Genomic DNA, 62,915 nt, shown 5'->3' on the forward strand with positions numbered 1-62,915 from the left:
TCGCTTATTTGGCTCATACCTTGTACCTTTCATTAGTTTTATGGAAGATACGAGTGAATATCAACACAATCTAATTTTTATTTATATAATTGTTTTCTCTAAATATTACTAGTAATAATACTAATTAATAATAATAAATATTACTAATAATACTAGTAATACAAGTAACTAATGTTGTTTATGCACAGAAGTATAAAAATTAAATGAAAACAATTACTCAACATATGATGCAGCAATTAAATAATTCTTATTTTTCTATGATGTTCGTTCCTTTATTAGATAATTTATGCAGGCATTGAAACTTGTTGTTGAACGTTTGTTACTTTCCCATCAACTGCATATGGGGAGATGATTACTTAATACCCAAAACGTATAAATATGTAAGTTTTAACGGAATATGTGATTACGCAGCTAATTTCTTCAGTTATATCAAAATAATATTAAGAAGAAACACACAAAAAAAAATATTTTTTATAAATTCTAATTTTCTTATTTCCTGCATTTAGGTTTCAAGATTTGATCTTTTCTGCTGTATATGTGTTCCAGATTAATATTACATGTAAACCGTAAAAAATAGGGGGGGGGGAGGAATTCATAAATTTTATTTATTTTTATAAAAATATATTTCGGTATGGCATCTTTTTGACAAAACATTGCCAAGGCTTAAACCAACCAGAGCACGTCGGTATCCTTTGCCATAGACTTAGTCTGTACAATTTGCGAACTCGCGTTTTTATTTCCCTCGCTGTGAAGATGTGAAATTTGACTGCAGAATCGATTGACTATAAAAAGGTTAAGATTAATTTTACTTATTTACCGGTATTTATTGTTAACATGTGAATGAAATACAGATCTAAGGAAATCCGTACCATTTATAATTCATTAAATTAATTAACGCTAAAATTCATTATGCTGATACCATAAAGCTGCTGCTTTCATCAAACGTGTTTCATCTGCTTGCAACAGCTTTACTTTTCCTGCCTCCGTTTGATAGATCGACTTATGGCAGCTCTTAAGCATTGTTAAACCAGCTCTATTTTTAAACAAATGAAATCATCGTAAAAAAAGCATGCATTAAAATAAAACAGAAATTGTTTAAAAATGGTGGTAGAATGGTTCAAAGTTAACATTTATATTTAAGTCTCTAATTTTTTAAAAAAAGAAGTTAATAACTATTTAGAGGAATATTGAGCAAAAATGAATTTGATATTATTGAAATGGTAAAATTTTGAATTTTAATATGGTTTAAAAATGAAATTATTTTCTCTAAAGTTATTGCGGAAAAAAGGTGAAATTTTGGTTCATTTGTAACTAACTAAATATTTAATTTTGTGACATTTTAAAGTTTACAGTTTTTTTTTTTTTTTTTTGTCTTAAATAATAAGTGTGCAAAATGTGATTAAATTTCGTCCAGTTATTTAGGAGAAGTAGAGCATACACTGAGTAGCCAAATTATTATGACCACCTGACAGTTTTAAGCAAAATGAGCTATTGCGTTACAGTGTTGCCGCTTGAGGGTGAGATAGCTACAAAAAGGGAATGCAAGCCAAGTGAACCTCCCATGGCACTGTGTTACGCGCGAAGATCTGAGCAAAAAATGTGACTTAACTGAGTTTGAAAGCGGATGATTGTAGGTGCTCGAAGCGTCGGAACCAGTGTCAGTAAAACGGCTGTTGTTGTGAAGTGTTCGAGAGCAACAGTTATTAAAGTGTACAGAGAGTGGGCTACCAAGCAGAAAATCGGGTCTCAACGTCAGGCTTGTGGTCGTCACGGGCTACTGAATGCTCGAACTGAAAGGAGACTTGCCAGAGTTGTTCACTCCAACAGAAGAGCAACAGTACGTCAAATAGCGGAGAATCTTAATGAAGGAGCAACTGCGAACGTCTCTGAACGAACTGTGCGTCGCACATTACACCGTATAGGCTATGGGAGCCGACGACCTGTTCGAAAGCCTCTGCTGTCAGCCTTGAACGAGAGCAGATGTCTTCAGTTTGCAAAGGCGCATAAAGATTTGACAGTTAATGACTGGAAAAGGGTCATGTGGTTTGATGAATCGCGTTTTCAATTACACCATGCAGATGGCATGGTTCGGATATGGTGAAAACAGCGCGAAAGCATGGCCACCAATTGCATTGCCACAATACTTCAAGCTAGTGGAGGCGATATTATGGTTTGGGGGATGTTTTCTTGGCATTGCATGGGTCCTTTGATTACTGTGGAACAACGCTTGAATGCTCAAGGGTATTTAAGTGTTCTCGCAGATCAAATACATCCTGTTATGGTTTACTCTGCCGGGGATGTATACTTTCAGCAAGACAGTGCTCTTTATCATACAGCTGGTACTGTCGTCAGATGGTTCGAAGAACATGACGCTGACTTAACCAGCCTTCGTTGGCTCGCACAATCGCCAGATATCAATCCATTTGCGAATTTGTGGGATCAGATCGAACGGGGCATCAGACAGCTGGATCCCGTGCCATCCAAACTGAAGGAACTGGAAAGTGCAGTTCATCGGATATGGGGTCAAATTCCCCTTACCACCATCTCACAGAATCTATATCAAGAAGAATGCGAGCAGTATTACCGGCTAAAGGTGGTCCAACACTGTATTGAGAGGGTGGTCATAATAATTTGGTCACTCAGTGTATATACGTATGCCTCAATGAGTTATTTCTATTAACATAGAATGTTACCGGTGATTGCAGATTATTTTTCTGAAGCACAGCTAAGTTATTTAAAATGTTCTTTTCTTAGGAAAAAGCTTGTTACATTAGCTACAACAAGTTAAATTACACAGCTAAAATTACTTTTCTTATATTACAGTAAATTATATTAAGTATAAAAAATATTAAACCACCATTTCATTAAAATATCAATTTCTTTGACAAAAATGAAAATAAATATAGAATATAAATGTCACGCTAATTTCATTATGTAGACAAAAATTTTAATTTCTTTTCAGAAATTTCACCGTTTTAAAATTTGTTGCATTTTCTTATTTATTTCATTTTCTTTTTATCTTCATGTAGAGAATCAAGGTTGACGCCATCGGAAGAACCTAGGAAACCAAGAATTTAAAAATCGACAGGAAATTTTCATGCAAAAATAAAAGATCGTAGTCACAGCTTCCGTAAACGAAACAATACCATTCGCAATTATATGATGCAAAAATTCACCCCTTTTCTGCTCTACTTTTTTTTTTCTGTATAGTTAAGTCCAGTTTTGATTTGCGAGACAGTTGTCCTTTCACCATGAAATTCCCGATTTGCAGCTAATAAGCAAGCTTGAGACTTCTGCAACTGCGTGAGAGAATAGAATACATTTCTATGGCTGGAACATTCAATCTGCGGAAGCAGTGCGGTAGTATTTAGTCTACCATACTTGAGTTTACTAAATAGTTTGCTTATAATTTGTGAAACTGTCAACTTATTCAAAGTAGATTAGAGAATATTTTTTTTAACAAAGTGCTGCTCGAAATCCGTATTTAATACAAATTGGATGGATAAAAAAAATCCATCCCGATTTTTTTTAATGGGTTCGAGTAGTTCCACAAAATCTATTTGCTGCATACTGCTCGCTTGGTAAGATAATAAGCCTAAGTAATATGGGAAAACAGACACTTACTAGGCATACCAAAAGAAGAAAACATGCAAGACTGCGTGCCTGTCCAAAAGAGTCATCACTGTTGTTCAACTTGGTATCTAAAAGGAAGACAGGAAAAGATAACATGTCATGTCCGAAAACATCAAATTTAACGTCCGAAAATAAACCGATAAAGAACCCTTTAGTTTAAGAACAGCCATTTAAAGTAGAATTTTATGGGCATTAAAACTTATTGTGTCCCATTCATTTTTTAATGCATTCTGTGATATGACGGAAATATTTTCGCGAATGTTCAATGAAAGTGAAGCAGCTAAAAAAAATGTATGTTAGGTTTTACAAAAATGCCCTGCCTTATTTGTTAAGGATTAGATCCCCAAATACATGAACTGGCAAAAATGGATAAATAAACAAGGTAGTCTTGCTTTGGAATGTTTTTTTTTTCTCAAGTAATCATTAAATGATGGCAAAAATGTTTTGTGTTTTATTTCACCTGAATCCTTAATTTTGTGTGACTTATAGTTAAAGAGCTTGAGAGATAGCACATTCTTCCTCCCCTTAATATAATTTTTTTCTTGCTAAATTCTAGATAATAAATAAAGATAAATTTTTTTTTAATGTAAATATATGTATGTATGTTCTTTTAATAAGATTTTTTTTTAATAATGTTAAATAGTTGCTGCCATTTCTTGCTTTTTCCACTCCTTAAAATCGTATCGTATTATAACTAGCACATGCTATATGCGCATTTCCACATATCTTGAAGGGATCCCCCCCCCCCAGTTTTGAGTGGCAACCCTGTAGAAAAATAAACACCTGTACAAAATACAAGCACATTTAAGGCCCTTATATAAGTACCATAAAAATTAATAGTTTTTTAGTACTTTTAATGATGCTACAACTCTGTTATAATATCAAACATAAAATTAAGGATTTCAAACATTTTTTAATATGGGCGTGCAAATTCATAGAGATTAAGAAAACATCTTTCTTTAGCTTACTATCACAGACTTTTAAAGATACTAATCAAGTTTAATTTTAAAAAATATAATAGGTAAATAAGACTACTAAGAAAAGTAAGAAAATGAGCACTTTTTCCAAAAACAATGATTGCATAAAGAACTAGATTTCCACCATCTACCGACAAGGAAGCTGAATAAATAAATAGACTGAAGTGCAAAAGGTTTTCCGTAAGAAGTGAAAACATGTCAGATGAAGAACTTTTAATGCTTTTGGTAATGGATTACTGGTGAAATTTATCTGCATATATTATATAAAGTGTATCCTTTACATTTTGCGCCTGTCACTTAACATTCTGTACTACAGTATGATATCAATAATATTGTTACAAACTTGTAATTTGCTTCCCATCACGGCTAGTATCACCGTAAGAAAGACCGCTGTAAGATCTGAGCTGAGCGGCTGCCACGTCAATGACCTGAGAGCTTGGCGACTTGGCGGTGAATTTGGCGACTAAATGGATAATACCAGAAAGTTCGAGAAATTTCATGATCCATCCAGTAATAACAGAGATACACCCAGGTACGCCCTGATTGGTCTGCAGTTTCTAGCCCCGCCTCCCGGAACTATAAAAGACGGGCACTCTGAAGCTGGAGAAGTCGTGTGTATCGGAAGAAGTCTTGTGTGCGAGTGGTCGGAGTCGCCGACGAGTAAACAGATTTGAGAGGATTAGACAGCAAGAAAGCTGCTGAACTAATGAACTATTAGAGATTAAATGCGCTGAGTAATTACGATTTATTGGCGGTATTTGTTGTAGAAGAAAATTTTTGTAACAGTATAGTTTATATTTTGACTTAATTTTCTCATCAGAGGGTGGGTTGGAGTTATTTTTCTGTGTCATATTATCAATTTTCCTTTTAATTTCATAAAAGAAGGGGGGGGGGGGGGAGATGAATATAGGAAAATATTTGTCAGGTTTCCTCTTTTCTTCTAGAAAGATATTAAAAGTAAGTTTATATTTATAATATCAGATACAGTTGGAGATAATCAACAGCAAAGCAAAGTTAGGAGTGTGTTACCAATTTATTTTATTAACATTTTATTCAAAATCCCACTATCATGTCTTACCAAAACATGTTTCTATAACCGATTGATAAAAGTAATACTACTTTGGCAAAATGTAATAATGGATAAGGAAGAAAATATAATTTCTTTTTACTACATTTATAGGGATTGTGATTTTTCAATTCAATTGTGATTTTTAAGATTTGCATATTCTAATATTTTAATGTAATAAAAAAAGACATCTTGCAGAGAGAAAATGCTATAAATTTTGATAGTCTGTATATTAATTATCTAAAACGTGTTATAAATTTTTTAAAGGATAATATTACAGATGCTAAAAAAAGAGGAGAAACAAAAATTTAATTTACTATAGAACCAAAAAAGTATTGTTGTAGGAATTTGTGCAAATTTTCTTTTGGTTATCTTAAAAATAGATTCTTATAAAAATTTATAGTAAGTAGACAAATGGTTAATTAACATTATATTTGAATGGAGTCTATTCTTGAATCTATCATACACTGTGTAGTAAGATGCAGAAAAGCAATTCATTTATTAAAAAAATAGGCAACTTAAAATTTTTAATAGTAGAGAATTTGGCAACAAAGATAAAGTCAGACATTTATTTTTCACTCAAAATAATTAAAATAAACATACATCATTAAAATATACTTTAATTACATATCACATCCAAACTGAAATAACATATTTCACTCAGCAAAAAATGCTAAATCAAAACCAGTTTGAAAATTGACATTTTATTACATAAAATAAAAAATAATATTACATTTTTTAAAGCTTTCTTTATTGAATAAAAAAGATCAACACAATCACTGGGGCTTGCATACAATTATAACAGCTGATGGAACCAAGCCTATAAAAGAAAATGAAGAATGAGAGAAAAAAAATGATGTGGTACTTAATAAGTACTCAAAAATTCAACAAGCAAAATATGAAAATTTCATAACAGATTTGTATTCTAAGATCCAAGCAACAGTAAAAAAAGAATCTTAAATGGCAAATAAATTTCCTTTCAAGATGACCAGGATTTTCAGTTACAACTTTAAGTAAAACAAATATTGGGAAAATGGCTTTAACAATCAGTAAATTATATTAATGTCCATAAATTAAGGGACAACACCATCTTATGAAACAAAATAATTTTAAGGAATTATGATTTAAGATATAAACATAAAATATATGTAACTTTAAAATAAAAAGCAATGAATAAATTAGAAATATAATGCACAAAAAGAAAGTAGTGTAAAGCAAACAAAAACGTTTGTAGAAAAAACTTGAACATTTTTTTTTTTTTTTCCAACCCAACACTTTTTTTCATAAACAAGTATTTAATATTACATGGTGATGCAATATTAAATATAGAAAACGGGTATAAACCATTTTTATTATCATATAATTCTTGTAATAACTGTGGTTAAGATAAGCATATACAGAAATACAATACGAAAAGCAAGCAATTTTATAAACAAATGCAAAGACTTGACATCATAATCTCAACATTGATACACAAAACACTAGCAATGAGCTTTTCCTAACATGCTTGAATAAACAATATACCACTACAGAAAGAGAAATTATTCTTTCTTATAATTAAAAAAGGATAGATTTTTTACTTCATAGGACTCCTAGCTAATGATTGAAAAAAAAAATCATAACCTTTTCTTATATTATTAGTAAATTTTTTAAAAAATATTTTCAGAAATTTTATTTCTGCCTTAAATAATAAAAGAGGAAAAAAGTACCTAATTTGCTAAGAGGCGTATTCATATCATCTTCTGTAAACACCTTTCTAGGAAAATTCGTCATTAAGGAAAATGGTGTAGAGCCATCAGTACGATTCATTTGGACAAATAATCGCACAGCAGCTAATTCTTCATTTGCACCAAATGTTTGAGTCAAACATTCTCCATTCATGAGTCTAACCTATTAATACAACAAAAACAGAAAATAAAGTTAGAAGCATTTAACCACTTAACAGTTCCATTTTTATGCCATATTGTGACCAAATATAAGCATATTTTTTATAATCATTTTTGTATTCATATTGATTATATGAATTCAAATTAACAGTTAAAACTATTATAAGTGTTGCATTAATTAATTTATAAAAAATTTTAATTACAGCAAAAAAAAAAAAGGCAGTTTAGTTTGCTTTTTTCTGAAGAAGAAACTGAAAAGAAAATTTTACAGGAGATAATGTCAAAAGCATATATTTTTTTAAAACATACAATTTTAAATGATTTTAAAATTCAGCTTTGGTATTATATATTTTGAAACACGGAGATAAACAGAGTCCAATATTACAATCCAGACAAAAATATCTGATCTCTTTACTGACTCGTTTCTACCATTCATTTCTGAGTAACACATAAAGCACTGCTTCATTGGTCCTAGTTTCATTTCGTTGGGAGAAATCACTTCTAAAAAGTATCTTTCAGTCAACCTAAAGAGATTTGACAAAATTTTTGGTTGTCCTTTCTTCTCATTTACAGTTCTATGCCTCTCAATCAATGATTAATGAGATCGTCTAAAATCTAAATGGGTGTATTTTCTTCCCTTGTTTCTTATACAAAACATAAGCATTTCACAGTAATATGTCAAAAAGGTGAAAGAATATTTTTTTTCTCCCTTTTTTACAATGGGATAATTGGCGAGATCCACTCTATCAATACGTTCCGTAGTATGATTGTACTCCATTATCAGTTTTGGTTTCTTTTTGATCTCAACATTGTAAGATGGCACTCCAATCATTTCAGGACTATGTACAGTAGATAAAAGAGTTACAACTTTTTTTATCCATTCACTTGATGATGCATAATTTTCTCTTTGGAAAGCATAGATTTCGTCTGTTTTGAATTTTTTTGGACTGCAATTCCTTTGGAACGTCTTTTCTGTTTGTTAAGTTTGGGTGCTTCATACCTATCTGTTTGATTGTTGAGAAAGAATCTAGAGATGTGTCGTAATTATCAGACAATATACTTGATTCAATAGAAGCTGCATAAGAGTCATTACCACTTGAGATGGTTTGCACAGCATTGGCAATTGCTCTTGTAAAGTGCGTCTTTTTCAGTGTATATAATGAGTTGATGTATATAACCAACTTCAATTCACATGACGTAAAATATTTTATGCTGAATCAGGATCTCTTCAAAGATTTGTGTTGCTAACAGTATGATTGCCCCATTCACTATCACTCATTCTTCTTTTATTTTAGTACAATATTATATTGAAAAGAAATATTTGCAATGTGCATTAGCCAATACACTGAGTAAGTGCTAACAAAATTGATACGCTCAATTTTCCTGCCTAAAGAAAAGGCAATAAAACAGGTACTTGAACTGGTTTACAATCTAATCTCTCCTGGACTACTAGAGACATCTATTAGAAGTAATGTAAATTTAAAAAAACGAAAAAGCCAGGTAAATCAGTGGATTGGTGTAGAAAAATGCACTGCTCAAGCAGTGTTTGGGCAAATCGGGAAAGTCCCCTCTCACATCATCCAAATGTTGTTTGGGCAAAAGTTTTAAGTGGTCAAAACATATTAACAAACTTGGACATAAAAATTATGAAAATTATCATGAGTATTAAAAATTACGAGAATGAAAATGAAAGTAACAATATCTGCCATGTTAACAAATACAATGTATTTAGAAAAAGCATATAATTTTATTGGGATTTAATAACGTGTCTGAACCCTCAAATACTTCTCATCAGATGAAATATTTCTGCAAAAGAGGCAGACAAGTTACACAAATCAAAAACGATCCAAGCAAAAATAAGAATTACAAATGCATGATTCCTCAGACTGATTAAAATGTGAAGTTAAATTTTCTTATTTTAGCATGATATTGATCATTCAATCATGGTAATTAGGATAAAGAGTATCATTCTTAAACCAATGCAATTTTCAAATTATTATATTAAAAATTAATTAAAATTTCAATTTTTATTAGCATAAATATAAAATATTAATCTTCCATATTCACCCAACTATAATTTTGTAGAACAAAGCAAACATTTTATTTTAAATAAGCATATTAAATCCACAAAAATTAAAATTAAGAAAACAAAACAGAAGCTAATATTGTAAAAGCAAAATTATTGCCTAAGTAAATTGGCAAAGCAAGCAGTGTTATAGAAAATGAAATGCTCTTAAATAATCACTTGAAAAATTACTTTTTAAGCAATCTATAAACTTATACAAGGATATATTTTGATTGCCAAAAGTAGATGACTTTTGTCAATTTTTTTTTAGAATGAAAACATTCTCATAATTGCTTCTGTTACATCTACTATGTTTAATAATTTAATATAAAAATCAATCTCCATTCTTGATTAAATATGCTACTTGTAGCTCAATCTAAACTTCATTTATATTTAAGATTTCAATTATATATTACAACTCCATCAGAAGAGAAATTTTTTAGTTCACCAGAGTGGTAATAGTTTTAAAAGGTTGCACAGATCCAAAAAGAATATTGGATGCTGTTATCAGTGAAATCCCTTTTTATTTCTTCAAATCTCTTTGTGAAAATTATAGTACCCTTTATCAGTGTCTGTCTAAGATTCCCACAAATAATTGATCACTTTCATCTAACAATTGTAGTCTATCAACTCTATTTATCATATCTTGGTGAATGCATCATCAGGAAATTTAGAGACGTATATTAATCAAATACAATAACTGATTAGGTATCTATTGAATAAAATAATACCTGAATCCTGGCTTGATCATAGTTTTCTACAGGAGTAGTTACTATTTCTTTTGTCGGCACAGTTGGTGATGTTGCTTGTGGATTCGGAGCAGGCATGTTAAATTTTTCTCTCCTAGCTTGCTTGTCTCTTTCTATTTGTTCTAACACACGTTGCCTAAAATATTTCAAAGAAGGATTTTGATTAACATAAATAAATATAAAGAAACACAAATTATAAGCAATTGGAATTCCTGAAATATCCTAAAATTAATTAATGATGTATACAGTTTCTTTTTTTAGTTAAAAGCCACTAAACAGATAAAACATTCAATTAGAAGAATAAAATGTGCAAAAGTGTGCTTTATTTATTTTTTTTTCAATTGAATTGCTCTATAAACACATAGCAAATTTTTTTTCACATATGCATATATTATGATTTAAATTTTAGAAATTTATCCAATTTCCATAAGCTTCAAAAAATAAATCAGTCAGAAAATCAAACCAGATTCAAAAATACAAAAAGCTAAGGTTTTTTTCAGTCAACTGAAATTTTATTCTACAAAAGTAATTTATTTACAAAAGTCATTACCAAAAACAAAAATTTAAAAGTTGATTTAATAGTATAGATCTACTGTTAATAGTTATTAGGGCTATAAGGATAACAGATGTGTGCATGTACACATACAAAAATAAACTTTGAATTTCTGATAATTGATATTCATTTCATCATATTTCAAGTAATTATTATTTTCTATTTTTAAGGAAAGTATCCTACCAGAACAAATAACAAAAGAAATATATATATATATTATAATTAGAAATAATTGCATAACATTTTTTAAAAATATGAAAAGCAGAATTTTTTTTAAAATTGCTACATTATAATTCAACATACCTGTACATTTCAAAATCATATATTACACAAAATACTAATTAATACAATTAAAAGACTGAATAAATATCTTCTGAAACTTATTTACCCTTTCCACGATATGTTATAGAAACAACAACAGTAGAAATAATAAATTTACTAGGAGTGATTCTTTTTAACTTCCAAGATTATGTTGGAGGAATTTGCCTTCATTGAAATTTTAATCTTATGTGTAGTCTTACAACCTGTGGAAATTTAGCATAAAATCTGTAGCAGTTGGTAAATATGCATATGCTTTTTCTTAATATTAAGCATTCAGATGGAAAAAATTATATTTCTCATTACTGAAGACATGTTCTAAGAAAAATTTATTTTTTAATACACCATGTGTCACTAATAATAATTTATAAGTCTGAAATCAAAATATATATAAAAAAAATTCTCAAATAATTAAAACTCTGAAAATGAATCAATTTTTAAAAAACAAACTATGATATGGATAGATACAGTTGACAGTATGTAGCAAAATCTGGCCATGAGTAAAATGAATAAGAAATTTTCCTTATTTTTAAAGGTAAACTGCTTGAAAAAATTCAATTTATCAGAAAAAATACAGTAAAATAGATACTTGCCTAGCTTGTTTGGCCTCTAGCTTTTCACGCTTTTTTGCCTCAGCCAATTGCTTCATTTCTTCTTCTTGCATTCTATAATAAATACGTTTTTCTTTAAGTTAATAATGGTTATTAATTTTCCCTTTGCAAAATTTACATTTCTATGTTTTCGTCATTCACCAGCCAATTAAGTAAAATAACAGTACAATTATTTAAATCAATTTTGGGGACTTGATAGTTAAACATAAAACCAGACATTAATTTACTGGAACTTTGTCAAATTGAACATATATGTTATTAATAAGTATAATTCATTTACTTTTGTCTCACTTGTGTGATTTCTTGTCCTGTTTTTCTACGGCTTATTTCTCTTTCAAGGGCTTCTTTTTTTTCTTGCTCTTGTCTTTCTAATCTTCGTTGCTTGATTATAGTTTCCAGTCTAATAGGGGGGGAAAAACTGATAAATAAAAAGCAAAAACAGACACAAATTTTTGAAGACTCAATATGAATTATATACTGTTAGCAGAATCATGTAGAACAAGTAGATTCGAACATTATACAATTTTAAAAATAAGGTAAATTAAGCATGATGATATCTTACTATGATCACATCCAATATGAATTTTTTCTCTATAACGAAAATATCTTTTCCCAAGTATAAATAACAGATTAATCTCCCTTCTCTGTTAAAATTATATTAAAAAATTAATACACTAAAGTAAGAAACATTCCAAAAATTTAATATGATATTCAGAGAATAAATTACTGACAGTTTTAAAGCATCTAGGATAGATTTCCAATTCTTCTCATACTACTTTTTATACCAAAATTTCTAAGAAAAAAACTTGCTGAACTAAAAAGTTAATTACGCTATAAAATATAAGTAATAACCATAGCCTTTTAAAATAAAATTTGAAAAGAGCACCAGAAAATAAATAATTTAAATGGAAAAAAATTTGGTATATTTATTATTTTTTTAAAAAGAGTAATTTAAAATTTTACACAAAAAAGTTAGTTATAGCTTAGAATATGATACACAAAGCAATTATGTTATTATTACTGACAACTTCTGATTTTGACATGCATTCAATAGAATAGATTTACAAGCTTTACAGATGTTTTGAAAAAATTTTCAACAAAGAATATTTACTAGTAATAAAGGAAAGCATTGTGCTTGTAAGTACTTTGCAGTACCCTTTCTGTACGAGAACTACAATATTTGGAGAATAAAAATGTGAACTTGGGAAAGTTTTTTCCTCACATAAAATGTTGATTACAGTTTTAATTAATTATACATTGCAAAAATAAAAATAATATTGTGCAAAAATGATATTTAAACCACTTTAAAATTAAAAAAAAAATCATCTATTTTTATTATTTTAATTTCTTTGTCAAGCAATTAGTATTTGAGTTTTGACAATTTTTCAATAATACTTTTTTTTTTTTTTGAAAACTTTTTTCAATATTTTTTTATCATTATAAGGAAGTTGAAGCTTTTTACATTTTGTCAGTGAAATTTAATAATGTGATTTTCTGTTCATTAATTGCACAGTTTTCAAGCATGAAATGAAATTTCAGTGGGCACACACCAGCCTTAGATTGTGACAGCAGGGCTCTGAACATATTTAGATATTTGAACATATGCAAAATGGAAATAGATTTTAAATCTAATCGTTGGTACTTAATAGCCCTGTATTTTCCAAAATAAGTCTATTTAACATTTAAATATGCTTTTTTTTAAATTATGAAATTACTTATTTCTTGAAAACTAAAACAGAAAAAAATTCAATCCATGGTATGCATTTGAATACGAAGAAAAACTTTTTTCTTTTTCAGAATAATTTGCATATATAATACTGAATTTCCTACATAGGTAAAGATATTATAGAATTGGAAAATCTAGGCAACACTCAAGAAGCAAAATAATATGATAGTAAAAGCAACCCCCCCCCCTCTCATAATTTAAAGGCATTTCTAAAATTAATACATAAAAACTCTTTCAAGAGGGAAGAGCAATGTTGACCTCCATTCAAATTATAAAAAATTTCTTTTTAACTAGTAAATCATTTTCCTGAATATATATACTTTTTAATTTACAAGGAACTTTTAGTCTCACATTCATGAAATATAAATAAGCCCTTTTTAAAAAAATTGAACCATGTATTAAAAGTAATATGAAAATTTGGTATTTTACTTGCTTATAACTTTTTTCCAAATGCACATACTTTTTTATTTGTTCTTTCTTCTCTTCTTCTGTAAGAGGCTTAATTTCTTCCGAAGATTCTGAAAAACTCTGATGACCAGTTTTAACAGCATGAAACTCGACTTCCGAGTCTGTACGGAATTTTTTATTACACCTAAAAAGGAATATATAGGATATATTTAAATAATTATTATAAAGGAGATCTAATGGTTGAAAGAATGATTAACAGAAACAATAAGTAATAAAAGCTATAATGATTAATAAGAACATTACGAAATTAGAATACATTTTAAGATAAGAACGAATCTAACAAATTGCAATCTAGGTTAGAAGATTAAATTACAAATTGCAATCTAGATTAGAAGATTAAATTACAAATGAATTTGCTATAGAAACTGGTAAAAAATCCAGCTATTTTAAATTATGTAGAAGAAGAAAAAAGCTATATTAAAGTGAAATATTGTAACAATAATCAATATTATAAATTATCATTATAATTAAAAATGCAAAGGGGAAAACTTTAACAGATCAAAGTACGTGATTTCAGTATATGCATATGCTTTCAATGTTTTAAAGTACTAAAGTATTTATGTACAATAACATCATTATATCAGATCTTTATACTCATATCAGTCACAAGACATACAAAATGAAGCTGAATTAAAATTATAGAACACAGAATGAATATTTCTGAGAAAGTAAGTTTATTATAGTAGAACAAGAAAATGCTGTAACTCTCAATATTATTATTTTAAATATCAGACAAAAAAAAAAAAAAGACCTCCATTTTTTGCAATTACTACTGTGCCTATTAAATACAAAATCTAATGTAATTCAAATTTTTTTTGATAAAATTATTTTACATCATACTGAAGAATAACATTGTATATGTAGCAGTCAAATCGACATTTCTTTCCTCATTGGCTACAGTGCACCCCTTCTAGTTCTTAAATGCCAATCAGATTATCCATTTTTACTTTATTTCTCATAATTTTAGACCAAAATTAGAGGAGCTTACAGTAAATTTTGTTAAGCATTTGGCCAATTACAGATAAAGGCAATGTAGATATTACAAATCATATTTTCAACGTTTAGTCAAAGAAATGAAATCCAAGAAAAGTGTATTCAATAAAATATAAAAATGCAGGAGCACTATCTCTACAAATATCAGCATTTTTCTAAATATAAGATATCAGAAAAATTCAGAGTTAAGGCCAAAAGAGGAGGGAGTATAGAAAATAGTGACAAATCTGTCTACTGTTTACTTTCATTCCAAATACATTCAACAGTAAAATACACATCCACAATTTTAATATGAAGATATGTTACAAAAAATATGGCAATTAAACTAAAAATAATGAATCTAGCAGAAACATCTTCCACATATAATTCAAAGCAACTATAACAAATAAAACAAAAGATAATTTTTTATCATAGACACTTACTCATCACATTTCAAAGATTTAGCTTGAGTTAAAAGTTCTTCGTCTACTTCTGTCACAGCTTCACTTTCACCTTCATTTGCTGTAACTTCCTGATTTGCTGATTCTGTGACTTCCATTTGAATAGGTAAATCTAATATATTGAACAGATCATTCAGTGTTAAGAAAAACCAAACAAAAATAAAAACAATAGACTGTTCAAATATTAGAAAAAATGAATTTATAAATATCTGTTGAATATTTAAAGTTTAAATTAACTATACAGCAAAATACAAATTAAAAAAAAAATGTCCTTGATTCATTTCAATTATCAAAGGAACATAATAGGAAGCATTTGCAATTAAATTGCCATTTTTGCAACATTAATAAAAGAAAGAAAATTAGATTTTGGGTAAAATTCTGCCCACAGATGAGACTTGGAATCACCATTCTTCACCTGAAACAAAGCACGGCACCGCTGAATACAAATATTCCACATTATTTAACGTACAGTAGAAAACATCGTTTCCTTAAAAAATCATAAGCAAACTTGTACGTTATCTTTCATTTTATTTTCAATAATAAAATATAATATTCAATTCAATAAATTCTATTCGAAAAAAATGCAGTATTCAAAATATATAAACATTTATATGTATTCTAGTTCTTAAATCAAAAGCTTTCCAATAAAAAAAAAACTTCTCAAAAAGAATAATAAACTTCCACTAGAATACAATTAATTCTAAAACGAACATTCAGTTAATTCAGCATCAGAATAACTTTTATAACATATGTTCATGGCTATCAGAAATTTAACTATTCCAGATCATTATTAAATATCATTTTTTTTCTAAAAGGTAAATGTAAAATATAACACACTTCCTTGAATCAAAGTGTTGAATTGATCCATCTACAGGGGAAGGTACTGATTATACCGTTATTCAACAGAGAAGGTTTGATGCATAGAGTTCATGCTGAAGGGTGCTACTAGTACATCTTATAGTGAAACCTTAAATCAACATTCAATATCACTTAATATTCAGTGGCCATGTAAACTGCTCAGAGACACTGTAATTTGGCATGACAGTGCGAGACCTAGAGCGACAAAACAAGCATATGAACTTCCGAAAAAGTTTAAGAGGAAATTATGGGATTACCTTCTTATGGCTCAGAAATTTCATCTTGTGAAGATTCATATTAAGACAATAACATTGATCTTTCTGTAGATGACAATTTAGGATAAGCATTGGTAAAAATCGTGCTCTACAAACTTAATTCAAAATTTTAAATATGACTTTTTCAATAACATATAAGCATATTTTTAAGTAAATAATGATTTTAAATAAATTTAATAATTATATGAACAATCAATATAATAAATCATAAAACACTATATCTAAAGAGAAAATTGAATGTTACATCTCTTTTTACAGATGAGCATTTATAAAAAAAATCTTTGTAATTAACAATTTTAGCATTTTTATTGAAGAATATGAATCAAAATAATGAATAATATCACTCTAGAAATTATACAGCAATTTAGACTTCTTAAAATAGAGTAAATATAAAAGAAATTTGATGAAAATTAAACAAATAACTACTCTATCTGAAATTATAATTCATATATTTAATTTTTTTTTATACACAAGATACTTTAAACAGTATTAAAAGCAATGGATTAAAATCCAAGAAACATTTACATTTACAAAAAAAAAAAAAACCCTTATTACTTATTTTTTAATGCATAGGTATTAATAACAATAAACTGTAAAAAATTAAAAACTATATATATTATGTCTATATTATTAATTAATTGTCTTTATTATACCTGAAGTAATATTATACAAAATTTTAATAAAATGTTGTCATCCATTTTTGAGAAATCATGCTTTGCACTTTAAATTTTAGATAGATAAAAAAATTACTCATCAAAAGAAACATTTAAAGTTTTGATTTTTACTTTAAGGAAATAATATTTAATCCTGCATACTTAAAAATCAACAATTTTATAACAATTTCTTTATTCTCTATCATCTTTATAAAAAAATTTCTGCCTTTCCTGGAAGCTGGCTCTATTATCTGGACAATTTTGAGAGTGGGAAATAAATGTATGTTAGCAATAGCAATGCCCTATTTGTTTAAAACTACCATACCATTTTAACATGTGGTGGCTTGGAATAGTATCTAATTCATCAAATACTCTTTTTATGCCAAAGAAACCCTCATTAAATAATACCATAGCTCTAGAAGTCCCTAAACATAAATTCTGCCCATTAAACAAATATATGTTTGGATAATGTTACAGGGGTGTTTGTGGGACCCCAAAAAATCCCCTGAAACTTTTACGGACTTACTACCGACATTTTGGAGTTTCGAGATGGGGGGGGGGGGAGAAATGAAAAATTCAAATTATGAAGTATTGAATGACCTAATTATAAAAGTTCAATGAATTACTTTTTTTGCAAAATTAATAACCATAAATTTTCAAACATATAAACTACTACATTTTATGTAAATATTTTAAATTACCTGAATTAATTCTTTAAAAAAATTATCTAATTTCTGCTGCTTTTTTTTATTTTCTGATGTTTGTGGGCTTGTCTTTCTTTTGTGGTGAACTTCATAATTGCAGGAAGGTTGACTTTTATTTTCCTCATTTACAGTTGAAGAAATTTCCTCGAGAACTGCACATGCAGAGGTAGAAGCAGTTTGCTTTTCTGCTAATGTAGAAGGTTTTTCAGAGACTTTTATAGATGACTCATCTGAAATACATGTTTTTAAGTCCTCTTGATATGTTTTCCAACTTCTGTTCATATTCAGTAAGAGATCTTTGTGAATTGGATCAGTCATTGGATTTTTTGAGCCATATTTTTCACATGAGGTTTCTTTAGAAGCCATTAAATCATATTTAATAGTCTGCACTGCATCTAGGGAATCAATCTTAAGAGAGGTTCTATAGTCAGTGACAAGTGTATCCATTAAGTTGAATGCACTTTCCACTAATGGGCCATGGAAGCAGCTAAGGCAGGCTTTGACCAATTTAGCCAATGTAGGATACTTATAATCATTTGTGAAATCATCTTTTAAATTAAAAACTTTAGACCAATATTTATCAATTGTACACTTGACTTGATTTCCACTTTCATCAGATGTGTAGAGCATTTCTTTGGTGATATCAATATCACTCTGGTATAACCTTATTTCAGCTTCTACTTTTGACTTTTCATTATCACTAAAAATATGGGACATAAAAGATGACAATTTTTCAAAAGCTAATATTGTACTGGTTCTACCTCTTAGCTCTGGATCTAATGCTGTAAAACTAATTAGATATGAATTTTTAAGGGGTAATTTCTGTTTCATATGCTGTGCTGTATTAGTATAAGCTTTCATCAGAGAAATTTGGAATTCTTTTGCTATTGGATGATTTTTTGATAATTTCTTCAGGAGAGTGGAAGCTTCTGCATCAGTAAATATTACTTTGCTAGGTAGATGGAATTCTGGATTTGTGACATCAACCTTTAATAAATCATTATAAGATGTGCACTCTATATTTTCTGGCTTCATTAAAAAACAGAAAATTTTTTCCATCAATTTATAAATACTGGAATGTATTAAAGGAAGCATTGGTTTTTTTTGTTTCAAATAATTTAATATATGTGTTGAACTCTGGTAATACTGCTGAATATAATGCCATATGCAATAAAGTTTTGTTTTGCATAACAAATAACCCATTTAGTATTCTTTTTTTCCAAGCTAAAGCATATTTTGTGAGTTGTTGGGAATGCAAGCAAGAATACACCCCTTCAACAATTTTTTTTCTGAGCTGCAGAAATATTTCTTTTATTGTATACAGTTTCAACATAAGAAAAATAATCCCCTTTATTAGTTTTATCCAAGTAGTGAAAATAAAATGCAATAAGAGCATCCCACAGATCTTTGATTCTTTCTAAAACACATAAAATGTACACCCACCTATGGTCTGGTCTCTTAAAGGGCTTAAGCTTTTTAATGGCAAGGGATTCACAGATTTTGAAAAAATTTTCTCTTTTACTGCAGCTTTTCATATCAAAATAGATGTCATCAAACAAATCTTCTAAGTATTTATCAAAACATGAAGCAAATTTTTTTGCACAGTTATTAGCTGTGTGACATGTGTCACCATCAATATCTAATAAGTGGGGTGCTTTGTTTGATCGTAGTCTGGTTTCAACACCCTTTTTTTTTTCTTCACATGGTGTTACATGAGTCCATTAATACACTAATTAAGTTTGCCCATGGAATATTATTATCTTCAATAGTATTAACAACTGCTTTAAAAAACAGCTTCTGAATTGCAAGATTCCATCTTTAGAGATGCAAAATGATGAACTACAACTTCATTTTGATTGTCTCCTTTAAAGTTTTAATGATATTTTCCTTAATAGTTTTTGCGAGCCCATATTTCATCTTATAACATGCAGTAGTCCTGGACATTTCCAACGAATTTAGTGCCTTGCGGCTCAACTGTTTGCAGAGTTCAATTAAATTGGGAGCTACATTGAAAAAAAGAGAATTCTCGGCGATAAACGAAGTTATTAATACCTCTTGGCGTGCTTTTCTTGTCACTATATCCAATGGCCGAGCATCAGTCTTCAGTTAGTCATCAGTATTTTTTGAATTAGCATAATTACTTAAAGTCATTGAATGTCTAATGCACTTTGAATATTTTATGTGCGTCACAGTTTTAGAATGATTTGTGAAAGCCTTGAATCCTTCCCTACCATACTTCAGCAGTGAGTTACAAAAAACACAATATGCTTGTCCAGCAACATTTATTTCCTTGCACCATGGGCCGATGGTATCCCCATTACCATCTCTCCTTTCAATCCAATTCCACCTAAATGCATTCCGGTAACCTTCTTCTAATTGTATAATATCACTATTTATATCGAGAAATTTCATAGTGAAATTCTCTTGCGTACATAAATAAAAAAATATTTCAATAAACGAAACGAAAAATTTACACGTGCATCAATAAATGAAACGAAAATTTTACACAGCGGAGAAAAAAAAGTTGCGAAGCGATCAATGACAAATAGCTAATACGGCGAAAAATCCCCCTTCTCTACTTATTGGCGCCACGCCAGGAGAGATAAGACCTTTGAACCCAGAGTCACGTGATCGCACATCTGGTCGAACGAAGTCTCTCCTTTCTTTTTTTCTGCCGCGCCTACTTGCCGAAAAGAATCCAGAAGAGAATGTCCGAGAACCGGGGGAATGAGTCATAACTCGCAATAAGGAAAGAACAAAAAAGAAGTTTTTTTCCAATTTTCAAGCATTATCACTGCCTTTGGAGAAAGAAAGGAAAATTTTTCACCACACACACTGACCTTGCGTTTTCTGCTTTCAAAGCAAACAAAATTACCCAGATCAAAATAAATAATTCATTATTATTCCTACTTAATTTTGAACGACGATCCCCGGAATTTCCGGGTATCGAAGTTCAAAATCCCCGGAATTCCGGGGTTTAACCGGAGCACAAACACCCCTGCCTTCTTCTAATTGTATAATATCACTATTTATATCGAGAAATTTCATAGCGAAATTCTCTTGCGTACATAATTTATTTATTTATAAAATATTTTTTTATAAAATATTTCAATAAACGAAACGAAAAATTTACACGTGCATCAATAAATGAAACGAAAATTTTACACAGCGGAGAAAAAAAAGTTGCGAAGTGATCAATGACAAATAGCTAATACGGCGAAAAATCCCCCTTCTCTACTTATTGGCGCCACGCCAGGAGAGATAAGACCTTTGAACTCAGAGTCACGTGATCACACATCTGGTCGAACGAAGTCTCTCTCTTTTTTTTCTGCCGCGCCTACTTGCCGAAAAGAATACAGAAGAGAATGTCCGAGAACCGGGGGAATGAGTCATAACTCGCAATAAGGAAAGGACAAAAAAGAAGTTTCCCCCCCTTTTTCACGCATTATCACTGCCTTTGGAGAAAGAAAGGAAAAGTTTTCACCACACACACTGACCTTGCGTTTTCTGCTTTCAAAGCAAACAAAATTACCCAGATCAAAATAAATAATTCATTATTATTCCTACTTCCTTTTGAACGACGATCCCCGGAATTTCCGGGTATCGAAGTTCAAAATCCCCGGAATTCCGGGGTTTCCCCGGAGCACAAACACCCCTGAATGTTAAGAATATTGAAACTCGTAATATTTTGAGAATATTTGTGCTTTCTTATGAAGACATTTTTATAAAAGTTTCTTCATCACACAGTGTTGTATGTGTTGGCTTAACAATGTTTATAATATTTTTTTTGAAAGGCCAGTAGAAAAATTCTTAAAATGTTCATTCTTAGAAAGTGCTTGTTGGTATTTTCACCAAATGCCCTTTACTTTTGGGCACTCTACATACAGTGCTGGAATTTGTGATGGGAATATACATAAGCAAATGCAGCAGTTATTGCATTTTGAATCAATAGCAAATTGCCCACATTTTTTTGTACTGCTATGCCATAAAAGTTCTGCAACTTATTTATGATATTACAAATAAGCTTTCCCTTACTATCAAGAGCTTTATTTTTAAGGTTTGCAAATGAGTCCTCACTTATTTTTGAATATGCCAAAGGCATTCACATTTTTCTACAGAGCCTGTGCATAAATGTCTTTAAACTCATTGTAAACCTTAGAATCTCAGTCAGCAAAATATTCAGAATTAAAAAAAAAAAGTCCATAGGAACATACAAATATTCTGTAAACACTATACTATTAGAAGAGCTTTTGTGATTTGAAAATTGGAACTTTTTAAAAATTTTATTTACTTATTTAATTAATTATTTTTTCAAAAAATGATAACAAGGTTTTGGTATCACATTTTTTTTTATAAAATTGTGATAACACTTCAGAATCATTTATTTTGTTGCTAATAGGACACTATTCAATGAACATCCCCTTGTTACTAAATGTTATCAACTAATACACTACATTCAATGACAGTTTAAAGATCATAAGATTTTCACATTTCAACAGCAGCACTTTTAATTGATTTTTATAGTCACAGAAGAAAGTCAATTCCTGATCTCTGAAATAAACTTTTGAAAGAAATGATGGCAAGTGAGTGAATGTAGCAAAAGCTTCTTTCCAACAATGGAATTTTTACCAGTCACTCTGAGAGTGTATACAAATCTGGTATTTATTTCATTGCACCTTTTTTTGCTTCTTGGGAGAAGCAAAACCCTTTGACAAAGACAGTGTTTGCAGCACAAACAGAAGTTTGAATGTGAATCAAAAATCGAGTCTTCCACCACATATATTCTATTTTTATTGAATTTTGGGCAAAACAAAATAACCAAAACATTTATAAGAATTTGTGTACCAATAATACAAAATTCAATCAATTATTATTTAGCAATAATGCATTAATTAAAACATTTTTTAAAGGTCTGCATTCTTTTTATTTTTTCATGAACATTCCAAGTACAAAAATTGCCAGTTCATTAGACGTTGAAAAACGATTTCCATAAAATGTATAATTCTTTAATTTGCCAAAGCTATTCCATACATCGAACTTTAATAGAGCATTCAGAATCAAAAACTTTCAAAAAATTAAATATTTAACAAAAATAGCAGAATAAAGAAAGCAGCAAACACATCCAAAGAAAACATAAACAGAGATCTAAGCAAATTGCTTGCTTAATTTTCTCTAATAAAAATAATACAAAACTACATCAAATTGTTGTTATTTCCTAGTAGCAAATATTATAAATTAATTTTCAGCTCCATTTACATTTATAATAATTAAAACAGTCACAAAATTCCAACTTTCAGTCTTTTAGAGCTTATGTGTTTGTTCTTTGTCTTTCTTGTTTTATATAAACCTGAGCATCTCCCTCATAATAAATACAGAAGTAAAACAAATACATGTTTCAGAAATAAAAATAAAATAACAAAATTTTTTAATTTTGACCAAAAACTACTAAGGTACCCATGCAAATATCTTAATTTATGAATCTATTAAAATATAATACAACATTAAAATTATCAAAATATACATTTAAGTGATGAAGCCACTCATAGTTTTTCCTGCTATCAACATAAAGGGCCCTTGACTACAATTTTCTAAAAAAATGAAGATTTAGAAAAAAATGCCTCATTTCTTTAAATGTGGGTGGGGGGGGGGAGAGAGAGAAATAAAACATGGGAATTTTATGAATAAAAAAAATGACAAATTAAAATATGAAAAAATTTCTGCTAAAATTCAGATATAGGGGAAAAAAATATCACAAGTATTAAAAAGTTATTTAGAACAAAACTTAAAATGAAGAAGAAAAAAAGGTTAAAATGTAGTTTAGAGTGCCCCTTGCTGCACCAAGGATGCCAAGTCGCCAATAAAGATGGTGGATAAAATAAACAAATACTTTTGCAAGGCAGTTACGGTTACCACTTTCAGCATTAAAATTATGATCTTTACTGATAAGTATTGTTTTATCAGAGATTATTTATTATTTTATTCATTTTTTAACCTTTGGGATCAATTTTGCTGTTTATCTTAACAAATTTGAAATAAAGAAGTCTTTCAAACTGGCCGCAGTGGTCGGGTTGTGTAGAGAGTAAAATTTAGAGCATGTGATGCCTTCGGCATCAGAAGATCATACTGGGCAGAATTTTGTAACTTAAAAAAAAAAAAAAAATCATTTTATGGCTTTGCTAACAGCAGGAGCAGGATCCTAGTAGCTTCATTAGCTCATTGAACATAAGAACTGTGCGGATAACAGGAACAGTACATAATCAAAAGAAAAGAAAGAACGGAGGAAGAAACAAAACATTCTCCATACAAATTTTCAATCAAGCATCCTTTTCCTAACTTCACCAACTCGTAAAATATATATATTCCACTCACCCTTTATCCATTCTACAGATTCAAAATATTTCCTGCCATCCCATTCAACATACATCCATTCTTGTACAATTAGCGACAAAGAATTATCAAGAAAACCGTGAGATCAGAAAAAGAATTATGATAAGTTCAAAGAATTCCATTGCAGACGATTTCTTAAATTAATAATTCAGACTTTTTCAGCAATGCATATTTACAGTAAAGTATTGCAAAAGATTAATTTGACATTTTTTATTAAATTTTAATTTGACATATTAAATAGTAGTTTACGTACAACTCAACCACTGTAAAAAGTAGTAAACAAAACAGCATTAGGATTGCAATAAGATCGTGTCATTGGGTTACCATATTGGCGACAAACTCGGGAGCATACTAAACTATACTTCAACAACAACAGCAAAAAAAAAAAAAAACTGTACTTTTTTCTCCATCCGAAAATGAAAATGTTTCTTGTGGAACGGGTTCATTTGAATCCGAATGTGCCAGGAGCCTAAAAAAAATTTTTAAATATAAAAGAAAAGAAAATATTCAATTAAAAAATGTTCACATCATATTAAATAAGTACATTTTATTTGAACCCTTTTAAAATCAAGAAATAATATTTTAAGAGTGCAGAATGGAACAACATGCAAGATATTATGCATTTAAATAAATAAGAGCAAAAAAAAAAAAAAAAAAAAAAAATCATATTTGAGCCATTTTCTATGCAGAGGTAAAATGTAATATTAAAATTATCAATTAGAATACTTAATAATTTTTGAAAGGGAATGCCAGGCTATTATTTGAGATCACATGAAAGTGATAAGAAAGAGAACATCATAATTCTCAAATTCTTATATATTTTTGCTATTATTTAAAAGAATTTCTTTATATATTCTTTGTGAAAAATTTCTTTTAAAAAAGAAAGGTGACTAATAAAAAAAAATCACTTTCAAATGTAATATATATATATAGAATTGTTTTCTTTAATTCCCTCTCACTTTTTTTACATTTTGTATATCAATCCTCAATAAAAAAAAATTATTAAATAAATACAAATTTCACAAAGTTACTAGGAGAAAAAATTCTTTCTTTCATCCTATTTTCTATGTACAAATACAGGAAGTTTTGAAATAAATCAGAATTTTAAACTATGAATTATACTGATAAATGTCAAATGATACAAAAAAGAAATTCAAAGCTATTTGCTTTTGCTTCAAGAGTTCAATGTTAACACCATTAACTATACCAAGACAATAGCTCAAACTTATCCATACAGTGATCAACATGATTGGAATAATTGATACAATTGCTTTAAATCTGGCTATAAAAATGGAGATAATTCATTTACAATCTCTTTATAAACTTTAAAAGGAAAAAAAAATGTATTCTTCACAATTGCAAAATAGAATAGCTGTATTAATCAAAAGAATTCTTAGAGCTACATGTAAAAGACTGATTCACATGCTTAATATTATCTATAGATATTCTTCATTGACTGTATTTTTCTGTTTATTCAAATATTCAATGCTTTTAAACAGAAGAAATTATCAACAGTTGTTATTCTTACTACGGTAAACATAGTTGACCTTAATACAAAATGTATAATGAGCTAATCATAGATTTGCACTTTGTAAACTTTGAAGTAAAGAAAACTTTCTATTCAGGGTTGCCATCATTGCTATTAGGCATTTTACACAGAAGCAATTCATAAGCATGCACTAACTTCTCTGATCTTTCTATCTAATGATATATTAATCTAAGAGGAATACTGACATTTAATACTCATTTTGAAATTTCTAATATTAACTACAAATAAAATAAGTATCACAAACAGAATAGCCAACCACAAAGATTGGATAAAGATAAAATAAGCTGCATAATAAAAGCTAGTTTTTTTTTAAAAAAATCTTATTTACATTAATTTAATAATGCCCTATACTAAAACAAACAAACAAAAAAAAAAATGCTTTACCATTCCATGGCTGGTTCAACTCCTTTGTTACCAGTGACTTCTAATGCTCTTTCGCTAGAAATAAAGATAATTTATTAATGGCATAAAATTCAAAATTGCATCTATATTCGTCTTAGATGGAAAGGCCTTTAAACCACAAACTCATTTCTGTATTCTAAAATATATTAAAATAAATTTAAGATTCTAATGGCTATTATCTATGCATATAATAAAGATGAATGGGTGTTTGTGTGTCTGTCTGTGTGTTAATACTCGACAGGCGAGACTATTTGAACCTAGAACTAATAGATTTTATACATATACTTTGGCTGGTGAGAAAGTCACTTCAGAGTAATTTTTCTGAAATTTTAATTAAAAATTAAGCATTATTTTAATGTTTTTACATGGTAACTTCTAAAATTTTACAGTACAAAATTTTTTTACATAATTTTAAAATCCAATAAACTAATTTTTCAACAGTACTAAATTTTGCTATATAATATTTTAAATATTTCACTAATTTTTCAAAAAATATTTTAACATTTTTTTTTAATTTTAAAGATAATATAAAAGCCCTGAGCAATTATTAAACATATTGTGAATATAAAAACATAAGAATTCTGACAAAACACCAAATTTATTGACAGAAGTCAATATTAAAGTTGGAAATATTTTTTTAATTTTGCTTTAAAATCCAAGTTACTATAGAGATTAATTTTAAAAATATGAAAAATACAAAATAGTGAAATTAAATTTCTGTTCTTAACAAATCATTATTGTCAGAAAATCAAGTGATATATTTACTTAATTATGAGAAGAATCTGTAAAAGATTTAAATTTCGATTTAAAATGCTATTAACATAGAGAAAAATGTCAAAGTTTACACTGTTTTTAGTTAGAAATTAGGTTAGCTATAAGGTTTAAAATAGCACAGGGTACTATCCAATTTTTATAAATTTTAAGGGAGCTGAAAAATATGTATAATTAAATGAACAAAATGGTGTAAACTGAAATGAAACTTAAAAACATTTTTCTACATCAATACAAAAAATTAAAAAGCCATTAAGATCAAGTTACATAAGAGATTTAATTAAAAATTTTTAGCATCTATAACTCCTGGCAGATCACTGATGGCTTCTTCTAATGAGATACAGTAGCTGCCGTCTTGGATATAATGATTAACCCATTGTACAGATGAAAATAGTGTAAAACTATCCAATTTTTATGAATTTTAAGGGAGCTGAAAAATATGCATAATAAAGTGAACAAAATGGTGTGAAATGAAATGAAACTTAAAAACATTTAGCTGTATTTGCTCCTGTATTTAAATATAAACAAAATCCATAAAAATTTGATTGATCAACAATTTGTTTTCAGTGATCAATTTTGATGGCCATAACAGAAAGTCTGTGATCAACAATAAGATCAAAAATCAAAAAAATTCTTTATATTGTTACTTCAATTGAGCCAACCTTCGCCCTCTACCTATTGCAATGTTCTACCTCCTTGCATTCAGCGAGATAATGGTTGTGACCAAACATCATGTTTGGGTATGAAAGAAAAAAACCAATCTTCTGAAAGAGTATGTTCGATTTCCCAGGCTAAATCAACAGGAGGCTGCAGGTACATTGAAAATTTCTCAATGTTTTCTTAATTAATTACTGAAATGTAGAAATAATATTGAATCTGCTATCTGAAAGAATGACAATTTGATGTGTAAGCAAAAACAATGAGGGAAGGATAAAAATGTGAAACATACATTGAAGAAATGATTTCTGAAAGTGAGAGTAAAAGACGAAGTAAATCTTTGCTTTGTCAGAAGAGGGAAAGCTTTCAAAAAAGTCTAATATCCTTTTGAATTTTTTCATGAACATAATTCATATGAATGGTGGTTTAAACATTGAATGCTCGGCAACACAAACATATTAATGATAATTTTTTTAAAGAAAGCTTTAAAAATTAAACACACACACACACATATATATTTCAATTCTATGCATTGTCTCATTTTTTTTCCTAATTAAAATTAATTATTAAACAAAATAATGTTGAGTAAATAGTTTTTTTTTTTTTTCATATTATCTTTGTATTCCTACAAAACATTTTTAAAGCATTCCAATTATAATGATAAGTTTAGCTTGGACCCAAAGTAACATTACAAGCTATATCTATAATATTTATTTTAAAAGTAAACTAGAACAAAAAGTTTATATAAAAGGCAGTTATCAATGTTGATGGTTATAGTTGCTGTTACTCATTGTATCATACATTCTGCATTTTCGTGTGTGTGAGTCAATAAGTTTGTTGCAAAAAAATATCAGTAGGTCTCACAATATCTGTTAACATACATGAATTCTTTTCACATTTCATGCATCAAGATATTGTGCTTTCTGTAGAAACAGGCATAATTTTATTAAAACAAATAAGAGACTATGGTACTGGGTTAAAAGTAAAAGCTCTATACAAAGGAAATTAATTACTAAAAGATTTAAATAAACCAAACTTTATTCTTTTGTCAAGTAAAGTAAGAGATAATGGAAGTTTTAAGAATTTTTTGAAAATAGTTATCTTTGGCCATTAACAAATTTTAAAAAAAATGTGAAAAAAAGCACCCATGGTGAAAACTCAATAATCTTTTTTTCAGTTATCTTTCAAATAAACTTGGAAGTTTTAAGAATGAGCAATGTTTTGGATTGATCAAACTTTCACATAACATAATTTTATAATACATTTGTTATCAATCGATGCTGATCAACAATTATGACATATATATTGAGTTATTATAAAAAATTTTGATGAAGTTTCTGTAAATTATTTTTTAAAAAACAGAATTAAGGAAAATAAGAGATTTTTCTTTAAAATCAAACAAAAACACATAAATCACTTTGTAGGAAATAATGACTTAAAATTGAAACTATTTTTGCAGAATACGAAAATGATAAACAATAAAGAAAATAAAAATTATTCATACCATTAAGTCAAGTAATGCACTAATAAGTTACATTTCTTTTTAAATTTTAAAATAAATGCAATGTAATGCATAAAAAGATAATTCTTTCTGTTTCAAAAAATAAATTGAGCAATTTTTTTGTAGAAATTCAATGTTTTTAAAAAGTTATAGAAATATTTATTGTAATTTTTAAGTAGTCAACTGCAAAGGTTGGGGGATAAATTTCAGGTTCAGATATAGAATTTTCTTTTTTGAAAATAAACTTTTCCAAATATTCTCAATTAAAGCAATGAAATGCAATAATCAATCAAATAACATAAATTAAAATTAATAATTATTTGAAAAAAGGAACAGAAAAAAAGTATTAAAATAACTAGTTTACTGTCATTTATTTAGAGTGCTACCTTCCAAAAATGAAATGATTCAAAGTCTGCAAAATATTAAAAAGGCAAGGAAAAGATTACTCCTCTTATATTGGATTGTGATTAGTAGGAGATACATTGAAGAAAGAGATTCTTTGTATGTCATACAGGCGAGTTTATAACATTAGCCTGAAAGAATATCTACAATATTATTAATGTCAAAAGTTGCAGTGTTATGATCTATATTGCCAAGTAATCAGTTCTCCTCAAACCCAAAAATCTGAAAGATGAAGTATTATAAATAGATATTTTTAGAACACAGCAATAAATAACAAAAAGCTACTTCGATTGAAACTAACCTTTGGAATTTTTACACATACTTCGACCGGCAAAACAATTTTAAAAGAAAAAAATAAAATATCGTTACCATAATTTGTTTATATAATAACCAATAATCCTATAAAATTATCGAATTTATAATAGTTTGTGAAAATCTACTTGAAATAATAATAGCAATATAAAAAATTCAATATACTTACGCTTGACTCTTGTCAAAGCCCATATCCATCAACATACTTAAATCAGACATAGTGACAAACTATATTAGTTGAAATAATGATAAAATAATTCCTTTTTAAGATTTTCAATCTACAAGAGTTCCAAATTATTACATAAAACTGTACATATATAAAGTATCAAAATCGAAATTGCTTACAACGTTAACAAAGACCGCACAATGCCGTATATGTTAGGAAAATAAAGAGTCATTCTGAACAGAACCGTTCTGTATATCTGTTGAAAAGTGAACGGGTCATTAATTTTTAGAATTAATTTTTTGATTGAATATTTATAATTATGACAAAATGTTAATAATTTTAACCCTATTTTCTCATTTCGGAATTAGAAAAATTTATTTGTCACAGAAGATTTACTTTTCGGAAATCTTAAAATGTTTCATATTCACCAGGAAATATACAATACAACTCTACCATTAAAATTCCAAAACATAAATGACAACATCGTTGTTCCACGTAAATGAAGTTGTTTCTTGTTCTGGATTTTGATATTCGATTATAAACTGCTTCTTTCTGATAAGTTCGCAGAGCAGTAAAATTTAAAATTAAGGAAAATATATCATCTTCAATTTTTTATCCACAAAAATGGTAAGTTATTTTTTTAATATGACGTGTATATATGTTTTACCTGCTTAATAATAAGTTTTTACCAATGAGTTGGTTTTGTTTTGTTAAATTGGCAAATAGCGATTTTTTTCATGGGAATCTTAATTAGAGCCTCAGCTTAATTAAATTATTACAAACATATTCTAGACTATTTACTAAAACTTATTATGCTGATATGGGCCTGTCCTGCATATGCTGATGTACCGGTATCGGTTATTGTATAGCGTTTATGTCAATATAGCTAAATATTTATTTTGTGTATGAAGCACGGACAATGTTTTTCATATCTATTTACAAGAGAACCCTTAAGCATATTAAAATTTAGCTACTTAATATATATATATATAATTATATGTACAGTTATATCAATGTGTGACTTTAAACATTTTATTAATTATTAGAAGCTGTATGTATTGTATTTTTTATCTAAAAAAATTTCTATCTACTTTTAGTTAATGTGATCTGTTTACAAACTGTGCTCTTGAGCAATAAATCAACATAAATTGTACACTGTGAAAAGAATACTATTCTTAACCATCAGAATTACTCTTCATGACTTTTTATAATTTTGAAGGAAATTTCAAAACCTTTTGTGTAATTTTGCTTAAAAATTGTTATTTTAAACTTTATTTGAGAAAATAATTCGTTGTTGTTGTTTCTTATTCCCCCTTGGATTGAATACCAAGAGATCAAATCGTATGATAAGGTAACACAAAATTTTTTAAATTATTAGCTGTAAAAATAAATTTTAAAAAAAGTAGTTTAATAAGATTTTCCATTTACATTAAAAATAAGTAATGACATTCTTATTTTTAATACTTATTTTTTAAAAATAAATTTGATCCACTTTTAAAAAATTAAAATCAGTGCTTTGTTAATTGTTTCCTGTTGGAATTTTTCAAATCCTTATTTTCCTCTAAAAACTTTTGATTTGACTACGAAACTGAAAAATCTATAGTAGTTGAGTATTGATTCGGAATGATTATTATTTGATATGGTATAATTATTCAAATATATTTGATTCAAAATAATTATTTAATGCTCAATATAATTTCTAAGGCAGAAAGATGTTTTAATTATAGTTATCAAAGCAAACTCAAACAAGTAATCGCTGTAAAATTTTTTTTCCTCTCAATATTGTACTGCATAATTTTTTAGTTAATTCATGATTGAAGTGATTTTTAAAGTCTCATTAAAACTATTTTTTCATTTGTGAATAATGCTTGAGATATGATTTTAAATAAATTATACATTTTTATTTACAGTGCTTTTATATTTAACCATATACCTTCTTTACGTTGTTCAGTTCTCTTTTACTTTTATCAGCTGATGCATTTTATTTTATCTTTTCCTGAATTATAGAAAATTAATCAAATGAGGCATTGTTTATTTTTATTATCTATTTTTTCATTAAATATACTTTAGTGTAATTAGATCCATTGATAGCATTAAGAATTTCTTATATTGCATACTTAAAGTAATAAAGTTTTCTTTAATTGTTGAAATTTATTGAACACTTATTTGCTTAACAAAATTTAAATAATAAAATAAGCAGTGATATGCATGAATGATGTACATAACATTGATCAAAATTTTGTATGTTCTCCAAACATTCAGGCATGAAATTTCTAATATTTGTAGATATTTATCACCACTAGTTTTACAGCCATACAAATATGAAATATTGCCTAGATAACATTATGTATAATAAAGTTTAGCAATCTTAGTGTTATCTGGGATTTGCCAAGTAAACTGTTGGTTGTAAATATCCACAAGTATTAAATTTTCCCAACCATGGTGGAAATATTATAAATTAAGAACTTAGATGTTATATAGTTAATCTATATAATACTTAAAATTTAATCAAAAATACTGTAAGATGCAAAACTTGAATATAAAAGAGATAAAAATGTCAGTTTAACCATTCTGCAATTAACATCTTATTAATAATAAATTAACCAAATGAAATTTCTTAATAATGTTTCATAATCAGAAGATAAACTTTAAATATGCTAGTTTTCATTTATCACAAATATGAGATGTTAAGTCTAGATTTAAGCTTCATATTTTCTTTGCAAGTGATATCAAATATCCTTTGCAGCCATTTTATTAGGACTGCAAAGACATGTGCGATATTGTTGTAATTATTACTGTAATAATTGTGTTATATTAATATTACTAAAATTTAGTGGATATGAAAACATAAAATGAAAAAAAAAAAAAAAAAAACATAATTAAATTAAATAACATAATAATAATCTATGAAAATATAATTTACTGTGGTTTTATATACCAAAATATTTTTATAAATTTAATATACAACTAGCATAAGGTCTATCCTACAAATGACAAAAAAAAAAAAAAAAAAAAAAAAACAGAAATTGTGTCCGACAGACCATAATGTTCAAATAGTTTTTTTTTCTTTCCTATTTTAAGCTTTGTATAATTTTTTTATTCTTATTGAAAGATTTTTAACAAATTCTATTACATGCACTTTTCATAGAATTCATTTTTACATATAATTTATTTCTAGCCATTGAAGCTTGATGTTAAACGTCAACTCCTTGCTCGTTCAGATCGAGTTAAGTGTGTCGATCTTCACCCTTCTGAACCATGGATGTTAGTCAGTTTGTACAATGGAAATGTTCACATTTGGAATTATGAAACTCAGGTATGTCATTCAATGTAATTTAGTTTTAAATATGTGATATTGTCTCTTAGTTCATTATATTTTATTTTTATGAATTAAATCTATCCATGCAAAGGTTGGGAGGAAAAACAAAATGACACTTTTAATAATGATTGTCTGTTTGTAAATAAATAATTAATTTGATGTATTAGAATGTTAAGATTTAGATTTTATTAATATATGTGTGAAGATGCTTTAATTAATAAATCCATCAATGACATTTCTTTTGTATGAGATTTTATTTTATTGTTTTTGGTGAATAAGCAGGAATGGGATTTTTCTGTGGATCCATGTTTATCTGTTTTTTTTTCACCCCCCCCCCACTTTTTAAGAAGTATTCAGTTCATTGTATAAAAAGGACTATCTAAAAGATAAAATGGACAGAAATCTCTTAAACAGGAATGCAGCAACAAGCAACTGCAAAACAAAAGTTTTTTGAAAAAAAGAAAGAAAAAATGTTTAATTAACAATTAGGTCTAAAAAAAAAGCTGGCCTCAAAGGAAGCTGCAAATATGTATAATATGGCAAAGCAACCAAATTGCAGTATTGCCAATATTGCTTTCTGATTATAGGGCTATGACCTCAAGCGAAATTAAATGACAGGTTCTGATGTGCTTAGTTCAATTTCTAAAACTGAATTTCTAATTCATTTGCAACATGTTTTATATATTGTTAAAGAGTGAATATTGTTAGCTTTTAAGAGGTTAAAATGCATGCAATCTTTTGTAGGGTATAAAAACTACTTTACAAATATATTGTAAAAAAAATCAAGGTGTTTGTTAATATTGATAGATAAATTCATAGAAAATGATATATTATAAATCAAAAATAATAATTTCATTTTAGTCTCATCATACCCCATTGGCATTTGTCATAATTTTTTTTATTGTTTTTGTATCCCCCCCCCTTCCTTTCCTTATTATTTACGTTGAATCCTAAATAATTAATGAGACAGTTTTGTATATATACAGATAGCATGAGTTCTTTGGAAATCCTCTCTCAATTTAATCCTTATACACATCCAGTTGTAGTAGAAATCTTGGGACTTTTGAAAACTCTTCAAAATAGAGGTGTTAATATTTTACTTTGCTGGATTCCCAGTAATATGGGAATTGCTGGCAATGAGCAAGCGGATCATGCTGCAAAAACTACGTCTTCTCTCTTACATCACAGAATACCATACAGTGATGTAAAGAAATCTATTACCAATGGGATTTTTACTCTGTCGCTAGAGACATGGAATATGCAGACACAGAATAAATTGCATTCTGTTAAACCTGTTATTGACACATGGCCCGTTTTATCGATGCGTAGGGCTGATGTAAAATTGTCTCGCCTACGTATTGGACATACTCGGATTACCCACAAACACCTGCTTTTCGGGGAAAGGGCACCTGTGTGCTCCTCATGTCACACCGAATTGACAATTGGTCATATTTTGATTGAATGCCCAGCTTTTGAATCTCATCGCCACCATTTTTTTCATCTATCAAATGCTACTCTCCCAGAATTGCTGGGAGATAATTATCATCCAAATATTTTTAAATTTTTAATTGCTATACACCTTTTACCATATATTTAACTTCAACAATTTCCATTTTTATTATTATTTAAAAAAAAAAAAAAAGATGTCATATTTCTTCTTAATCTGTTTTAGCTATTTTATATTAGTTTACACATAAGCATACTTAATTTCATACGAAGTTCCAATCATCAACAAAGCTCTAATTTTTACCATAAGCATGGCGCAGTATGGCCAAGAATGGTCCTTGTGCCAAAAAAACCCAAACTAACCAACTAACCAACCAACCTAAATAATTAATGCACATTTGTCCATTTGTTTTATTAACAAACTAAAAAATTGTTATATGGACAAATAAAAAAATTGTTTCAAAGTCTAAGGTTTATAATAAAATTACATTAAAATATTTGAGTACAATTTTTAAACTGTTATTAACAAAACATGCAACATCACTTTTATTTCTACTAAATGCTTATGGCAAAAATTAATTTAAAAAAACTTTATAGTTTGGTACACATATTGAGTAAAATATTTTACTAAAAGTGTAATAAGTAAAAATATAATTATTAGTATGTTGATAACATTGAGCACAAAATTTTTATGTATTAATTTAGTGCTTTTGCTTTTTAGGTCATTGTGAAATCATTTGAAGTTTGTGATTTGCCAGTAAGAGCAGTAAAATTTATTCCTAGAAAAAATTGGATAATAACTGGATCTGTAAGTACTTATTATCTTTCAAATAAATAATTTTCTTCAAATTTTTTGAATTTTTTCTTTTTTGTTGATCTCCAAATAAGATTATTAATGGCTAAATCTGAATTTTTGTGATAATATCAATACAATATTCTTTAATACTTCTTCTTTCAACTTGAATTGTTTAAATTTTTAAAAAAGAAGTCAAATTTAGAAAATCTTTGTTTGTAAAGATGACCATACTTCTTTTAACGTGTTTCTAATAAAAGATATTAGGTTTCCAGCTCGATTTTGATTTCATTTTTTTATTAGGCAAGTTAATTTACAATTATTAATTGCAATATTTTTACTAGACAAGTTCATTTACTTTAGGCAAGTTTAAATATGACTACTTTCTTAATGTTCCTTGTATAATCTTCGATTAAAATTTTAAATATAAATTAAGGAGCATTCAAATGAAAGTAAATAAAAGTTATACGCAAATTGATTCAGGAAATGTTTCCTTTATGCCTAAAGATGTTTGGGGAAAAATAAGTCAACTTAAGCAATTAAGTGTCAGTGTTACAGTATATTTAATAATTGATCATAATGCACATTTAAATTTAGTTTGACATCCTTCTGTTTATTTTTAAATAAAAGTTGAATTTTTCTGTTTCTTTAAAATTGAAATAATTTTGAATAGGCAAATATAATATATCAGCAAAAATTGAATAATTTTTATAGGGTTTATTTTAATTAAAGTACTTAATTTCATAGCAAAATTAGTTGTGTAAATATTTTAATAGTCTATGGAAAATTCAACCATGTTGCTTGATATTAAGTGCTATTTTTTATTTAGTTATTTAAAACATAATTCATAAATTTTATAACTTTGAACATTAGCATATATAATTGAAATTATTAGGAATCTTAATAATAGATAAGGTTTATGTTGCTGCTTTGAGAAAAGTATTATTGTTCTATTTTAATTTCTAAATTTTCTATTGTTTATATCAGCAATCTTTTCTAAAGTTTTTAAAAATTAAAAGTTTTACGAGATTTAAAATTCTTGGTAATGAAATTATACTCTTGCTTAAAGCAGTATGATTTACTTTGGTTTCCGTATCTTCAAAAATGCCTAATAAAAGCAAGAACATTAAATTGAAAAGAATCGTGATTGAAGATCTCTTTCAAATGCAGTAAAATTCATCTTTTGATGCCAGTTGAATTGAAGCGTCATATTTTTGAGGGCTAATGGCTCATTCTTATTAAGCATGATATTGTACTTTAAAAGAGATTTATGCTTTTTTAATGCTGATATTTATGTTTCAACAACCAAAAAAAGTTCGTTTTGGAGAAGTATGCTATATTTGAATTTATTAATCAGTGTTTCAAATGAAAATTCTTAATGAATTTTATTGAAGACTTTTGATCAAATGTTGTAACAGTTTTGTGTTCTAAAATAAAGCCATTATTCATTTATCATTGCTATATATTATTATATTTATGGTTGTACATGCTATAACTTGCTATTCATTATTTTTTAATAATAGGGGGAAAGTTTGTCTTTGTGTCATAAAAATATTTTTCATGTGAAAACATATTTCATTAAAAAAAAAAAAACTTCATTATATTTTATATTTTTACAACTAATGTAATAAAATTTATTTTGGTAAAATCATAAGATATTCTAATTTTTTTCCATATTCATCTCCTGAAAACAGAAAGATTTTATATGAGAAATTCTTGATGATTCATTCTTACTGTGTGAACATGAAAGTTGAAGTTCTCACAGACTGAATACAGTATAAAGAATACGAGGCTGGTTTTTTTTTTTTTTTTTTCTGCTTATTGATTTATGACTCAGAAATTTTGTTAAAACATTGAATGGTAAAGCATTTGATAAAGAATAAGATTGTTTTTTATAGTTAAAATACACTGAATTTGTCAGTTTTTTTTTTTTTTTTTCATAATATAATGCATTTTTCTTTAATTATGAAAGAGAATAAGTTTTGGTAATATTACTGTTCAACATCTTTATATAAATCACAGAATTTAGCAGGTATGGCACAGAACTATCAGAATATAAATACAGTTAAAATGGGAAAGTGAATTCAGTAGGTATTAACGCATAGAAGACTTTGGGAATTTGAAAAATAAAATACTGTGTTTTGTATTCTTACAATTTCTTTTTAACTGAATTCACATTTGAATGGCTTACTGAAAGACAAATACTAGTATTTTGTTTTCCATTTCAGCTTACTTTAGTTGATTTTAACTGAACAGATAGAGAATTCTTATGCTGAAAATTTGTAAATACATACAAAAAAATCCAATAAATGAAATCTTATAAATCTTCACTGATTGACAAGTTTTTGGAATTGCATAATCTGAATTTCATTTCACTGAGGAAAAATTTCATTTTTTTTTTTTTTTTTTTTTTTTTTTGTGTGTGTGTGTGTGTGTGTGAATGACTTTGCATATGTATATAAAAAATTTTTTTTTATTCAAATGCTGTTGAAAACAAAACCAATAAGTGTATTAAAAGTTTGGTTGATGGTTTTAAAATTTCTTATAAAAAGACTGTTCATGTGTGGATCTCAAAAAAGAAATGTCATATTATCACACATTCTAGAAGAAAAAAAAACGTAACTTTTATATACAAATCAAGGAGCAGAATAAAAAGTATATATTATAATCAAATTTTCAAAAGATAACTGTTGAGGCTGTTACTTTAAGATTTAAATAATAGTGAAAATGTAACTGACGCTTCTCCTTATAGCGATAATTTATTTTTATTGTTAGCATCTAAAATACCTGACAAGTACAGTAATTTAGCTAAACTTAGTTTTTGTGGCAATTTTGTTTATACAATTGCTGTATTTATAGAGCACACTTAATTTTTTATGACTGTCATGTTGAAAGAAAATGAGATTTTATATAAGCATTTGTACATGTTATAACCGTTGTTGAGTAAAAAGAAAATTACCATTTGTTGCTATTATGGCATGAATTATATTATATTTGCATTGAACTTCATTGCAGGATGACATGCAATTAAGAATATTCAACTATAACACTTTAGAGCGTGTGCATTTAGTTGAAGCTCATTCTGATTATATCAGATCAATTGCTGTACATCCAACTCAGCCATTTGTATTAACTTCCAGTGGTATGTATTTTACATATTTTTTTAATATTTTACTCATTTTTATCATATGTTTCATAATTGTAAAGTTGGAATATGTAGTTAATTTTTTATTTGCCTTCTGATTTGACAGAGTTTTAAAATTTGATTATATTTGTGTATTCTAGTGATTGATATTTTAATCTTTTTATTAATTAATTATCAGTTGATATATCAATTTAAATAAATTTTGATTCTATAATCTGTTAGTGAGTTTGAAAAAGAATTTCACAATTCCATATATATATAATTAATCATAAATTAAAAACTAAAAAATTGACTGTACTTTAAATTTTTAAAATTTTGTTAGCATATTAATAAAATTAAACCTATTTTATCAGCATGATATAAATTGTATAAAAAGTGATAATTTTTTTAGTGCAAAAATTAATTTTGAATTTGAACTAATAGATCTTAATCAATTTTTGGAAATCATTCAAAATTTTATTCGTAATTTCGAGTTTTTCTGTCTACTTAAGTCTTTACCACATACTACGCATTTTTAGCATTTAATTGACTCATCATAGCTTAATTATGATTGCATATAAAATCTTTACTTCCAATATATCAGTAAAGCTACTAGGATACAACTTCTTCTATTTATGAATCCGTAGAATCTAAAAAATTCTACCCACTTCTTACATCAAATGCTGCATTTTTTGCAAAATGCTAAAAGGAAGAATTTTAAAGAAATAGCACAAGTTTTGTACATAATATATCTTAAATGGGAATTGTGTAAAAAATTTTAATTAAAAAAACATTCTGACTTTTCTGCAACAAGACTAATAGTTTCACTAATTTATTGAAAATAATGAAAATTTAAAAAAATTATAATTGTGTGAGAAATGCATAAACAACTGTCAGCAGAAAGAAGCTGATATAAACTGGAGATTCATGGCACCTAAATCTGTTAAGAAAAAGGATTGCAAATGATATATATATAATTGAAAAGTCCCTTTACTTTCCTAATTGTATGTGTAAAGTCTGGTTCATTTAAAAATAAATTTATATACTGCTTATACTGTCTCATTCATAATATGCATGTTTATTTATTTAGATGATATGATGATTAAATTATGGAATTGGGAGAAAAACTGGGCATGCACTCAAGTGTTTGAAGGACACACTCATTATGTTATGCAGATTGTTATAAATCCTAAAGATAACAATACCTTTGCTAGTGCTTCATTAGATCGCACAGTAAAAGTAAGTTTTTATAAAATTTTATTGTTATTAATAATAATCATACCAGAAATTATTTGTCTTGTTCAGAATTAAAAGGTGAAAAAATGCAGAATTGTTTTAAAAGATAATGGGAGATTTATTGTTTCTTTGATAATATTTCATCTTTTTCAATGAAAGAATTAAAATAGCCTAATTTTTAATACTGATAAAATGAATTTTATTGTCTAAATTTTTAAATAAATACTTATCGAATCAAATATTTATCAAGTTATTTAGTATAATTTCTGTAAGCTCTCTTTTAGTTCTGATATTTCACTTTCATACATTTGTTATAGATTTTTATTTAATTTTTGATAATTAAAATTGTTGTTTTATTTAGGTATGGCAATTAGGTTCAACTTCACCAAACTTCACTCTAGAAGGCCATGAGAAAGGTGTTAATTGTGTTGATTATTATCATGGGGGAGATAAACCGTATTTAATTTCTGGAGCTGATGATAGATTAGTGAAAATATGGGATTATCAAGTATGTATAAAAAATGTTTAACTTATTGAAATAAAGTTTATTTATGACATTGTTCTCCCAAGCATTTGCATTTCAATGCTGTTTAGTAATATATATATATTTTAGGTAGTAAGCCCAAAGCATTATAAAAAGTTTTACAGGTTTATATTTATATTGGATTTTCATAATCCCTTTTGTATTGTTGTGGTACAGCTGCGCAACTTTTTAAAATTTTATTTGCATTCACTATAATATAAAAGGGTAGTAAATTAACATTTTTTTACTTAAAATGTCATGGAATGCGGTTACTTCCACACTTCATGTTTCTCAGTAATATTGCAAAGTAAAGGGTTTGTTATTTGAAAATCTCTTTTTCCCTTCGATTTTGGTTTTATATGAATAACATCTTATTCGGTTTATTGAAAACATTCTTAAAAATCTTAATTTTTTTTTTTAATTATTTGTTTAATTCAAATTTCATTTTTGGTTTTATTGATTTGACAATGTGGAAGATTTAAATGATGTGAAAGATTTTTTTATATTCTCCATATAATTGTATCCTCCTTTATAAGAGATTTAACCAGCTGGTTACCAAAGGTGGCTAATTTGTAACAAAATTTCCAAAGTATTTTGTTATAATCTTGATTTAAAAAATTATTAATTTGTAAATATTATCTATTTTATCTAGAATAAAACATGTATTCAAACTCTGGAAGGTCATGCTCAAAATATATCTGCTGTCTCTTTCCACCCAGAATTGCCAATTATTATGACTGGATCTGAAGATGGTAAGTAAGAACTGGGACCATTTTTCACTTCCTTTTTAGATCATTTTTGTAAGCAGGTGTTAATATTTATGCTGAGTTTCATTTAATTTGCTTTGAATAAAAAATATCTAAATAAACTGACTTTAATCTTTATATATTCTACTTTAAATTAATAGTTGAAGCAAAACAAGTACTCAAGGCCGTATATAAATTTAGCAGGTTAGAAAAATATATATGATTTTGCATATGATACATTGAAAAATATTTCTGGCATTGTTTGGTTTTTTAAAAATGATCGAGAATTTATTTAAAATTTGTTGCTTTGTAGTAGTGTTTGGAGAAAAGAAAACATAGCTTCTTATATGTAACAAGCTTATTTTCTCCTGGTTCTTTTTTATTGTCTTCTTGTTAATTTTAAAAGTTGTACTGCTGTATTTGTTATTTTATCCTGAAAACAGAATGAAGTGATTCTGTAACTTGAATAAAAGTTATTATTGCTATTGATTTATAAAGAATTTTTTCACTTATATATCTGCTTTCAAAATATAAAATTAAAAGATTAGATTAGATAAAGGCTTTTTCATTCATATCCTTTGTACAGTTGCGAAGAAATGTTTAAAATTCTATACACTTATTAACCATTTATTTTTTTTTTCCCTCCCCCTATGCTTATAGGAACTGTTCGTATTTGGCATGCAAATACTTATCGATTAGAAAGTACCTTGAATTACAATTTGGAAAGAGTTTGGGCAATTGCCTGTTTAAAAGGTTCAAATAATGTAGTTATAGGTTATGATGAAGGAAGTATTCTAATAAAGGTAATTTTGTATTATTTATATTTCATTTAAATAATTTTATAAGTAAATCATCCATGTATTAACAAATAATTATGCATTTTTAAATTATCCAGCTTGGCCGAGAAGAGCCAGCCATGTCAATGGATAGTTCCGGAAAAATAATTTGGGCAAAGCATTCTGAACTTCAACAAGCTAATTTAAAAGCCATGGTAGATGCTGAAATCAAAGATGGTGAAAGACTGCCTTTAGTCGTTAAAGATATGGGCAGTTGCGAGATATATCCTCAGACAGTATCTCATAACACAAATGGAAGGTAAAATACATTTCATATTTAATTTTAACAGTTGTATCAGTATGTTTAAGTTACTCAAAAATTCTAATTATTCATTTTGAAAATTGAAATACTTTTTGTAGGTTTGTTGTTGTCTGTGGTGATGGTGAATATATAATTTATACGGCTATGGCATTAAGAAACAAAAGCTTTGGCTCTGCCCAAGAATTTGTATGGGCTTTAGATTCTTCTGAGTATGCAGTTCGAGAAAGTACAACATCTATTAAAATATTCAAAAATTTTAAAGAAAAGAAAACTTTCAAACCTGAGTATGGAGCAGAAGGTATATATTTTTTTTTAAATTATTATTTTTCATTATTCTTAATTTTGTGAGATTTTTCTTATATGATACTACTGCTGGCCCCATTTAATATTTACATGCTTTGTGTGTCATAATATTTGATTATCATTAAACAATGCATTGTCTCATGAAATATTCTCTTTGAATGAGTTTACTGAACAATGATTTCTTTTTATCCCTTTAAATATTTATTTATAAGATGAGGAATAATTCTATTATTTCAATATATGTATATATTTAAAAATATTATGTTTTTAAATAGCTAAACTGTAGGATATTTTAAGAATGGTCTCTGGAAATAATAGTATGTTCACAATAAATTTTAATGGAAGTTTCTAGTTTAAAAAAATTACTAAATATTACACTAATGATTATAGAAAAAAGAGCGGGTATCATTAAAAATATCTGTCATCTTTATGTCATCTGTCACATATATGTCATCTTTGCCCTTATTTTACTTATTTTAATTTCTTGTGATCAAGTGAAATAATGTGTACAAACATAACTTTTAAATTATTATCTAGTTATAGATAAGGCATTATTATTTATTTATATATTTGTATTAATTTTGAATTGCCTAATTTTTTTTAAGGAATTTTTGGTGGTCATATGTTGGGTGTGAAGTCAATAAGTGGTCTTGCATTCTATGATTGGGAGACGCTGGATCTAATACGTCGTATTGAAATCCAGCCTAAGCATGTATGTATGATTTTGAAATTATAAACACTTTGCTACAGTTATTTTAGAAGCAAATAACAATATCATGGAAGAAAAAATTTAATTTTAAATGTACTTTTCTAATACCTTCTTTCATAGTAAATTTGTTTGTAATATTCTTGCTTTATATTGTGTATTAGAACTTTATTCTTTTCAAACTGTTTTAATCATTTTTTTTAAACTTTTAATGTGGGTAATGGAAATTTTCAAAGAACTTTTTGAATTTTTTCTTTAATATTTTTTTAGATTTTTCGTGAATGCAAAAAATATTTTTTTAGATTAAATATGAATGCAATCTATCTTAATTTCAAATTTTTATTGCCATTAATGAAATCTTCATTGTGTTAAAATATAATGTCGCTGTTACTTATTTATTGATTTTCTAGAGGGGAACATTTTTTTTTTTTATCTGTTAAAGTTCTTTCTTTTCTTATTCTGTGTTGAAAAAAATTGCTAGGTAAAGTAACTTAATAGAAACATCTAAAAAACTATATTTATTTACTAACTTCTATTCATGGATTATTTCAGTTTTAAATTTTGTGGAAAGTTAAGTATGATTTAGTGTCAGTTTCAATTATCAGCTGTGTAAAGATTAATAAATTATTTTCTTTTTTAATAGGTTTACTGGTCAGAAAATGGTGAACTTGTTTGCATTGCAGCTGAAGATTCATTTTACATTCTTAGATATAATGCTGAAGCTTTTACTGAAGCTAAACAGCACCCAGAAAATATTTCTGAAGATGGCATTGAAGAATCTTTTGATGTTAGAAAATTTTTTATTAAATCTGTTTAGACTGCTATTCATTTTAATTATTTGAAAGTAAAGTAGAATGCTGTTTTATTATTCATTATACATTGCATTCTTATCATGATCTGTCATTTTTCTGTTTTGTATATGTGTATGACAGTTTTAAATTTAATGCATAATAAATGCCATAGAAATGAAATTAGTTGTATTATTTGCAACAAAAAAAAGTCTTTGGCAAAAAACTCATCTGTTTTCTCACCTTGATTATTTTTCTATTTGTTAAAGCTGTTATTGGACATCAGTTTATCCTTTATTGCACAGATTATTAATTTATTTTAACTATATTTTTTTAGGTTCTTGGAACACATCTTGAAACTGTTAAAACAGGACTTTGGGTTGGTGATTGTTTTATCTACACAAATTCGCTAAATCGTCTCAATTATTATGTAGGTGGGGAAATAGTCACTATAGCACATTTGGATAGGTATGTACTATCTGTTACATACATCTAATTTAAGTAAGTGGGCAAAAAAATGTAATTTATGAAGTAAAAATTAATTTCTAAAAATGCCATTTTAATATAGTTTATGGTCTTTTTTTATGGAAAATCAGATTAAAATCTTCCTATTCTTATTTTTTTTATGCATATACATTTTTATAACTTCTTGATTTGTTCGTTCTTATTAATTTTTCTTTTTTAATTTCATAGAGTGATGTATCTTTTGGGTTACATACCAAAAGACAATCGATTATACTTGGGTGATAAAGAATTGAATGTCATCTCTTACTCCCTACTGCTCTCTGTTTTGGAATATCAAACTGCTGTTATGAGGCAAGATTTTGAAACTGCCCAAAGTGTGTTACCTTCTATTCCTTGGGAACAGCGTACAAGAGTAGCTCATTTCTTGGAAAAGCAGGTATCTAAAAATTCTGTATTATAATTGAAAGAAATTGTTTTCAAAAGGTCCATTTCAATTTATTAGGTTTTATTTTATTTTTCAAGGGTTTCAAAGTACAAGCATTGGCTGTATCTACTGACCCAGATCATAAATTTGAACTGGCTTTGCAATTAGGAGATCTGAAAGTTGCTTATAAACTTGCCAAAGAATCTATGGTATATATATATTTTTCATTTGTATTCATTTATCATATGCTGTTTTTTTTAATATATAGATATTAATATATAATATGTTCTGAAAAGCATTTTAAAATGGTATTTGCTGTTTTGGAACAGCTCATTAGTTCTGCCAGAGACAAAAGGGTGCTTAATTTTATTAAGGAATATTTGCACTATTTGAATAGTATTGACATTTAAGCTTCGTGACAACAAGATGCTCTGTTGATAGAATAAATATCTTTTATTTTATGTGGAAATTGATAAATTGACCATAATTATCCAAATTACTCCGAAGCATTAGACAGTGGTCTCATTGTTTTATGGACAATTAATTAAAGTTTATAAATAGAAAGAGTGTATTAAAAATTATTTAAGTTAAATCTCAAATGTTAATAATATTAAAAAATATATATTACATTTAATTGCCACTTTTTCTTCTTTGAGATTTTATTCAAATGCTATATTTATTTTTAACATATTATAAAAGATGTGTTCATACTTTTAAAACACATATTTAAATAAGTAGATATTGGTTCGCATTTTTTTTAATATTGTCTACTCCATTCTAATTTGTTTTAAAAATTGGGGACAGTCATTTTAATTGCTTGTTTGAGAATAGTCTTGAGAAAAACATTATTTTTCAAATCATTCTATAATTGTATTTAATGTTCACTCCATTAATAGTTCTTCCATTCATAAAATGCTTTCATCTTTGTTCAAAAATTTTTAAGTAAGAATAATTTTAGAGAGTTTCCCCTCCCCCCCCCCATAAAAAAATTGGATAATTTGTTTAAGCTTGGAACATATTGCATAGTTAGGGGTCAAACTAAAAAATTGTTTTTCAGTTTGACTTTTAACAGTGCATAAATAAGCTATTCTGAAGATTTCTGAAGAAGAAAAACTATTCTTCAGCTATTCTGAAGATTTTCTTACAACAAAATGTAAGAAACTATTAGTTTTTTTTTTCCTTTGAAAAAGTAATCTGGTGCATGTCTTGTTAACAGCAGATCAAAAGAAGTTATGTCTAAACTATTATAAACTTGTATTTTAAGAAAAAAAATTCATAAAAGCTTGAACATGAATTGTGTTTTTATAAATGTGCTATGTAAATATGGTTTGAATCATTTTTACATTTCCATTTTATCTTCTACTTTGCTTTCATGTTATGATTTAGAGGGGCAGAAATGCTAAAATCCACATGTAAGAATTTAAAAATATATGTTTATTAGCGAACAAAAAATAAAAGTGTCAATTTTTGTGGCATTCATTTTCAGAGCATCATTTATGTTTATTAATGGAGTATTTTAAAGATCACAAGATCATTGATTTTCTAGTGAATATTAGTCAAAAGGTGTATGGTGCACTTTCTTTTCCTTTCATTTGATGTGTAAATCTATTCTTCTGAGATGAAGCTTCTTAAATTGTTCATCCCCTGGATGATATTATTGAAACTCTCACATAGCATCTTTCAGATGCTTCAAAATTTATAAACAAAGTGAGTTAACAAAATTATCTTTCTTGACTTCAAAGATTTCATTCAAATTTTCAAAATGGTTGCTTTAAATTTGATTAATTTTTATTTAACATTAATCAATGCTTCATTTCTTTCTTCCTTAAAAATATTTTTCATTATTTAACAACATTTGGGATGATGACATCTTCGTTTTTTTTTTTTTTTTTTTTTCTGTCAGAAAGAAAGGGGATTACAAGTCTTATTTTTGAAACTCCTAATTAAAGGTCTTTAAAATGTTTTTCTTTTACTTTATTTCTGATAAAATGGAACATTTTGTTTATGTATTCTTTATAGTCTGAGCAAAAGTGGAAGCGATTATCTGAGCTAGCTCTGTCAAAATGTGAATTCCAACTTGCTGAAGAATGTTTGCATCATGCTAAAGATTATGGTGGTCTGCTGTTGCTAGCTACTTCTTCAGGAAATGCAAGCATGGTAGAAAAATTGGCACAAAGTGCAGAGCTAGAAGGCATAAATAATGTTGCATTTATGTCTTACTTTTTACTTGGAAAGTAAGACTTTAGATTTTGTTTTCTTTATACTTTTTTTTCTATAACTGGTGATTTAATATTTTTGAAAGGCAATATCTTATAATCTGTTTTTAAAATTTCTCTTAATAGGAAAGAAAAAGCTCTTAATATGCTTGTTCAAAGTAAACGTTTACCAGAAGCTGCATTTTTTGCTCGTACATATTTACCTAGTCAGGCTTCCAGGCAAGTTTTATATTTTTTATAATTATTATTTTGGTGAATTATATTTAATTGATTATTTTATATTATATTTAATTAGTTGGAACTACATTTATTTTTTATTGTAAATCTGTTATAATAATGAGTTTTTTTAATTTCATACTAGTAAAAATTCTATTGAATTAATTTCGTTTTATGTAAAATGAGGCAAATACAATACCATAAAAAAAATTTATTGCTGAAATTTTTTTAAATTCTTTTGTGTTTTTCACCTAACTTTTGAAAATAGCTGAGGAATTCACTATAATGTGCTTCTATTTTTAATTTTGTATATACATTATCTTAGATTTCATTATGAAAGATTTAAATATAATAAAATCCTTGTGTTAATAAATTAAAATGTAAAAGAATGTTGAGTTATTTCTTTGCTATGGTATAAAAATAGGAGCAGTTTGTTCCTTTTGATTCACATAAGCTAAAATTTATTGATACAATGGAACCCCACTTAATGAGCATCATTCATTCCCAAATCTTTCTCGTAATGAGAAACATTTATTAAATGAAATAATTTTTTTCCCCATAGGAATCCATGTAAAATAGGATAAAACATTTCAATCTGAAAAACATACTCAAACAAATTTATAATAATGCTTATATTTTTTACAAGAAAATTACCTAAAGACATTGACTACACTTCAAAATGAGGCAAAAATGAAATACCACACTATCGTTAAATGAAATTTTAGCATGCATAACTACGGTTGTATTAGGGTGATGCTTTTCATTCTTCCTGCATCCATCTCGCTTATTTTATTGGAAGGTCATGTCTCCTCCACAACTTTTTGCTGTGACACAGAATACAGCTCCGTAAGCTTTTTGTTAATTCTGGCTGTTTTTCCAGCAGTTTATCGATTCCATTGCTATCCTCTTCTAGCCCCATAATCTTGTCAGCTACAAAATCTTATCGATTAAATATCCATTGGTATGTGCGCAAAGCCCTAAAATCACATTCATTAACACTGTCCAGCTAAAACTTCTTCCATGTAATTAAAAGGATTATCTTCAAACAAGTACAACATAAAGATGCAGGATTTTCCAGCATGTGATGTTATGGTGTGTTGTCACCTTGCCCCTCATGCTTTGTAACATTGCTCGTTAGATGATTTTTTTTTTTTTTTTTTTTTTTTTTTTTTTTGCATTTGATTTTGCGTATTATGTGAGGTGCTTGTTGAATGAGGTTTAACAATACTTTTTGGGATACTCTTTACCATTATTTCATCTGAAAGCTTATGTTAAAGGAAGTCTCTAATCCTTTCTTAAGCATTAATTTTATAATGTTATTTTGTACTATTTGCAAGACTTTTTATGACTATGAAATACATATTTCAATAACTAAATTAAGCATTATATCTTCTTTTTTTAACATGAACTTATATCTTGTTATTTTTATTATATATAAACAGAATTGTTAAACTTTGGAAAGAAGGCTTCAAAAAAACTAATGAAAAGGCTTCTTATGCGCTTGCGGATCCTGAAGAATATGAAAATCTATTTCCGAACTTTAATCTTATATTGAAGGCTGAACAGTTTATGAAACAGAGTCAGATTCGTCTGCCAGCTTCCAGCTATTCTAAAGCATCTGTAAGCAAATTCAAGTTGTTCTTTAACTCTTCAATAGATAAATTTTACTTTTACTCAAAACTTTTCAAATTTTTATTACTTTCAGAAATTTAGTTAATAAATGCTTTTTTTTTTTAGTTATATTTTTACTTTGACTTTTTGGCTTTGTAGTATCTTTAAGTTATGGAGAGGGGCTCCATTTAAAAAAAATTATTTTAAATGTATTAATTAAAATTAAAAATTATTTTAAGTTTGAATTTCATTCCCAGAGTGTGGACTACTTTTGTTGAAGATTATATTCTCTTCATATATCTGAATATTTTATTCTTTTAAGATGCAGAATTTATCTTTTGTTTTTTTACACATTTTTTAAAAATTTGATGCATTTTTTATTGTATTGATGAAATTTTGTACAATAATGTTAATAATAATGCCAATAATATAGCACTATTTTAATATTTTGAGAAATTTATTATCACTAATCAATTAATTCCATTAAATTTTGATTCCATAATGTGTTTAGTAAAAAAATAGAATTATATATATATATTATATATATATATATAATATGTATATAAATTATCAATTTTAATTAAAATTATTCATATTCCATTTAAAAATTTATATTCTAAAAAAATTTGTGTTTTACAAATTCGTGATTTTTATATATAATTAAAAAGCTTTTTTAAAAAATCATGGTACTCTTTAAAGCATGATTTTTCAGATATTGAATCTTTTATATAGAAATAATTGAACTCTTAGAGAGAAAAATACACTTGGAAATAAATTAAGATTTATTTAACGAGTAGTAATTAACTGTTAGCTACCATTTTTATTGATTGCATGCAATATATAAGATATCAATAAGAGAAACCTTACATTTCTTAATAAAAGTTTTTTCGTCTTTTGAATTTCTATATCACAATTTAAAAAAAAGAAAAGAAAGAAATTTATATTGCAATGCTACTTTATAATTGAATTAATTACATTAATTTTAAGTATTTTATTCTTAAAAGATTATATTTATTTGTCATATATCTCATTGCAGTCTAGTGCTGAAAAAGATCCTGTTGAAGCCATGCTGGAGGCCGAAGCATCTGGAAGCTTTGTTTATGTTGCTGATGATGATGCAACTGGAAGTCAACATTCTCTCTCCGAGGTACATATTTTCCCTCACTTAGTTAAAAATTGCTATGGTTACTTTCTCGAGTACAAACTACAAAACAAGTATTGTAATTGTCCAAAAAAATTTGAACTTGACATTTTAGCGAATCTCCACATTTTGAACCTCCACAAGTTCAAAAACCACAATCTTCGAAAATGTCTAAAAGTATTTTAAATTGCTATGTTTGAATCAACTAATAAGGAGTTCACACAATATAATATAACTAAGTCTTATTTTCAGGGTGCTGGAGATACTAACAGCCTTGTAGATAATCTCGCTTCATCTTATAAAACTTCGAAATGGGCTCAAAGTGCATCCGAATCTGAAGAGAAAGAACCAGCTAAAAATTTATTAGATGAGCAAAAAGCTAAAGATGAAGCAGCTTCTGTATGTAAATAATTCCTATAATTTCTTAGTATATTGTAATATGTCATTTAAAAAAGAAATTTGTTACAACTTTCAATGACATAAAATGAATAAATGTTGATTAATAAAAAAGTAAACTTAAGTCAATGTTGAGTAAAAAATGTTCAAGAAGGGTTGTTATAAAATTATACATTCTGGTTTGCAAGATAAAACTCATCACTCATTTTATTCAATCATAATTTTCTTTTTATTTTATAATCTGTAATTTGATATGGTTAATTTTTAGTCCATACATATTCCTAAGGCTAATCAGCTATGTTCGAGAACTACTAAGTAGTTTGCTTTCTCTTGATACTCCACTTTTTTATAGCTACACCCTAAAACCTGTTTGCCATTGTAGCATGAATTTTTTTCACTTGACTTTTTCTTTTTCAAAATTTCTAATCAAATTTCCATTGTTATAATTTTTTCCCCTATTTCTTAAGCCTTCTTAAATCATGAGCTCTTAATATGTGTATATTTCATAATTGTAATTAAATTATGACAGATAATCCTTAAAAAATCTCATTTATATTCATTTTTGTCAGAAGTGAAAATGTATGGTGCAACTAAACATTTGATATGAAAAATTAAAAAAACCAAAGAATTAACTGAAACATTTTGTTTGATTCACAATAATACCAAAGTGAATAACATTAGTCTCAGTAATTATAAGTAGAAACATGCACTACTGGTCAAAAGTATTGCAAGTCTGAGAAATTTCATGTTTTTCAAGAAAAAGCTCCCAAAAAGTAATATTTTTTCATTTAAAATAATATATCTTTATGTCAATATGTTAAATTAGTCTAAAGGTAAGATATATTAAGTTATTGAATAAAATATTTATTTAATTTCAAAAAGAATAAAATACAAGCAAAATGTACAGGTTATTAGTCTTGGAATCCATTTTGGTTCCCTGGAATAATATGACGTAAAGAAAAAATTTCAAATTCTTTTGATCAGAAAAGATAATAAAAGAGCTTCAATTTAACTGAAAAGCATTTAATATTTGGTTGGACCACCTGTGGCTTCGATCACAGCAGTCACTCTGTTAGGCATGGAATCCACTAGGTTTTGCAACCGTTCTTTCGGTATTTCATGGTGCCAAACTTTAATTATTGTTTCCTGGAGTTCTTATTTTATTCTGGATGATTCACAGATATTTCTTTCCCATTATACTCCATAAATTCTCAGTGAGGTTTAAATCTGATGAGTTTCCTGACTATGTAAGAACATTAATATCATGTTTTTCAAATGCAACCTTAACCTACAATAATGTCTCTGATGTTTCAATACAGAGATAGAACATAACTGAAGTGAAATTTAAAATTAATTGTAAAGTTTGTCTTAATTTTTTCCATGTAAGGCAGGATGTTAGATCTTGCTGAAATATCCATTTCTGTCTTGGGAACATGTCACAAGCACTGCAAAGCAATTAATTCTTCAGCACACCAACATACTTGCCACCATTCACGTATCACCTGTACAAAATGAAGTCCAGTTGAACTGATATGACATGCACCCCCACATCATTATGCTTTCTGGGTGTTTTGAAGTTACGAACCAGGCATTCTGGCCTCAAGCTTTTTTTTGCTTTATGCCAAATGTGGGCAGGCTTGGCAGACATTAAAGAAAAGCGACTTTGATTGCTGAATATAATTTGTCTCCATTCCGAAATATTCCAATTTTTGTGCACCTTGGCCCACTCCAACCGTTATTTCCACATTGCTTTTATCAGTACTGTTTTTTTTTTCTAGGTACTTGTGTCTTGTAAACAGGTTCACAAAAGCCTCCTACAAATTATTCTGGGACTGGCAATGATAGACATGGACTTATTACATTCTCTTGAAAGTGTAACAGAGCTTGCAAATCTATTTTTACTGCATAATCGTGTCAATGTAGTATCAGCACGTTTAGAAGATAACCTCGGATGGCCACTTAGGACTTTTTACCAACAGTTTCTTCCTTATGAGGCGTGAAACAGTCGACTCACTGCAGTCGCACCAATGAGTAATCCTAACATTTGAAATGTATTCTTGATGCATTAAACTAATAATCTGGCACTTTATAAGAGTTAATTCTCATATTTTAAAAAGAATTTGTAATGCACAGCGAATGCTCTTCGACAACGCAAGAAACGAAATGAAACCTTTCGTAGTCGGAGCGATTTTATAATTATTTACCAGGATGGCACAATCGTTGCAGAAGATTGCTTTACAATGAATGAGGCTTGAAACTTCTCCGCCACATTTATACTAGAAAATATCACTTTAAATAAAAAAAAATGATACTTTTTTGGGACTTATTCTTGGAAAAACGTGAAACTTCTCAAACTTGCAATACTTTTGGCCTGTAGTGTCATTGATGTAAGCATTAAAATAACATTCATGGCAACTTTATGTAAATGTTAAAAAAACATTATGACAGACAAAACTCTTTTAAAATTTGTATTCAAGGATTATAAATATCAGATGAAAGTTTGTATTTGAAGAATATTTGGCAGAATTTGTAGAGGCATATTATTTAATGAGGCCTCATCCTTAAAAATTAATATGGTATATAATAATTAAGCATTATGTATATGTTTAAGTGGATAATAAAACATATGATCAACAAAGAAAGCATTTGAAAAAATGAGTGATGAATATTAATTTTGACAAAAATAGCATTGATATTCTGCCCGAAGATTTTGCTTTGAAGTAAGCATCATGGATTAGTACTACCTATTTATTAAGCAGTATATATACAGATGCATTGCAAAAGTTTTGAATAAAAACAAGGTAGTCTGGTTAAAAATGAAAATATATGTGTATATCAGAAAAAAATGGCTGCTGGAAATAGTGCCTAAAGAACAGTAAAAGCATGTTTTTCTTGCTTAACATATATTCTTTTCACAGTAAAATATTTTAAAATAAAAATTGACTCAGCCTTCTGAAATGAATAGAAGGAGCAACTCATTTTTATTTTTGCATGTTCACAGGGTGCATAATATTTTGAAATGCTAAAATTGTTTGGTTTCTTTCTTATATGTGACATTTAAAATAATTTGTTGATTGAATCTCACATTTTTAACTTAAATTAATCTTGGAAATTTTCAATTTTATATATTGTCAGTGACATAGAACCTAAAATAATAAATGTTTCATTAGATCTGATTTGTACCTTTCATTTGTTAGTATTGGTTTCTTGGAGGTAAGATTCAAAGTTCTTTAGTAAATAGGAAATTTAATGTTCATAGGATCATCATATAATATTCACTAATTCAAAGATTAATATTTTTATGCAAAATATTATTAGAAATCTATAATATCACTGCACTGTTAGTTTCATAATAAGGAAGATAATTTGCTGATGCACAATCTTTGCTGATACAAACAGATGCTGAGGCACAATCTTGGCAACACACATAAAGGTTCCAGAATATCCAAGAATCTTGGCAATATCTCTAAAAGTTCATAGATTCCTCTAGTTCTTTTGAGGCACTATGATAGGAACTGTGAAAGTGTGGGCACACACACAAAAAGTAGTTGTTGAGGGAATTCAATTTGTGATATGTTGATATCCAGCAAATTCTTCATGAGTGCTTTGTGCTATTGCAGTTGTTTAGTAACAATTTGGTGTTTTTGTGTATACTTCAGCCTGTGTTATTAGGCTTTCTTGTGGAATAAAGCATTGATATCTAATTTCAAACTTGTTGGATTTTTCACTATACATTCAACAAGCAAATTTCCATAACAATAATATCAAGAGCCTTTAGAACCTAGTTCACAGCCTGATTAAAATATTATACATATTGTCTAGATAAATCTTAATATGAATGCATTGTAAAATGGTTCAAAAAATAAAGTTGATCAGTTAATCATAGTAACATAAATCAAATTTCTAACCAAATTGTTCTAATTTGAATTTATTTTTTATTCCATTTTTTTTATTAAATTTTAATGTTATATATATATATATATATATATATATATATATATATATATATATATTAACAAGACAAATTTTTATTATAGATTAAAGGGGAGGGAGATGTTTCATCCAAAGTAAAATTAAATCTTGAAAATTGTTGTCTTTTCTCTGAGTAGTATAAATTACTAGCTGTCTTTGGCGGTCAACTTTTCTGCCCAAATTATGGATTTTTTTAATCAATGGAATGGAATAAATTTAATGATTCAATCTACTACAAATTACTGGAGTAACATTTTTATTTAAGTGTATATTATGAAACAAAACTAGAAGTGAAAATCCTGCTGCAGAGATAATGTCCAAAGAAGACAATTTTTTAATCTTAATTTAAACACAGGCAAAAACATGCCATTGAGGGTTTTTTTTTTTTTTTTTTTTTTTTTTTTTATGGATGAGTTTGATTTTATCATAATATTGTTGAAACATAAATGGCTCTTTCCATGGTAAAGTCATAGTGATTATCCATCTGGTGATAGTTAAGCCTATTTTTGCATTCAATTAAACTTTGTTTCTAATATACTGACTTCTTTTACTTACTCTTTCCTCTGACTGAATGAAATGTTTAGTCAAACAGCAAATAAAAATCTGACAAATTCTAATAATATTTTGCAACTCCAGTTATTATTTAAGAAAAATGCTGAATTAAGTGCAGTTGTAAAAATGTTCCAATGATGCGAGTTGAAACTTTGTGACATTTTGCTTACATTCAACTGCTACCATTTGAATAAGTAATATGAGTGATTTCTGTGCTATGTATGTTACCGTTTTGTATGCATATATATTAATTGGCTAATTTTGAACATTTGTTAAAAGTTTAATTTCATCTTTCTAGAATCAGAGTAAAACGGCTGCTGCACCTGAACTAACTCCAGATGAAGAACTGGAACTTGATTTGAATAATTTTGTTCTTGACGAGGATGTGGAAATGGTATGATATTGCATGAATGAAATCTTTATAAAAAAATTTTTTTAACAATTCATGTGCTAATAAGAAAATATATATATTTACAGACAGGTAATTTCGATGAAGAAGATATGGATTGATATTACTGTTCAAAAAGTCTGAAATGTCATGTTTGGGATTTGCAAAGAAATTATCATCATGGACTCGAATATTGTGAAATGTGGTAATATTTTGTGTCGGTGTTCAAAAAAAGAGGACCAGTAAAATCTTGAAATCATATTCTACAAGACTTTTTCATTATTTTGTGTTTGTAAATAAATGTTATTCACTTCTGAGAGATATTTATACTTTTGTCTGATATTCATTAATTATTATTTGGTACAAGTACTATGTAAAAAAAAAAAAAAAAAAATCTTTGTATGTTTTGGGTCTTATTAAAACTATTTTATATTGTCATCTTTCCCTGTGATTAATTTATTTTCTTTTTAGAAAATCAGTGTGTCTTGTATATTTTTCGTTTATATAAAAAATTTTAAATTCTATTAAAAAGCAATAAGATAGGTTATTTTTAAGTGTGTATATATATATATATATGTAAATGTAAAACATTGAAAAGAAACTTGAATAAAAGAAATATGCTATATAATTGAAAAAAAAAATTATAATTTCAAGTGCTTACGACATGACAAAATAAGCAGCATTAAATAGTGCTATATAAGTAAAGGAGTTTGAATTATTTTAAGATCCATTATTTAAAAAATATTTATTTAATATCATTGAAATATCGTTTATAGACATGGGAAAGGTAAAAACATTTGAAAAGCATAACCTTCCCACATGTTTTCACCATTTTAAAATTTTTATTGCTCTAATTTTTTATTTTAATTATATGCTATCATTCTGTGTTGTCATTCATCCTTTAAATAAGGGGCAGGGCAATAAAAAAAATTTAAGATGAATCATCACATTGTTAAATTATCCACTAATAAGTTTCTAATGTATTTTAAAGTAATTAATATATTTTCAGTTTTATATATCAATAAGCATTTATCTGTGAATTATAAACTTTATATTTTTAAATTGAAAGATATATAGTTTCATGGTACTTTCTATTGCCCAGAAATTTATAGAAATGCTTATAATCTGCTTGTGTTTCAATCACTGTTTGCATTTCATGTTCAAGTATGTTATAATTTATAATAGAAGAATGCATAATTGATTTGATTTTGAAGTCTTTTTCATGTAAAAACTTGCTGTTTTATTCAAGGGTAAAGTCATTATTGCATTGATATTTATTGCATTTTGATGACTTAATGAAAATAATTAATCTTTAGTGATATTTTTATTAAAAAAAAGTCATTTGTGCTCTATTTTTTTCTTTCTTTTTTTCCCCTTCTTTTGCTTTAAAAAATAATTAAAATATTGTGTCCTAGAATCTTTTAGAATGTCAATAAATTGTGTTATGCGAGAGTCTCTGAATTGCTAATAGTGCATATTTGTTTAAATCTAGAGCATTTTAGATCATATTTTAATCATTAACTTAATCCTTCATAGAGAATCTATATATTAACTTCATTGATACAATATATTTCAGTATATATCTGATTGCAATAATTTTAGACAAAATTACAATTAGAACAAGAATAAAATATATATTTCAAAATGTAATTGGTTTTGCAAACTATTACAGATTAACAAAGTCTTCATTATGCAAAAGTGACCATTACATTATAAATTATTACTGCACAACTGATTAATACTGGGGCAATTCCATGTATCAAGCTACTACATATACTTTAAATCTAAAACTTTGTAGTTATCTTCCAAGTGTATAATTATATCAGTCTAATATAGAAAAACTTTTCATAATAATTTGAAATGTGCTTGCAAACATCGAGAATCATTTCATATTCAAAACTTTTGTTTAATATTTTTGGCAACCATCTTTATTCAATTTTTCATGCCCATTGCAAATCTTCAGAAATAAAAAATGAAAATATCTCCTTTTCTAAACTGGGCCTAACATGTGGTTTCAAATAGAGAAGGATGACATTTTCAATGAATTATGTTGTAAAATATTAAATTGAAAATGAATACAAATTTAAAGCAACCTTTAACTTCCCCACCTCCCTCCAAAAAAATTGTAGACAGTAATATTAATTTAATAGTCGTTAATGACTTTTTTGCAGATGTTAATATTAAATTGATTTTGATAGGAAATATTAATTCGGCAAGCATCATTACTTTCATATATATATATATATATATATATATATTAAATTTTTAAATTTTTTTAATTTATAAAATACTTAATTTTTTTATATTAGTAATTTATACTTTATTTCAACTAATTTTTATTTCTTGACTTATTGATAACAAAAGTTATTATAGAATTACAGATATGATTCTACAAAATTTTAATTATTTTTCCAACTAAACCTGAAAAAAAGAAAAGAAAACATGCAGATTTTAAAAATGTCTTTAACATTTTTTTAAAAATAATTAGAACTTTCAGACATAATAAACTTCTAATTCTTTTAGTGTATATGTATGAAAGTAACAACAAATAAAAATCGAGGTTCTATCCTGAACAGAAAAAAATATTGTACATTAGGAAAACATTTGCATCAACAAAAGTAAAAGTCCAGGAAAGATTATTTAAAATTTGTAAAGGTTTTAAGCAAAAACCAAGACTCTTAATTTTCTGTGTATGTTTCAAATAAAAGTATGTACAAAATTATTTTAATTCAATATGATTGAATATTTTATTAATATTCAAATTATTGTTTTTTAAACAGTATTAATAACATTAATTATGATAACAGTAGATTATGTAGCTTTTTCTTAACTTAATATTTTCATAAAAGTTTTGAACACGATACATTCCTATAAAATAATAAGTCTAATTAGAAATAACCAACTTTACACCTTAAGATTTCTCATTTTTTCTCTGGTTTTAAATTGGCATAATTTCCTTAGTTTTATATTTTTTTATATGACTTTATTCTTCATTGGTTTTATTTTCAATGTTCATAATAATATAGTTAGATGTAACCTACCTATAACTTCAGTAGAAAATAATTCTGATTTTCGGAATTATTGTTTCGGCATATCTGCCTTCTCTTCAAATCATTGCATCTTAGTAATGCAAGAATATGACGATCATGGTATTTTCTCAAGAAAGGAATGAATTTGAAACAGAAAAACATTAACTACAAAGATTTCTAAGCTAAAAAGGAAGAACCTTTGTGTAAAATCTAATATTGTCTTGAAAAATTATGGATATGAATTGGGTAGTTATGAAAACTCAAAACTCTTGGAACCTTCATGGCTACGAGAACAGTTCTATTGTGTTCCATTGGATGGTTGAAATGTCTTCTGCCATCTCGGAATTTATATAAAAGAACGATACCAGTACGAATCGAATCTAAAATTCAAGAACTAGAACAAATCCCTTCTTCCTATTTTCCAAGCTGAACTTGAAAGGAATGTTAACTCAAAAAATTTTACATTTCCAATCTATTATTTAAAAATCTAAGTCGAAGCATCGAGAAGATACTCCCTCGTCATCTGTTTCCATATTGCAAACTACCATCGCTCGGCCAAGAACTGACCTCACTCTCCGATGCATGAAGTGCGGTTAAAATCATGCCACCAGATTAAAGAGGATTTAAAATCCCGTCTGCATTAGTTGCAAGAATATCGGACGCACAGCTGCTTAGAAAGCCTGCAAATCATTTTCCCAAACCACGAACCCTGCAAGAAAATCTTCCCCAAGCTCTGCAAAACATCCCATCACCGCACACAACTTCTTTCCGACCAACCAAAATTCATTCCAAGAAACACCAGCCGCTGACCAAGAAAATCCACTCTTTTCTTATCCTTCCATCATGAAAGAATTGATGCAAGCCATTCTAGGAATCAAACTCCTTATAATGGAAATTCCCAAAGCTCAATCGTTATACAGGGAAATTATTTTGTCAAAAAAGTAATCAGAAAATATTTATTTTCTCATCAATACTTAAATTTTATTCCTCCATCATCTCTACCTACACACAGAGACACTCCTCCCATTGGTCCTCAGAACTCAGCTCCAGTATCTCAAAGCCGATCTCAAACTCTCTATTCTACTGGAGGGAATCGCGATTTAGCCATAAGGATTACCCCATACCATTTCGTTTTGAAATCGAATCGAATTCATTTAAATTTTAATAATGTTGGATATTTGTAAATATATTTTATTGTATTTCATCTTTCTTTAAACAATATCAAAATATAAACGATTCGATTAGGGGGAAATAATGATTTCACTTAAGGGATTGATTTATTCAAAAATATTCTTGATTAATTAGTTTTAAAAATAAAAAAATTACTTTAAAATGAAAATAAAATTAATTATATCCCCTAAATTTGAGACTGACAATAGTCAGAAAACCTCAAATATTTTTTTTAATGTTTAGATATGGAAAATAAGATTTGGTGTAAGTTTTTCTTAAACGAATGGATCATCAAAAAAAGTTATCTGTAAATGTTAGTGTACAAATTCTAAATTTCAATATCTAAGTTTTAATATGGTGAGATAGCAAATACATGGGGGGAATTTTTAAGATATAGTTCTGCATTGCAATGAAGCACTAACATACTTCACTTTTTAAGCCTGTAGCATTCTCGAAATAAGATGAGAACCAATACTAAAATCCCTTCAGATCATAATATTAATCTGGAGCTTTCTCATCATGACTTCAAAGCGATCAATCTTGTGTTCTTCGAACTATTTTTACTGTAGTCAATTATTACAATGAAACTAATATCTAAGTCTTAAATTTATGGTTATATTTTATTTTTAAACACTAACTATACTTGTTTCATGCTTATAAAGCTGGAATATTGTCATTATTTTTAGATTCACTTTATGATATTGTTACGAATGTGTAATGTTGCTTTCCAGCGAATGTAATTCCATTGTAAAAAAGACAGTTTTACAGGCAGATATGATGGATGCTGAACAGATGCAGTAAGAATGACCGTCGCCCTTTGTAATAAAATAGATTCAGAATCAATCGAAATTTTGATCAGATCATTAGGAAGCGGAATACAACGATCCTTCTAGAAACTTTTGTGTCCTGCTTCAGAAGCGATAAAATGCCGGGAAGCCAGGAGTGAAAAATAAAAATATTCAGTTCTTGGCAATGCGAGTGTATCGTCAGAATCTTAACTATTTCTCATAATTTCAGTTGAGCTGAGTTCAAACGATTAGTGAGTAGAGGACTGAGCCATGTGCCGAGTCCTGGATGCAAGCATTGAGTCATGTACCGAGTAATCAGTCATACAGTCAAGTCAGTAGTGATTCGCAATCAAGTTCAGCTAAAGCGAATAAATAGTAGAGAAAAGCAGACATTTGAGGAACGTGAAATAGTTGCGTGGTCTTTCTTCTTGCTGAGTTCTGTTTGACCGTCTTGTAATGTTTCGATTGCTTACTACCGATTCTTTTATCCGAATTCGCGAAGCAGGAAAAAAAATTGTTGTTTTACGACTTCAGAAGGTATTATAATTATTGATTCCCCCAGAAGACATCTAGGAATGGAAAATGTGTGGTATAGTGATTGGTTTTCGTCGCCATAGTGGGTACAGAAATGAGATGAAGTGCTATCCCTACCGATGACGGGACGTGCCTCCTACGGGAAAGATGGTGGGCCTTAGGTCTCAACTTTTATTCCCTCCAATGCTGTCAGGTTATTCAGATTTTTCCATGTGCCTTCGAGCGGATCGGAATATTCAGCTATGACTAAAATTATTGATTGTGAGAACATAATGAAAACAAAATTTGAAAAAGGAAAAAAAAAAAAAAATAAAGTATAGACTGGTTTTTGAAAATCGTAAACATTACAGTTCTCGAACATAACGGTAATCGGAAAATGTGTTCAGACTTAATAATATTTATATATATTAATTTCAAATTTAATTTTCATTTCTTTTCTGAAAACTGACTATTATAAAGACATCTAAAATCATTAAGCAGTATTTTAAAAGTATTTTTCATTTCCACAGAAATGTGTCATGTTTGATACAATCATACATTATGTACGCCCTTTGACTACTTCAAAAGCAAGTTAATGTATCGTCACCAAATATAATCACCAAAATATATTATAATTAGAGATGCATAATCCACGATTTTTTGAATAACAAATAATATTGCTATTGTTATTTTTAAATATGCGTTCCAAATATCTGTTATTTCAATCATATTATTAATTAAAAATTATTACTTAATATTAAATGTAAAATTTATTAATTGTAATTAATACTTAATTTACTAATTTAATTAACGTGTGATTGAATTAATTTATCTGTTTCAGCTTACTTCTTAAATTTTTTTTTCTCAAAACTATTTATTTAATTTATTTATTAGAGTGAACCATTTTCTGGAAAAGATGAGTTAAAAATATATGTCATTTCTTTAAAACGTTTACTTTAGTCCTATATTCTACCAAGAGATGGCGCCAGCAGTAAACAGAGTACATGTAATCAAAGTCAATCATGTCACGAGCAATTAAAAATGATCTGTATGGAATAGTGCATCATCAAATACGAATATCGGTCACTCCCGTAAAGTGAAACGGTGACTTCGCACTTTCCGGTGAAATCACAGCTCTGATAAATTTCAGTGATATACAATTCAATGATACGATACGATAATTCCAATAACCGGTCCATTCACTTTTCAATCCAATCACAGATTTCTTTCGAGAGCTTCCATTGGACAGATCGTATCGTCACCGCTCCGGCAAATTTCAGTGATATCGTATCGATTGTTAGTTTCTATCGTGATCCAAAACTTGTAATCGAAATATCATCAGTAAGATCGTATAAAAGATTTGAATCACACCCCTCTTTGAAAAGTATTGATCACTTGTATTTGCGACTTTTTGATATTGGTTACGTAATAACCGCTCTGAAAATATTCGTCATCCCTAATTATAATTAGCTAAGGATTTGTATATCACATATTATAACAAATGCTATTTACAAACTTTTGTTTTTATCTAGAGAATGTAATTACTATTTATTATATTTCATAAACTATATTAGCTATCAACAAATTTATGCAAAAAAAAAAATCATTCTCGCCTCTAATAAACCAAAGAAACACTAGTTATTGATAGATTAAAATGTCTTTCTGGATTATTTTCCTTACTACTACAGCAGACAGCTTTATATTAAGTATTATGGATTGTAATTATAAAGACATTCGTATATTATCAAATTCTGGAACGAATTTTGCAATTTTTTTTATGGAATATTAAAATATACAAAATTAGTTAGAATAATGGCTATCCACACAGTA

The 62,915-nt window shown here is 27.6% G+C and overlaps 2 protein-coding genes across 3 annotated transcripts; one reads left to right on the forward strand and one right to left on the reverse strand.

Moving 5' to 3' along the window:
* Positions 1-6,278: 6,278 nt before the first annotated feature.
* Positions 6,279-30,349, reverse strand: LOC129989221 (UBX domain-containing protein 1-A-like). The gene is made up of 10 exons (XM_056097603.1): positions 30,126-30,349; positions 26,296-26,349; positions 24,761-24,831; positions 15,468-15,597; positions 14,045-14,176; positions 12,139-12,258; positions 11,841-11,912; positions 10,359-10,512; positions 7,386-7,566; positions 6,279-6,496 (listed from the first exon to the last, which is right to left on the reverse strand). The coding sequence occupies exons 1-10, from the start codon at positions 30,173-30,175 to the stop codon at positions 6,453-6,455; spliced, it is 1,008 nt and encodes a 335-aa protein (XP_055953578.1). The 5' UTR covers positions 30,176-30,349; the 3' UTR covers positions 6,279-6,452.
* Positions 30,350-30,584: 235 nt separating this feature from the next.
* On the forward strand, positions 30,585-56,023 carry LOC129989205 (coatomer subunit beta'-like). 2 transcript variants are annotated; one of them, XM_056097587.1, is made up of 22 exons: positions 30,585-30,749; positions 33,301-33,438; positions 35,609-35,695; positions 38,696-38,822; positions 39,895-40,043; positions 40,402-40,548; positions 41,216-41,315; positions 41,970-42,112; positions 42,205-42,404; positions 42,506-42,705; positions 43,316-43,422; positions 44,060-44,203; positions 44,542-44,672; positions 44,898-45,105; positions 45,192-45,302; positions 47,113-47,327; positions 47,436-47,528; positions 48,968-49,145; positions 50,173-50,283; positions 50,530-50,676; positions 55,496-55,591; positions 55,675-56,023. In XM_056097587.1, exons 1-22 carry the CDS (start codon positions 30,747-30,749, stop codon positions 55,705-55,707), a joined length of 2,868 nt encoding a protein of 955 aa, XP_055953562.1. In that variant the 5' UTR covers positions 30,585-30,746; the 3' UTR covers positions 55,708-56,023. The 2 variants fall into 2 exon arrangements, with proteins under 2 accessions (XP_055953562.1, XP_055953569.1); XM_056097594.1 differs by lacking the exon at positions 50,530-50,676.
* The last annotated feature ends 6,892 nt before the right edge of the window (positions 56,024-62,915 follow it).

Source organism: Argiope bruennichi, chromosome 2, assembly GCF_947563725.1.
Source record: "Argiope bruennichi chromosome 2, qqArgBrue1.1, whole genome shotgun sequence".
NCBI classification, from domain to species: Eukaryota; Metazoa; Arthropoda; class Arachnida; order Araneae; family Araneidae; genus Argiope; species Argiope bruennichi.

Coding starts and splice junctions, on each gene's coding strand:
- LOC129989221 (XM_056097603.1), bottom strand. CDS start 30,175: ATGTCTGATTTAAGTATGTTGATGGATATGGGCTTTGACAAGAGTCAA. Junction 15,598..24,760: donor ATTTTCGGATGGAGAAAAAA/GTACAGTTTTTT, acceptor TCAATATATTAG/ATTTACCTATTCAAATGGAA. Junction 6,497..7,385: donor TACGCCTCTTAGCAAATTAG/GTACTTTTTTCC, acceptor TTTCTTTTATAG/GCTTGGTTCCATCAGCTGTT.
- LOC129989205 (XM_056097587.1), top strand. Junction 44,673..44,897: donor ACTATAGCACATTTGGATAG/GTATGTACTATC, acceptor TTAATTTCATAG/AGTGATGTATCTTTTGGGTT. Junction 45,106..45,191: donor CTCATTTCTTGGAAAAGCAG/GTATCTAAAAAT, acceptor TTATTTTTCAAG/GGTTTCAAAGTACAAGCATT.